We start from the raw sequence: 72089 nt of genomic DNA, 5'->3' as shown, positions 1-72089 counted from the left end.
AGAAGTTCTTTAGAATTTTTAAGAATCCACATTTGGTCAATACCACTACGCGAGTGTTTCCTTCAAAACTAAGAAAATTTAAAGAGGCACAATAATATCCTTCCACTGAAACACTAGCCTTACATATAAACGTTACTTTCAAAAGGTTGAGCAAATTGAACGAATTAATTTGTACAATCACATTCATTTAATGAAATGAAAAGTTCAACTGCTTAAAATAGAATCCACTGAACAGCTGTGTGTCTATCATCGTACAAACTTGACTGATATCATCAATGGTAATGTACTAATAACAAGTACAAGTTATAAACAGTTTACTTTATTGAAATTCGCATATATCGGAAATTGGAAAGTCGCAATGATCACCCCATTGAAAATTGAAAAAACTCAATAGCAGCATAAACAGCTCTTCCATTGATTTTTTGGCTTGTGTCGGGTGCATGTCACTAAATGGCATAACTTGGTTTGGTTTACTTATCCATTCCAAGTCCAGTATCCGTACACTGAAAATAAGAATATTAACAATATCTTATACACAATGTACTGGTACATAAGAAAATGTCTGTACCAAGTCAGGAATATAAACAGTTGTTTTCATTCGTTTGGTATGTTAGAGCTTTTGATTTTAAGATTTGATGAGGGCCTTTCCTTTTTGAATTTTCCTCGGAGTTCAGTACTTTTGAGATTTTACTTTTTTCGTAATCATTTTACTATTGTCATATAGTTTACACGTCATTCGGTCATTCGTTATATTTTCTTAAGAAAAGGCGGAGTTTTTATAATTTCTTAGCAGTGGTCACATCTTCTAGGGATTTTGTAATAGTGATATGGTAGATACTAAATGTGACGAAATTTTATTTTAATTAAGTATAATTGACAACTACAAAAATTGAAATAAGGTTAATGAAGACATTAACTAAACTTACAGGACAATTTGAAATGACTTTCTTGTTATCAATAATGTGTTTGGTATGTCCGAAAGCACCACTGTATAAAGAAACAGGCAAATAGTTTGGTATAGCCTAAGATTAAAGTTTTTTGTAGTATGTGTAATAAATATGCCTTTTTTATTATTATCATTGGTTTCTTGTCATAACGTTCCAGCCGATGGCTATTTCGGTGGCAACACAACAGTTTTCAGATATGTCCAGACGACATATTGAAGTCTCTTTAGAAAAACTGGCAACACAACATTTATCGTGTAATAAACACATCGTGGTGAATGCTGCTCGTGATTTCGTATAAATGTCTGTTGTATTACATGACGACATTATGGTTTCTCCGCTTTTGAGGGTTATGATATTTTTCTTTTTTATAATTTCGGAATGTACGGTAGAGGTAAGAAGTGTTGCAGTCAAAATGATAACAGAAATTATTAACAGAAAACCATGCATGTTCATTGTTAAATGTAACAGAAGTGTTAAGATTAATAAATTACAACTTTTAAATAGTCAACAAAAGTATCAAGAACCAATTAAATTAAATATTAATATTTACTTTAATATTTATCGGTATTTTTAATCATTCATAATTACATAATTACATGTCGTTGGAAAGTTGCAATATCATGAATATATAACATTGACTTGTTTGGTAATTTTAAAATTATATTGACACAGCGGTTCTTTAAAAGATCTTCCATTAAAACAAACATATCCGAAAGGATTAATGAAAAAAGCACGTAATCTTAAAATACACAGAACTTATAACAATCTTGAATTAAAAAACTAATCATAGTGTGTGACGTTTTACAATTTGCTTCACCTTTGAGAGGGCATTTAAACATAGTTGATAATATCTTATTGGATAAGGAATTAGTTAGCATGGAATTGTTTGTATATATACTCGTAGAAAAAAACAATATTAACATCAATACCGACTTCCTAGATAAATTCAAACATGTAACCTTAGACCTTAGACTATATCAACTAATGGAACGAATGTTAAACAACTGTCGTATTCCTGACACTTGGTACATTTTTATTTAAGATGATATTGGTGGGTTAAATCAATCGGAATCTAGTGTTATTGCTTTCAAAATCTTCCACTTGTACTAGAAGAGGGGCGATAGATACCAGAGGGACAGTAAAACTCATAGAATGAAAATAAACTGATATCGCCATGGCTAAAAAATAAATACAAACAGACAAATAATAGTACACAAAACACAACATAAAAAAACTAAAGACTAAGTAACACGAACCACACCAAAAAACGGGTGTGATCTCAGGTGTTCCAGAAGGGTAACTAGTTCCTGTTCCTCATGTTGTTAATCATGTTCATTGGTATTTTTTGTGTTATGTTGACAAATATGGACAAGCAACCCTGAAATACATAATTGGTCAGTCTGACGAAACATATAACCAGCAGTCAAAACTATGTGTAAATTTACATATTAAATACGACAACGATGACTGACAATTCGAACATATACACAAATTGGAAATACGCGAACAAAAAAATGTCTTTGCAAATGAAAGTATATACAGTATAATAAAAAAAAGAATGTGTTAACAACATTTCCACAGTCTTTCTGCAGACGTGCAATATAAAAAACCACTCAAACTTATTTCATTTATCAATCTTTAGTAAAACCATTCATGTGTTATTTCAGTACGTAAGCGTATCATTGTTAAAAATAACTGTCAGAATAAGAATTGTTAAATATTAATGTCTTTATATCATATATTAATTCCCTGATTTGACTTCAAACGTTATTTATTTGTGTTACATCCTGACTATATTTAAAATTATGTTTTTCCGAGTTCAGTTCAAGCTGTCCAGCTTGTTTTCAAAATATTATAACCAAATGACAGTTTCAGTTAAAGTGCATGTTTGAATTTGATTTGATTTTATATTTTTTACATGCACAAATGAAATTTGAGTTGTGTACGTCACCGTTTATTATTCAATTATTTACCCAATAGTTCAACCCATATAACTTCGCTATAAGATCTGTAATTATACGACAATGATGAAAATTTACAGACTGCGCATATCAATGTATCGGTTTTTATTTTTCATGATTCCAGTGCTATTTTTGTATAATTGAAGGTAGGTATCAAATTTAACCTATATATAAATACAATAAATAGTGTTTAACAATGGATGTTCATTGGTTAACTTAAAATGTCTTGATTTTATCTTTTGTAATGTGCTTCAAATCTCTGTGTATTGGCGTTTGTTTTTGTTGCACTTCAGTGTTTCTGTTCTTCCGTTGTTTTCCTCTTATGGTTGAACTGTTTTCCTAAATATTAGTTGGGAAAAGGTATACCACAGTAGTTTTTATTTAACAAACTTTAACTTTACCAAACACATTATTTCTCTGATATAAAAATTTATACAATATATTTTTTGTTAACAATAGTTTGAAATCTGACTGTAAATAAAAATACAAATATTATATTACATTTATACACATATTCCCACAATTGTTGATTATATACATATATACATCTATCGTTTTATATGATATAGATATTTATTATATACTTAAAGCGAAGCATGGTATTATTGTACCACATGATAAAACTAATTTGTACATATATCTATTTATTAAATTTGAAGAATTGCCTTAGCCGTGCGATATGATTTCTGTTATCAACTGCTCCCGGTTTATTTTAATAGTTTCTTGTTATTATCGCATGGTATTTCGACGTCGTTCGGCAAATTCCTGAAAAAAATACATCTCAATGCTACGTTTTTATTGAAACTCATAACTAAGTTTGATAAAAAAAATATTAACAAATAATACAATACATGCAAGTTTAAAAAATCGTTCTTGTCTGTATATCTTCTGCTGGAGTATTTGATAAAAAGAGCACAAGATGTTGGGTTTTTTTCTCATCAGACCCCTTATCAGCTCATTGTCAAAATCATTCCTTGAGCCTGTCTGCTCTCGAGCTTATGAAAAGTCTAATATGAAAAATGCCATGTTATAATCTTCATGTACACATATTTCTATCATTGTTGGTCTGATTGACAAATAGAATTTAACGCGAATAAAAATTAAAATATAGATTCTACCACTGCAGCAAGTATGTTACGATATTTCTCCAGTGGAAACAGTGAAAATTTAATATTAAAAGCGGGTTGTTTGCCTAGTCTTTTAAATAAGTAAAATCTAACTGATGAGTGTAGACATATCGTAATACACGAGTTATAGTGGTGGAATCTGTTTCTCTAATTATTTTTTTTTTCTTTCTTTTCAAATATTTCCAGAAAGTTGTATTCTTTATAGGTGACGTCATCAGTCATGGTCACCTTTTATCATGTCGCCAAAATAGAAAATTCAGAAGAAACCATGAAAATTTGATTTCATAACTAAATGTCGACCAATCGTTTACTGAGAACAGATTTTTGACTAATGAGGAAAAATATTTTTCTCACACCGATTAATGAATGTCAAAATAACACAAAAAATATAGAACGGCATATTCACTATCTTTAAAGAATGACAATACCTTATTTGCTTATGAATACACTCAATAAAGCTTCTAGGATTAAAATATCATATATGTTCGGATTTTTTTTTAAATCTGTTTGGAAACCTACATACGAATATATTCTATTTTGGTTTTTAATTTGTTTTCTCCCATTGTTAACATAATTACTGTTTTCCGTTATTGTAAACTTGTTATTAAATATTACCTTTATTGTATATAAACGCATAATTAATATTTTCTACTAGACACCTTTTCTATACTGCCTCAATAAAGTATCAATATCTGTAATGGAACTCCATGTCACTAGGAAATCCATACGCCTTTCTGTTTTTTAAACTCTTACACTTTTAAACAGATGATACATTATCTGATAAGATTCTGTACGCTTGTGATTGTTCGTGTGAACAATGAATTTGTTTACTCTATTTGCATTGTTACAGTCTTGTCCAAATACTATTATGTTACGTTCAATAATCTAAAAGTATCTGCCTTTTTCAAACTTGTCCAAATACTGTTCCGTTTCGTTCAATAATCAAAATGTATCTGCACTTTACAAACTTGTCCAAATACTGTTCCGTTACAAGGTTTAATATTGATACGCCAGTTATCAATTAAATATAACTTTGCACTTCGTTGGACTATCTTTTTTTATAAGTGATGAATCATTTCAAAATCATTTCTGAAGTCAACTTAATACAGCAAAATATTAGCTATCAGAATGTTTTGTTTAATTATTGATAGTACGTATGAAATACATATTTCAATAATGTTTTACTTAGTGGGATGTTAATGTAAACAGTGTTGGAGTATTTGATTTTTATTTCCTTTTTTTAAATTTGATAAAGGAAATAATGTTTTCGTCGTTTTAGTATATTAAGTATATTTTGTGTACGTGGTCTTATTAGAAGAACTTTTTTTCTAATTAACAATTTTGAAAAACATTTGCTCACGTTTTCTAACTTACACTTAATAAACTACATGAACAAAATCAAATTTTTGAAATTTGTTCAATAATATTACTGTTTCTGGTATTCTCCATTTTTTAAAAGGTTAATTACTTAGTATCTAGTACGTTGGTATATGAGATGTGTAATACAATTTGATAAAGAAAATAATGTTTTCGTCGTTTTAGTATATTTGGTATATTTGTGTACGTAGTCTTATAAGAAGAAAATTTTTTTCGTGTCAAATGTTAGGACTCTATGGGGTTTTTCCATACAATGCAAGGTAAAATATTTTCCCCATAACACCCATTTATTTTTTCATATACGTCTTAATAGCTCATGAAAGGTCATTACCAAAATTTTAAAAGATTCTTAATTTTCTTTCTTTTCTTTTGAGATGCAAATAATACTAATGCAAGTATACGGTAAAAGTCCGAGTCAGCTTTTTACCACCATATTTTGAATCTCAAATATCTCGAAAAGGAGGTCCATGACATAACACTATTTTTAGCTAATTTTTATCCTTAACAAACGCTCTACCAGCTTAAAGTATCAATTTCAAATTCTCAATTTATTAATTTTTACCTAACCTCACCAAAGTCATGAAAGTACATCCTTAATAAACTACATGAACAAAATCAAATTCTTGAAATTTGTTCAACAATATTACTGTTTCTGGTATTCTCATTTTTTTTTAAAGTTAACTATTGTGTAATACAACATCTATACTATTAAACGAGAAGACCTCATTTCGTGTGTCGCTTCTCTTCCTTCCACAGTAAATCAACCATCATGCCTCTGTGTCCTTTAGGTAGCATGCATAGTCGCATTTGTCATCCATTCTTATGATTATTCGGATTGAGTTATTTTGGGAGAAAAACGACAAAAAAGGAGTCCGGATATGATTCCGTCATCGGACTGGCTTTTAGTCATAGTCAAGACTTCCGGTTTGAAACGCAGGTGGCAGTTAGGTCCGCTGCTGTATGCCCTGAGGTAATCGGTGCCCTCAGGTAATCGTGGCAATAGTGCCCATTATGCGTAGTAATAACATGATCTAAAAATAGAATAAACTAAAAATACATCATTGTACTTTCTATTTCGACTGACAGTATATGTGCGAAAAATAGGAGAAAACAGGAACACATACAACTTTTGACAATAAGTTACGACAAATAATTCACGAAAAAACCCAAGATATTTGGTTAATTTGTGATCTTTGCAACGTGAACAGATATTTATTTAGTGAAACGTAAATGACTTAAAATAATTAAAAAGAAAACCCTTTTTGAATGGCGATTTAAACTTTTATAATAATAGTTGTCAAAAACTGGTTTCAGAAAGATTTATGTAAATAAATGTATACAATTATTTAAACTAACTATTAAAGAATAAAAGTTATCCACACATGCCTAAGGCAGCAAACATTTGATTTTCCGGGGGGAGGGGCTATGGATTTTTTTCCTTCGGCAAAAGACAATATTTTTTGGAGACCAGTCGAAAACATTTTTTTCTTTCATTTCAATTTTAGCATTACATATAGTGGCAGCTGAGGGTGAAACAAACATTTTTTGTTTCCTCAGGGTCAAAAACAAATTATTTGTTTCTCAAACAATTAGAAACAAACTTTTTAAAAAAATCCACAGCCCCCCCCCCCCCCCCCTGAAAGTGAAATGATTGCTGCCTAAGTTTCGTGAATGTCTTGTTGAAACTTTGACTATCATTGTGTTTGGTAATATATGACACTTACATATGGACAGATAACGCATATATTGATTTTGGTTACTTCTTTTAAAGTAACATAAGTAGAAAATGATAACATTTAACAGATAGGTTTTTGAAAATCAGTCCATCTTGTCCGACTGCATCATGTGCATGAGGGACAGTGGCGGATCCATCCATTTAACAAAAAGGGGGGGTTTCCAATCCAGGACACAAGGAGAGGGTTCCAAAAAAAGGGTTCCTATCCCCAGAACACCCCTGGACCCGCCACTGTCCATTGTTCAACTACTAAATTGTCTGTTTTACTTACTAGTACACTTGGTACAATAAAAAAACAGATAATAAATTGTTCAAATAAGGCCTTTGAAAATAGTGGAATTAATTACTTTTGGAGTGTCAAAAACTCGTTGGAAGTACTTGATAAATTGCATGCATATATTGGTGATTTTGAATCTGTTCAAAGTTTTGATTTTTCTACCCTATATACCACTTTGCCTCATATTCTTATTAAGAAAAATTCACATCCCTAATTAACTGGGCATTTAAAAAGTCGGAATGCGAGTACATATGTTCAAACTCTTTTTGATAATTTTTTAGTAGCAATAAACAAAAGAACTATGTCAATTGAACATGCTTTGATACTACTTATGCGCTTGAATTTTTACTTGATAACATTTTTGTTCGCTTTGGAGATGCCGTATATCGTCAAGTTATTGGAATTCCAATGGGGACTAACTGTGCACCACTTATTGCGGACCTGTTTTTGTATTGTTATGAGTTACAATTTATGACTAAAATTAGCAAAGACCCATCATAATACATCTGATACAAATATTTAACAATACTTTTAGATATTTGGATGATATATTGGCTCTAAATAATGACGACTTCCGTATGTATACTAAAGAAATTTATCCTGTAGAACTTACTTTAAATAAAGCTACACATGTAATGCTAACAATGACCACTGCCCATTCCTCGATCTTGATATCTATATCATAAACGGGAAGCTGAATACAAAAATTTATGATAAAAGAGATGATTTTTTATTTCCTATTGTTAATTATCCGTTTTTAGATGGTGACGTACCCTTGTCACCATCTTATGGTGTTTATGTATCTCAACTTGTACGATTCGCTCGTGTATGTAACAACGTATTAGATTTTAGCGAGAGAAATTTATGTATTACTGAAAAATTATTACACCAGGGTTTTCGATATTACAAACTGGTCAAAACATTTACTAAATTTTATCACCGGTATAAGGAAATAATTCGTAAATATAACTCAACATACAGACATCTTATACGTTCAGGTATTTCACATCCAATTTTTATGGAAATATTTTTTGTAAAGCACAAAAATGTCAGTATTCTTCTCAGAAACTAACAAAACCTTTAAATAGACTTATTAAAAAGGGATATAGTTACGATACTGTTGTCAGGTCATCAAAGATTGCATATTTTGGCTTTAATATTGATTCTCTGATAGGGTCTTTGCACCGGAACTAAACACATTTATTTCTAAAAAACAGTTGTTGGCATGACACGGGTTATTTTCTTCTCATATATTTTATGATAGTATGATACTAAACCCCTAACGGGAGGGATTGTGCCTGATATTCATATGATGAACACATAATCTTTCAATCAGTTTAATTGAGGTCTGGAGCTGGCATGTCAGTTAACTGCTAGTAGTCTGTTGTTATTTATGTATTATTGTCATTTTATTTATTTTCTTTTGTTACATCTTTTGACATCGGACTCGGACTTCTCTTGAACTGAATTTTAATGAGCGTATTGTTATGCTTTTACTTTTCTACATTGGCTAGAGGTATAGTGGGAGGGTTGAGATCTCATTAACATATGTAACCCCGCCGCAATTTTGCGCCTGTCCCAAGTCAGGAGCCTCTGGCCTTTGTTAGTCTTGTATGATTTTTAATTTTAGTTTCTTGTGTATAATTCGGAGTTTGTTTGACGTCCATTATCACTGTACTATTATGCATATTTTTAGGGGCCAGCTAAAGGACACCTACGGGTGCGGGAATTCTCGCTACATTGGAGACCCATTTGTCGCCTTCGGCTGTTGTCTGCTCTATGGTCGGATGGTTGTCGCTTTGACATATTCACCATTTCCTTTCTCAATTTTAATAACTATGTTTGTGATCTAATTTTGTATTCTATAAACGGCATCTACAAATCTACAACTTTCAGTCTATGACTTCACGTGCTGATCTTATCTATATTCATGCATACTATTCATTAGCTGTGTATGCGTATCAAAATCGCATCATACGCGATGATGACCAGCCAGTACACACTGTAAGGATTTTATTCACCAGTATTAAAAAAGAGAAACATTACAGTACGAACAGTAATCTATATTTTTTTCATTTGACATTACTTTGAAAGTAACGTAGTAACAAGCACAGGTTATATAGTATATAACTGCTTTTTTAAAATGTTAATTGTCTTAATTAATCTTATTTGTACAGATGTTGGATATTTTCAAGAAAAAACCTCACATCTCCAGTGTACTTTTGTACATGGTCAGATAACCTTAGTTCATCTCTAAATAACTGTGTCTTGCCTGTATCTCAGATCATATCTATGATTGCTCACATGGTGAGGTTACCTCAGGTCACCTCTGTATGATTGAACATTGTGAGGTTACCTAATATAACCTCTGTATTGCTGTACTTGGTGAGGTTACTCTGTATTACTGCACATACTCGTATTACCACAGTTTGTATAAACTTTACAAAACACTATTTTTTTAGTTTTCCTCAGGGCACTTCTGCATTTCTATACATGGCCAAGTGCACATGTTAACTAATGTCATCTCTTAACTACTGAATATGAATATGTAACCTCAGAATACCTCTGTATGTTAGAATATGGTGAGGTTACCAAAGGTCACAACTTCATGGTCATTGTACCAGCTGCATGTTACCACAGATAAACTTTGCAAAACGCTTATTTTCTGGAAACCTCAGGTTACCACAAATGAATGTTCATAACTCCCTTCGTCAGCTTAGTCCAGATTATATCTATGTTCTTTTTTCACGGAGAGGCTACCTCAGGTCATCTTTAAATCACTGTGCATGACCAGGTTACCTCAGGTGATCTGTAAATTACTGTACATGACAAGGTTACCTCAGGTCATATGTAAATTACTATACATGACCAGGTTACCTCAGGGAACCATTGTACTACTGTGCATGGTGAGGTTACATCAGGGAACCATTGTACTACTGTGCATGGTCAGGTTACCTCAGGGAACCAATGTACTACTGTGCATGGTCAGGTTACCTCAGGGAACCAATGTACTACTGTGCATGGTCAGGTTACCTCAGGGAACCATTGCACTACTGTGCATGGTCAGGTTTCTTCAGGGAACCATTGTACTACTGTGCATGGTCAGAGTACTTCAGGGAATCATTGTACTACTGTGCATGGTAGGTTTCCTCAGGCAACCATTATACTACTGTGCATGGTCAGGTTACTTCAGGGAACCATTGTACTACTGTGCATGGTCAGGTTACCTCAGGGAACCACTGTACTACTGTGCATGGTCAGGTTACCTCAGGGAATCATTGTACTTTGTGCATGGTCAGGTTTCCTCAGTAAACCATTGTACTACTCTGCATTGTCAGGTTACCTCAGGGAACCATTGTACTACTGTGCATAGTCAGGTTACCTCAGGGAACCATTGTACTACTGTGCATGGAAGGTTTACTCAAGATATCATTGTTCTACTGTGCTTTGTCAGGTTACCTCAGAGAACCATTGTACTAATGTGCATGGTCATGTTATCTCAGGGAACCACTGTACAAATGGGCATGGTCAGGTAACCTCAGGGAACCATTGTACTACTCTGCAGGGAACCATTGTACTATTGTGCATGGTCAAGTCTCCTCAGGAAATCATTGTTCTACTGTGCATGGTCATGGTACCTCAGGGAACCATTGTACTGCTGTGTATTGTGAGGTTACCTCAGGTAACCATTGAACTACTGTGCATTGTCAGGTTACCTCAGGGAACCATTGCACTACTTTGCATGTTCAGGTTACTTCAGGGAACCATTGTACTACTGCGCATGGTAGGTAACCTCAGGTAATCATTGTACTACTGTGCATGGTCATGTTACCCCGAGGGAACCACTGTACAACTGGGCATTGTCAGGTAACCTCAGGAAACCATTGTACTACTGTGCAGGGAACCATTGTACCATTGTGGATGGTCAAGTCTCCTCAGGGAATCGTTGTTCTACTGTGCATGGTCATGGTACCTCAGGCAACCATTGTACTGCTGTGTATTGTGAGTTTACCTCAGAGAACCATTGTACTACTGTGCATTGTCAGGTTTCCTCAGGGAACCATTGTACTACTGTGCATGTCCAGGTTACCTAAGGAAACCATTGCAATACTGTGCATGGTAGGTTTAATAAGGGAATCATTGTAATATTGTGCATGATCAGGTTACCTCAGGGAACCATTGTACTGTTGAGTATTGAGAGTTTACCTCAGGGAACCATTGTACTACTGTGCAGGGAACCTTTGTACTATTGTGCATGGTCAAGTCTCCTCAGGGAATCATTGTTCAACTGTACATGGTCATGGTACATCAGGGAACCATTGTACTATTGAGTATTGTGAGTTCACCTCAGGGAACCATTGTACTACTGTGCATAGTCAGGTTACCTCAGGGAACCATTGTACTACTGTACATGGTCAGGTTACCTCGGGAAACCATAGTACAACTGTGCATGGTAAGTTACCTCAGGGAATCATTGTACTACTCTGCATTGTCAGTTTTCCTCAGGAAACCATTGTACTACTGTGCATGGTTATTTTACCTCAGGGAACCATTGTACTACTGTGCATTGTCATGTTACCTCAGGGAATCATTGTACTACTGTGCATTGTCAGGTTTCCTCAGGGAACATTGTACTACTGTGCATGTTCAGGTTACCTCAGGAAACCATTGCAATACTGTGCATGGTAGGTTTAATAAGGGAATCATTGTAATATTGTGCACGATCAGGTTACCTCAGGAAACCATTGTAATATTGTGCATTGTTAGGTTACTCAGGGTACCACTGTACAACTGTACATGGTCAGGTTACCTCAGGGAACCATTGTACTACTGTACTTGGTCAGGTTACCTCAGGGAACCATTGTACTTTGTGCATGGTCAGGATACCTCAGGGAACCGTTGTACTACTGTGCACAGTCAGGTTACCTCAGGGAACCATTGTACTTTGTGCATGGCCATGTTACCTTAGGGAACCATGGTACCACTGTGCATGGTCAGGTTACCTCAGGTAACCATTGTACTACTGTGCATGGTAGGTTTACTTAGGATATCATTGTTCTACTGTGCATTGTCAGGTTACCTCAGGGAACCATTGTACTACTGTGCATGGTCATGTTATCTCAGGGAACCACTGTACAAATGGGCATGGTCAGGTAACCTCAGGAAACCATTGTACTACTCTGCAGGGAACCATTGTACTATTGTGCATGGTCAAGTCTCCTCAGGAAATCATTGTTCTTCTGTGCATGGTCATGGTACCTCAGGGAACCATTGTACTGCTGTGTATTGTGAGGTTACCTCAGGGAACCATTGAACTACTGTGCATGGTCGGGTTACCTCAGGGAACCATTGCACTAACGTGCATGGTCAGGTTACTTCAGGGAACCATTGTACTATTGTGCATGGTAGGTAACTTAAGGGAACCATTGTACTACTGTGCATGGTCATGTTACCCCAGGGAACCACTGTACAACTGGGCATTGTCAGGTTATTCATAAAGATAGACTAGAATGAGATTTACAGATAATTTGATAGACTGAATTTTTTTCTGAACTCATTTTTTTCTGTTTGTTTATAGGTTTATGGTGAATGGAAACATAAATATAGACTTTTTAAAAAATCTTGCATCTTTTGGGGATATCATTCCAGGAAAGTGGAAGGATATCATGTTTACTTGAAGTGGTGAGGTATAGTAAAAATAGCAAACAGAAAGTAGAAAAAAAAAATGAGTTGACTTCAGGATTGCGTAACTTTTTATTCTTCGTGGCAAGACCCCCTTTTTTTCAATTAAATCACAATTTCACTTTGGTACATACATGATATGAACATGAAGATCAGCTGTTTTGCATGTAAGCCTATGGAGCAGTCAATAACAAGACTGCAACCTTATGTTAATTTGATTTGAATTGATTATATTTGTTGTTATTTTTGGGTTATCTGAGATAACCCTGTTATGAAAGAATACTTCTTAGATACTTTGCTGGTATATGCATTGATGTTGTAATTATACACAATTTCTTAATTTAAAATGTAGGACTTCATACATTTGTATTGTTTATGCGATGTATAGATATATGTTACCTGAGTTAACTTGAGTTAAATGGGTTGTATTTGTTGTTATTATTGGGTTACCTGAGGTAACCCTGTAATGAATGAGTTCTTCGTAGATACTTTGCTAGTGGTTACATTAATTGTAATAAACAAACTTCTTTATTTCAAATGTAGGACTTCATGAAAGTTGTATTGTTTATGTGATGTACATGTAAAGGTGACCTCAGTTAACTTCAGTTAAGTGGGTTATATTTGTTATTATGTCTGGGGCTACCTCAGGTACCCATGTTATGAAGAATGCTTTTTAGCTGGTTTCCTAGTGTAAACATTTATGTTGTAATCGAACAATTTCATTGTTTTAAATGTAGGACTTCATAGATGTGTATTGTTTATCTGATATATCGGAAAGGCGACTTAAGTTAACTTGATACGAATAGATAATACTTGTTGCTATTTTATGGGTTACCTGAGGTAACCCTGTCATGACGAATACTTAGTAGATACTTTGCTAGTATATGCATTTATGGTGAAAAAAAACAACTTCTTTATTTTTAATGTAGGAACTAATTGAAATTATATTGTTTATGTGATGTATATGTAAAGGTGATCTGAAATAACTTGAGTTAAATAGGTTGTTTTTGTTGTTATTGTATTGGTTACCTCAGGTAACCCTGCTATGAAAGAATTCTTAGTAGATACTTTGCTAGTGTATACATTGATATTTTAATTACACAATTTTTTAATTTGAAATGTAGGACTTCATGGATTTGTATTGTTAATGTGATGTATATATATTTAAAGGTGACCTGAGTTAACTTGAGTTAGATGGGTTATCCTTGTTGTTACTGGTATGGTTACCTGAGGTAACCCTGTAATGAATGAATCCTTCGTAGACACTTTGCCAGTGTTTACATTAATTGTAATAAACAAACTTCTTTATTTTAAATGTAGAACTTCATGAAAGTTGTATTGTTTATGTGATGCACATGTAAAGGTGACCTCAGTTAACTTCAGTTAAGTGGGTTATATTTGTAATTATGTCTGGGGTTACCTCAGGTACCCATGTTATGAAGAATGCTTTTTAGATAGTTTGCTAGTGTAAACATTTATGTTGTAATCAGACAATTTCTTTATTTCAAATGTAGAACTTCATAGATGTGTATTGTTTATGTGATATATCGGAAAGGCGACTTAAGTTAACTTAATATGAATGGATAATACTTGTTGCTATTTTATGGGTTACCTGAGGTAACCCTGTCATAACAGAATATTTAGTAGATACTTTGTTAGTATTTGCATTTATGGTGTTATAAACCAACTTCTTCATTTTTAATGTAGAAATTCATTGAAGTTATATTGTTTATGTGATGTATATGTAAAGGTGATCTGAACTAACTTGAATTAAATAGGTTGTATTTGCTGTTAATGTTTTGGTTACCTCAGGTAACCCTGCTATGAAAGAATTCTTAGTAGATACTTTGCTAGTGTATACATTCATATTGTAATTCCACAATTTTTTAATTTGAAATGTAGGACTTCATAGATTTGTAGTGTTTATGTGATATATATTTTATTAAAGGTGACCTGAGGGAACTTGAGTAAAAAGTGTTATATTTCTTGTTATTGTTATGGTTACCTAATGTAACCCTTTCATGTAAGAATACTTCGTAGAAAGTTTTCCAGAATATACATTTAAGTTGTAATAAATCATTTAATTTTTAATTTTGGACTTTATAGATGTGTATTGTATATATGATATTAAGGAAAGGCGACTTAAGTTAACTTCATTTCAATTGATTATATCTATTGTTATTTTTGGAGTAACCTGAGGTAACCCTGTTATGAAAGAATACTTCGTAGATACTTTACTGGTATTGATGCTGTAATTACACAATTTCTTAATTTAAAATGTAGGACTTCATAGATTTGTATTGTTTATGCGATGTATATGTAAATCTTATCTGAGTTAACTTGAGTTAAAGGGGTTGTATTTGTTGTTATTATCGGGGTTACCTGAGGTAACCCTGTCATGAATAATTACTTCGTAGATACTTTGCTAGTGTTAACATTAATTGTAATAAACCAACTTATTCATTTTCAGTGTAGGACTTCATTGAAGTTGTATTGTTTATGTGATGTACATGTAAAGGTGATCTCAGTTAACTTCAGTTAAGTGGGTTATATTTGTAGTTATATTTGGGGTTACCTCAAGTACTTTTGTTATGAGAGAATGCTTATTAGATAGTTTTTTAGTGTAAACATTTATGTTGTTATCAAACAATTTCTTTATTTTACATGTAGGACTTCATAGAAGTGTATTATTCATGTGATATTTAGAAAATGCGATTTGTCTTAACTCGAATGGATTATACTTGTTACGATTTTATTGGTTACCTGAGGTAACCCTGTCATGGCAGAATACATTTGTAGATACTTTGCTAGTATATGCATTTATGCTGTTATAAACCAACTTCTTCATTTACAATATAGGAATTCATTGACGTTATATTGTTTCTGTGATGTATATGTAAAGGTGATCACAATTAACTTGAGTTAAATTGGTTGTAATTGCTGTTATTGTTTGGGTTACCTCAGGTAACCCTGTTATGAAAAAAATATTAGTAGATACTTTGCTAGTGTATACATTTGTATTTTGATTACCCAATTTCTTAATTTAAAAATGTAGGACTTCATATATTTGTATTGTTTATTTGATTTATATATATTTAAAGGTGACATGAGTTAACTTGAAATAAAAAGGTTATCTTTGTTGTTATTGTTATGGTTACCTGAGGTTATCCTGTCATGTAAGAATACTTTGTAGATAGTTTTCCAGAATATACATTTAAGTTGTAATAAACCATTTACTTTTTTTATAAATTTGAACTTTATAGATGTGTATTGTTTATATGATATTTAGGCGACTTAAGTTAACTTTATTTGAATTGATTATATTTACTGTTACTTTTGGGGTTACCTTAACCCTGTTATGAAAGAATACTTCGTAGATACTTTGCTGGTATATGCATTGATGTTACACAATTTCTTAATTTAAAATGTAGGACTTCATAGATTTGTATTGTTTATGCGATGTATAGATATATGTTACCTGAGTAAACTTGAATTAAATGGGTTGTATTTGTTGTTATTATTACGTTACCTAAGGTAACCCTGTCTCAGGTAACCCTGTAATGAATGAATTCTTCGTAGATACTTGGCTAGTGGTTACATTAATTGTAATAAACAAACTTCTTTATTTTAAATGTAGGACTTCATGAAAGTTGTATTGTTTATGTGATGTACATGTAAAGGTGACCTCAGTTAACTTCAGTTAAGTGGGTTATATTTTTAATTATGTCTGGGGTTACCTCAGGTACCCATGTTATGAAGAATGCTTTTTAGATAGTTTGTTAGTGTAAACATTTATGTTGTAATCGAACAATTTCTTTGATTTAAATTTAGGACTTCATAGATGTGTATTGTTTATGTAATATATCAGAAAGGCGACTTAAGTTAACTTGATATGAATGGATAATACTTGTTGCTATTTTATGGGTTACATGAGGTAACCTTGTCATGACAGAATACTTAGTAGATACTTTGCTAGTATATGCATTTATGGTGTAATAAACCAACTTCTTCATTTTTAATGTAGGAATTCATTGAAGTTATATTGTTTATGTGATGTATATGTAAAGGTGATCTGAATTAACTTGAGTTAATTAAGTTTTATTTGTTGTTTTTGTATTGTTTACCTCAGGTAACCCTGCTATGAAAGAATTCTTAGTATATATTTTGTAAGTGTATACATTTATATTTTAATTACAGAATTTCTTAATTTAAAAATGTAGGACTTCATAGATTTGTATTGTTTATGTGATGCATATATATTTAAAGGTGATACCTGAGTTAACTTGAGTTAAATGGGTTGTATTTGTTGTTATTATTGTGTTACCTGAGGTAACCCTGTAATGAATGAATTCTTCATAAATACTTTGCTAGGGTTTACATAAATTGTAATAAACAAACGTCTTTATTTCAAATGTAGGACTTCATGAAAGTTGTATTGTTTATGTGATGTACATGTAAAGGTGACCTCAGTTAACTTCAGTTAAGTGGGTTATATTTGTAATTATGTCTGGGGTTACCTCAGGTACCCATGACATGAAGAATGCTTTTTAGATAGTTTGCTAGTGTAAACATTTATGTTGTAATCGAACAATTTCTTTGATTTAAATTTAGGACTTCATAGATGTGTATTGTTTATGTGATATATCAGAAAGGCGACTAAAGTTAACTTGATATGAATGGATAATACTTGTTGCTATTTTATGGGTTTCCTGAGGTAACCTTGTCATGACAGAATACTTAGTAGATACTTTGCTAGTATATGCATTTATGATGTAATAAACCAACTTCTTCATTTTTGATGTAGTAATTCATTGAAGTTATATTGTTTATGTGATGTATATGTAAAGGTGATCTGAATTAACTTGAGTTAATTAAGTTTTATTTGTTGTTTTTGTATTGGTTACCTCAGGTAACCCTGCTATGAAAGAATTCTTAGTATATACTTTGTAAGTGTATACATTTATATTTTAATTACACAATTTCTTAATTTAAAAATGTAGGACTTCATAGATTTGTATTGTTTATGTGATGCATATATATTTAAAGGTGATACCTGAGTTAACTTGAGTTAAATGGGTTGTATTTGTTGTTATTATTGGGTTACCTGAGGTAGCTCTGTAATGAATGAATTCTTCATAAATACTTTGCTAGGGTTTACATAAATTGTAATAAACAAACGTCTTTATTTCAAATGTAGGACTTCATGAAAGTTGTATTGTTTATGTGATGCACATGTAAAGGTGACCTCAGTCAACTTCAGTTAAGTGGGTTATATTTGTAATTATGTCGGGGGCTACCTCAGGTACCCATGTTATGAAGAATGCTTTTTAGATAGTTTGCTAGTGTAAACATTTATGTTGTAATCGGACAATTTCTTTATTTCAAATGTAGGACTTCATAGATGTGTATTGTTTGTGCGATATATTTAAAAGGCGACTTAAGTGAACTTGATATGAATGGATAATACTTGTTGCTATTTCATGGGTTACCTGAGGTAACCCTCTCATGACAGAATATTTAGTAGATACTTTGCTAGTATAAGCATTTATGGTGTAATAAAACAAACTTCGTCATTTATAATGTAGGAATTCATTGAAGTTATATTGTTTATGTGATGTATATGTAAAGGTGATCTGAATTAACTTGAGTTAAATAGGTTTTATTTGTTGTTTTTGTATTGGTTACCTCAGGTAACCCTGCTATGAAAGAATACTTTAGATCATTAATTGAACTTTTATAAAAAAAAAAAGTTTATAATTTTACCAGCCATCCCCAACCTACACGTACATACGAAATGAATGATCGGTGAATACAAATAATAAAATCATTTGGGAAGTTTGTTGACATCTTTGGTATTTTGTCACATTTAAATTTGGTATTAAGATCTATCTAAATAAGAACTATATTTTCGTGCGTATTTAATCAATGACGCATTACCACGATTACCTCAGGGCACCGATTACCTCAGGGCATACAGCAGCGGACCTAACTTCCACCTGCGTTTGAAACATGCACAAATACAACTAATCGTATGATAGATAACAAAAATGAAAAATAAATAAGCCAATCAGAGCGTTCTCCATATCATGATGTTTAGATCGCAAGAACCACAACTATTATACCTCCTTATAGAGGACAATTCTTTTTCGCATCTATCTACATGTAAACTACGATTATACTACTTTAATATATAAAGACTCTCTGTATTCTTTCTGCTGTCTTCTTTGAATGTTTACTATTTAAGGGGTCATACCAGATGCATATATATATATTAAAATAAGTAAAACATGTCACACAAGTACAACCAATCGTATGATGGATAACAAAAATAAAAAATAAATAAGCCATTCAAAGCGTTCTCCATATCATGGTGTTTAGATCGCAAGAATCACAACTGTTATACCTCCTTAAAGAGGACAATTATTTTTCGCTTTTATCTGCATATGAACTACGATTATACTACTTTAATATATAGAGACTCTCTGTATTCTCTCTACTGTTTTCTTTGAATGTTTACTATTTAAGGGGTCATACCACCTGCATATATATTAAAATAAGTAAAACATGCTCAACTTCATCTAAAACTACCTCGACCAAAAACTTTAACCTGAAGTGGGACAGACGGACGGACGGACGGACGGACGGACAGACGACCGAAAGAACAAACGCACGGATGCACAGACTAGAAATCATGATGACCATAAATGGGGCATAAAAGTTTATTGTTGAAAGGGAAAATAGTGATTTGGCAAAAATGAAAGTAAGGTAGAGATTAGAGGCAGGCAGGACATTTTTCGAGGCGTCGGAATCGGGTGTTTTTAAGCTCGGCATTTGGGGATTGATTCTTACGGGATCCGGGAATATATTTTTCGATTTCGGGATTTCGGGATCAGGACCCCTCCTAACACCCCTCAAATTAGCCTTAGTCGGTCTTGGTCATTTATACATGATTCCTATCCTACGGTACCATTGGCATGTTAATAAGGCTCTCAAAAGATAAAGCACTGATAGGATTGTCCTAGAAGCATATTTTATTACACTAATAATGGTCTATTATATATAAGCAGTTACATTTATTTTATGTTTGAAACGGTGCAAATTTTTAATTTGATTTAACTTTTACCAAAAGAAGCATTGTAGCAAAGGAGAAGAATAATTGTGGTCTGAGGCCAGACACACGAAAATAATTGAATTTAACAGAAAGGAAACAAATATCGGATTTTGAAAAAAGGGAGAGGGAAAAAGGGAGAGAGCTTTTGATACCTTTTATGAAATTCTACATACATATTAATATCTTTCACAAAAAATCATCCTACAACAGTTCACAAGCTGTATATGCCCGCGATTTCGCGGCTGTGTTCTAGTATAGTTTAAATCATTGAAAAGGGGATAATCAAGTTTAGTATGAAAATATTTATTGTATCAAAGTTTTGCTCAGTACTGTAAGATAAACACAAAAATGGTTTTGAAAGGCCGACAATCGGATTATTTTTAAGTATTTGGTTATGAACGAGTTCTCTAAAAAAATTATTTATAAATTATTACTTTATGAATAAAATGTTGCCTTTCATATACCTTACATTATAAATTAACCGGGAAAGCAGAGCAATGCATAAGTATATATTTAATTTATTAATGATTGGTAGAGGAATGTATACAAGAATATCATAGTTTGTCTAAGTTGTGAGACTATAAAAAATTGCCGGCTGGTGTCTTGCAGATTTCCCAGGCATGTAATAATCATGATAATCATAAGGAAAATTTTCAAATGTATTGTAAGAAACACGACTCTTTATGTTGCAGAAGATGCATCTCTGAAACTAACAATAGTTGCAAAGAAATTTTTCCAATCGATGATATCATACAAAATGTCAATACATCCGAGGAATTAGGACAGACTTAAAACAAGTAGCTGAATACCATGTACAAATAACAGAGAACATCGGGAAAAATTGAGATCAATATCAGGTCAATTAGAGAAAAATCAGAAAGAAATAATTCAAGTAAGATTACAAATAAATTCATATCTTGATATATTACAACACAACTTAATGCAAAAGTTAAATGACTTTGAAGAGAAGGAAAGTCTTAAGATATGTGATTTATTGAAATCATACACAAAAAAAGAAAAAGGTAATCCAAAATACATAATACGGCTAATATCAAACAGTACACTTCTGACCCTCAAACATTCCTATTCATGAAACCAAGAATGACATTTTGACCAAGAGTTCTACAGAAATACAAAACCTAGTTTCAAGTGGTAGTCTTATAGAAGAATGTCTGTCTCTGAAAAATGGATACAGTATTAGAAAAGTTCTCAACAGATTTTCAAAGATTTGGAGAAGTATTGTTAAATTATAAATCATCTGTCATCGATATCATTCAAAAGAGGACAGATATTAAAGCACAACTACAAACTCTTAAATTATACACCAGACCGATCGATGGCCTTAAAATTACTTTTAAAAAAAACAGTCTATCGGTACAAATGGGGCATTAAAGGTTGTGTGATACTTTCGGGTAGCAAAATAGCAACGATCAACAGATATAGTCAGTATATTTAAGAAGTTGGTTTGCCCGAGTTCAATGTCACTTTAAAACTAGACAAACTGTTCGATGCTACATATAATCCAGATAACAATACAATTGCTGTTTCAAGCCAGTGTCGTATTCGTTGGCATATACATATCATCTGCATGGCAAAACGGAAAGTCACTAAAACAATATCGTTTGATTGTAGAATATGTGGGATAGTGTACAGAGATTGTTCTTTATCTTCAGTGCAGGGAACCGGTGTATACAAATGTAAAATATTTGCGATGTATCCATGACAACTGTAACCACGAGTAGTATTAGTCCTAATTCTTACATAACATCGTTTGCTGACTACATTTACTTCACCAATTTTGAAACCAGATATTTGACCTGTTGTAATCTTCAAAGCAAAACAAAATGAACATTTAAGGAAAAAGGTTTGTCACTCGAACCAGTCGAAGGACAAGTCTATGTTGTCGAAAACAAGGTTGGTAATGTTGTTGCCATTTCAACAGCTGGAGAAAGATGTCAATAATTACTGTCACATGGATGGCATAACACATTCATGGGCTTTTAGTTACGACAGATAATTGCGAACTGGATGGACAATGCACATCTTTATACTGTTACAAAATAGACTTTTTTAAACAAAACATATTTATATCAATGTTTTAGAGACCTTTTCTTTATTTACCTTTGAGGATATCATAATATTACATGTTCGGTAATGTTAACATTCTGATCGTTTCTTTAATTCATTATGAATACACGTAATAAAAAAAATGATTTATTATGCAATACATATCGATATTCTATTTATAATATTTCTTTCTAGTGTATAGTGTACTTCGTATGCATTTAACATTAAAAATAAATACAGTATAAAATACTGTTGCTTTTTATAAGAAATACCCAGAGAAATTTGAAATGATTTGCTAACAATTTGTCAAAGTTAACCTCTCCAATGACTAAACCAAATAACATTTTACTATTAAACCTAACGAGCCAAAATTTAGAATTGTTCGGGGTCTAAAAGTTTTATCTACTGGATTGGGCATATTACCGGATTTGTACTTGCATGACCATGCAACACGACAGGTGCAACATTCGGAGCAGAATCTGCTTACCCCTCCAGAGCATCTGAGATTACCCCAAGTTTTTGATGGGTTCGTGTTGCCTAGTCCTTATTCTTTCTATGATTAATTGTGTGTACTATTGTTTGTCTGTCTTTACTTTTCTAGCAATGGAGTTATCAGTTTGTTTTCGATTTATGAGTTTGACTATACCTCTTGTATCTTTCGCCCCCCCCCCCCCCCCCTTTTTCTGATACACAATTTGAACAAACTGAATAATAACATTGTATTTACATTATTAAATATCATTGTCTTTTCAAGGCTTACACTTTTAGCTAATCTTAGTCATTCCCCACCTCTGAACCGTCAAAGCTAATATTTTCATCAACAAGACTGTCAGTTTACCTACAATTTTGAGAAATCACTACGTTCGAGAAAAAGTTGACAAGATAATATGTTTACATAAGAACAAATTTGTTGCACCCTGTTTCGACCCACGGAAAATTATTAATTACATCAGTAAGTTGTAATCATCACCCCTTTGTTGATCATTAAACGGTTCCCAAATGATGTTGTTTGAGTAACAATTTTTCTATGGATATTAATCAATTACTTGATTAGATTATTACCATTTTACATAATTAGTACATGTAGTAAATGAGCTATTAATTAATGATAATATTCCTTAAATTATTATCTAATCCTAGATAATGTTGTTGAGGGTGTTACGATCATAAGACAACGACCAACAAAACTTAAAATGGGTTAAATTTGTGTTTCCATTTTGTTAATGTTTTTCCGAGCGAGTACTGGAGTATCACTCGGTAAATCCAACGAGTGATCGAATAGTTAATCGTCAGAGAGTTGACATTCCTAATAAAGATATATAAAATTTTGAAAAGCCAGTTATACAATCCTTTACGTTCAGCATTTCGATGTTTTAGAATCTAATGTATTATGTGTAATATTTTTCAAAGTACACACCAAAACGTCTGGATTGGTTAAAAAAGTTCTTGAGAATGGAACTTTAACCAATGACGTGACGTTACTATTATTTCGATGTAAGATCAATTAAATTGTCAATAGTCCTTTATATTCTACAGCGGTCAATTATGTTTTTATATTATGTATATTTTACTTGTTGTAGTAGCATGGCGACCTCCACCCCAATGTGTGGTATATGTGACCTTCGACATATCTCTAAATCATCAGTAGTTTGGTGTCCGGAATGCGACGAGGGCTTATGTGGGAATTGTAAAGAACATGATACATTGTCTAAATCGTCGAGAAATCACAGCGTTATAGCAGTGTCGGACTACCAAAAGTTGCCATCTGATGTCTTAAAAATCACACTAATATGCAGTGAACATAATGAGCAATACCAGATATACTGTAAAAAACCTGAGTCTCCTTGTTGCATAAGATGCATATCTGAAAATCACAATAGCTGCAAAGAAATATGCCCACTCGAAGATGTCATACATAATTTTAAAACCTCAAGCGCATTCCAGGAAATTGAACAGACCTTAAAAGAAGTTGCTGAAAATCATGAACGAATCATACAGAACAGAAAAACAAATCTGAAATCTCTCAAGGATCTAAAAGGTAAAATTCGGAATGAAATACAACAGTTTAGATTGAAAATAAACTCCCACCTCGATCAAATACATGACAGCCTAATAAAGAAGCTAGATGAAACTGAGGAAAGAGAATGTGAGAAGATATGCAACTTGCTTAAACAACTCGAAAAGAAAGAGCAGGAAATCAAAGAATTCCAGTCTGATATTGCCAATATCAAACAATATGCATCCGAATTTCAGTCATTCCTTGCTATGCAACATATTGATAAAATTGCTACCGAAAGTGTTAAATTATTACAAGAACTTCTATCCAGCGACACTTTCAAAGAAACGCGTCTGTACCTTGATCTAGATAAAGGTTTAGAGAGGTTCTCGTCTAATTTTAAAACATTTGGAGACATTTGTACAGATTATAAGCCTACAGTCATTGACATTGTTCGAAGAAAGAATGTACAAGCACAACTCGTGTTTCCTAAAATGTATACCGGATCAATTGATGATATTAACTTGAACTTAATCCAAACTATAAAAATAGGTAGTGACAATAAAGGCTGTACCTTTCTTGGGGATGGACAATAACTAGTTTGAAATGTGGACTCAATATTATCAACAAAGACGGTTCAACCGAGTTTCAAATCAAATTGAACTGCATTCCTTTCGATGTTACATATAATACAGAGGATAATACAATAGCTGTATCATGTTGCTCTGGTGAAATATACATCATCTGCATGGCAAAGCAGACAGTAACTCAAACCATTTCATTGGGTTATCCAATAGGTGGTATGGTTTACAGAGATGGCTATTTCATGTTCTGTGCAGGGAAAAGAGGAATAAAAATGATTGATATTGGCAATGAATCGGTGACAAATTTGGTTTCTAGTAGGATAAGTTCCAATGCTTATATAACCTCTTTTGGTGACTACATTTACTACACCGACATGAACAAAAGCCCTGTGACATGTTGTGATCTCCAGGGCAAACCAGCATGTACCTTAAAAGAAGAAAGTGTATTACCTGTTCCATTAGGTATCACTGTAGACAATGAAGGAAACGTGTATGTTGTTGACAATAATTTAGGTAACGTTGTAGTTATATCTCCAGATGGGCAGAAATATCGACAACTATTGTCTACAGATGATGGTATTACCTTACCATGGTGTATAAACTACGATAGATCAAGTGATCGGCTGTTATTTGTTGATAGGAAAAACAATGCTTATCTTTATAAAATTACAAAATAGACAAATTGTATCTTTTCAAATGCCAACACATTTCACTTATATGTCTTTTTGTAAATCTTGTCTTTAAATTCATATTTGATATCATCACATTTTAATTGGGATTTTAAAATATTAACGGGATCATTAATTTTATTACAGTTTTCTGCAAAAAACTACTACAGAATTTTGAAATAATTTTCTGCATTTAGGACATGAACTTACATTAACATATCTATATAAAACATGTTGAACAAAGGTTTTGATAAAAAAAATATGATTTCATCCAAACATTTATAATGATTGAACTATAACCAATAAACTATTAGACTTTTTTAATCGTTTTAACGTTTGTTAACTGAATGGACTTGATGAAAATAGACGTGTCAAAAAATATTTTAACTGATTTAGTGCCTGTTGGTGTTTATTATTGTTATTTATCTTTTTGTTTATTATGGGTTCTTTTCTATTTGTCAACGGTCATAAACTTTCCGGACACCATCAAGAGTCGGTTGACCTTTATAGGATATTCGTTCATAGATGATATGGGATATGTTCATAATGTCGTAACTACATTCCTGTCCTCCTTTTCATCACATCACATCTCTTTTTTCGGAGCACATGAGATTACCCTCGGTTTTGTCGGGGTTCATGTTGCTCAGTCTTTAGTCATGGCGTTGACAGTTTATTTTCGACTTGTGAGTTTGAATGTCCATGTGTTATCTTTCGCCGGAAAGAGTTTGAGTTAGATCAACGTTTATGTTAGACTATTATTTTCAATCATATTGTAACGCTAATCTGTTTAAAACATTAATTTCATGATATTGTTTTGTCATAGTTAATCAAGTAGGGTATATTATATACGAGTCCTTACATGTTATAGACAATCAGTATGTGTTGGTTTAACTATACAGTTTTGAGCATATTCTATAAAGATCTACTAAGAGGTTGGTTTATATGTGGTGTCCATTGATTTCAAACGACCAAGTATTTATACTGTTGGTTACATTAATTAAGCTCAGTGTGTATACTATTGGTGACTATTTGTATGTAAGGATCAAATGATACAAAAGAGAGAGAATCAAAATACCAAAAGAACACTCAAACTCATAAGTCAAAACAAATAGACAGTGCCATGTCAACGAAATTTAAAAAAAAAAAAGGAAAACTACCACCCCCCTTTTTTTGCAATAAGTCGAAAACCTGACATTTTTTTATACATTGTATACAAGTAGCGTAAATGAGGTAAATATGAACATACCCAACATTGGATATTAAATGTTTTAGAATTACCTCCCATACCCTGCTTTTAAATTGTCTCAAAATTGTCGATTGACCAGAAAAACCTAGTTTTTCCCCTTTTTTGCTCCTAATTCGGAAATATTTTGAGCTGTAACCCCCAAAGTCAATACTAACCATTCCTCCATGGTATGGAAACTTGTGGTTCAATTTCAGAGAGATTCATACACTTAAACATAAGTTATTGTTTGATAACTACTAAAAGGATTATTTTGGGCCCCCTTTTTGGCCCCTAATTCCTATTGGGACAATAACCCCCAAAATCAACCCCAACCTTCCTTTAGTGGTATTGAACCTTCTTGTAAAAATTTATAGAGATCCATGCACTTAAACACAAGTAATTGTCTGTAAACTAGAAACATGCTTCTTTTGGGTCCTCTTGTTGGCCCCTTATTCCTACATATTCGGGAAAATTAACCCCAAACTGAATCCCAGCCTACCAGGGCTGTGTTATATGGAAACCTGTGGTACAATGTCAGAGAGATCCATACAGTTACACACAAATTATTGTCTTGAAACTAGAAAAAGGTTTGTTTTGGTCCCTTTTTGGCCCTTCATTCCTAGACTATTTGCCCAATAACCCCTTAAAATAAATCCCAACCTTCTACTTATGGTATTAAATATTGTGGTACAATTTCAGAACAATTGAAATACTAATACACAACTGTTTGTCCTTAAACTAGATAAAGGCTTTTTTGGCCCCTTTGGGCCCTAATTCCTAAACCTTTGGGACCATAACCCCCAGAATCAATCCCAAGCTCCCTTTTGTGGTTATAAACATTGTGTTAAAATTTTATTGATTTCTTTTTACTTATTCAAAAGTTATTATCCGGAAACAATCCTTTTTCGGACAACGCTGACGACGATGCAGACGACGACGTGATACCAATATACGACCAAAATTTTTTTAATTTTTGCGGTCGTATAAAAAGTGTCACCAATAAATTGCTGAATTGGACAAAGAACTAGACCAATTATTTAGTGTGATTGTACAATTCAAGATGGAGGTATACCCCTAAACAACCTTAAGCAGAAACAATATTCACAAATATAACCAGAGTTACATTTCAACATGTTCAATATACCTTTATTTCTATATTCATGACCAGCAAAGACATATTGAAATTTTAGAGACATGTGATTATCTTACAAATTTAAGACTAATTTTCATTTCTTTCTGCATCAAACAAACCATCATGTTGAAAATTATCTTCAGAATTAGTTTCAATATTTTGAGTTTCTATATTCAAGAAGTCCTTGTTCTCTACATCACTATTATCATCTTGTGCTTGTATTTTTTTCTCCATGTATTCTGACTCAACACGTATCACATTAGCTTCCATTTCCCTTAGTTCAGCTTCTGCATCTTTTAAATCCCTTTGAAACTTAGATAAATGTACTTCTGAACTCTGTACCATGCTAGTGGCTACAGTGCTGTGAAATTCTGAACCTTCAAAGAAAATAAGGCAGAAAATATTTGTTTTTTATTCTCTTTCATATTATGTCAATTGATATTTTTCAAACTAATTATTTGGTGGTATTATATTTAAACAAATCAAAGATACCAGGATTGAAATTTTATGTTAACGTCAGAGACATGTTTCGTCTACAAAAGACTCATCAGTTACTCTTGACTCAAATAATTTTAAAAAGTCCAAATTAAGTATGAAGTTGAAGAGTATTGTGGATAAAAAAATCATAAAAGTTTTGCCAAAAACAGCTAAGGTAATCTATTCCTCAGGTAGAAAAGCCTTATTATTTCAAAAATTCAAAGTTTTGTTAACAGTTAATAAATTTATAATTCTGAACATATCAATGATCACTCAATTCAACACAGAAGTGCGGATTAATAGGCTGGCAATACCCTCAGGAATTAAAACTCCACCAGCAGTGGCATCGGGTTAGTGGATGTAAAAAAAAATCATCATAGATACCAGGATTGAAATTTTATATTTAAGCCAGATGCACGTTTCATCTACAAAAAACTATGATCATATATTATTATTGGCAAATTAACTTTTCTGATCAGCTAATTACCTAGGTTAATTTATTTGATATACATGTATTGATGTATTCTGTACAAGATTCAAGATTTCAAGATTTTTTTTTTTTTTCAAACATTTTTTCTTACATGATTTGCAAATATACTTGACTGTTTTTGGTCATATATAAATTTTTTCTTGGTTTTAAATACAAGGTAATAGGCCATACAGCTTGATATATTTCTTACACCTGTAAACACAGTGTTTTATTGTGATACAAATTCATGAGCAATACACATGAACAACATGCTTGATTTTCATGAAACCTTATATTAAAATAAATATATTACAATGGTACATGGTTGTGTTGAAAAAAATAAGAATTTAAATAAACTTCTAATTTGGCATTAAAATTAGAAAGATAATACCATAGGTAACATGTGTACCAAGTTTTAAGTTGATTGGACTTCAACTTTATAAACTAAAACTTTAACCTGAAGAGTGACACACCGATAAGGAACGACAGAAGAACAGACAAACAGATCGAAAAACATAATGCCTCTTAGTGAGGAATAAAAATGTGTTTTAATTTAATAATTTCTACCTCTTGCAAGATAATGCATAGTACATTTGTAATAAAAAAAAATACTAATAATCATGTATGTCAACTAATATGACTAATTAGATTATCCATTAATGAGGTGCATACCCAAACAAAAACAATCTGAGAAAAATATAATGTCAATCTTGACATTTGGCCTCACTTAATTCAGTCAGGGGTACTACTTATCCAAGTTATTTTTATTTACTTGAAGAAGTAAAAAAAAATATACACATATAAGTTAATTTGTAGGATACTTATACAAGTGAATTTTTTTTACTTGTATAAGTAAAAAAAAATGGCTTAGTTATGTCCCTTAGACATTCAGAATTTTTTACTTGTATAAGTAAAAAAGTCATCCTTTCTTCTTTTCTTGAATTCTTAAGATTTCTTTGCTCTAATAGCATTTTAAATTGTGTACCCTTTGCAGATGTCTTTATTAATTATTTAAGTGTAATTTCATGGACAATGAAAATCTCATTTGTCTGTTATCTTCATAACACTGCTCATTTATAAGCCCCAAAGGAGCAATTTTTGAAGGCCTTGCGCACATATACAAGATCTTTACTCAATCAGTTTCTTTGTTGAATTAATGAGATGAAACATTGAACTTTAATAAAAAAAAAATTGTGCAAAACTTGGAAAAATCATTAAAGGCATGAATTTACATCTCAAAACTTGAGGATTTTTGGTGGATTGTAAGAAACATTTACTTATTCAAGTCAATACAAACAATTATAAATCTAATTTTCAGAACTAAAACATAAGTTGAAAAATGTCTGATGAAAGAGCACAACTTAGGATTTGATGGAAAAGCTTGAACTAAATCATTTATAATAATAGTTGGTGTTACTAGTCCATGTTTAATATCTATCCTTGAATGAGATTTGGTAATGCATCTATTATGTCTATACATGTACAAAATGTATACTGTAAATTGATTCTGAAATTATTGTGTGCAATAATTTTTGAACATTTTACAGAGTGGACTGAACATGCTGAAATGAGAATAAATCAATGCGATTTTGGGAAAATGTTTGTAACAGATAGATATAAGACATGTAAGAATGTGAGTTCTTATAATTGTGATAGTGATCGAGTCGCATTATTTACATGAATAAAGACCTCACAATAATTTCTGAATTTACAGTTTGCATGCTGTTCTGTGTGCCAAAAGGCTCCATGCTAAAGAACGTAATTTGACCTATAATGGCTTTAATTTTACAAATTGTGACTTGGATGGAGAGTTGTCTCATTGGCACTCATATCACACCTTCTTATATCTATATATGAGTTGTTTAAAATTTTGAGCCACTGTATATTGGAGTATTTTTGCTGCAGGTTTAGATGGAGCAGCTTAATCTTCAGTGCTATAAATCATATTTTGTGTTTCATAGCAGTATATTCTATAAATAAGTGGAAAGTGAAACTTGCATATAGTGGACAAGCCGAATTTTTTGTAAAATGGTGTGGTTGATTATGCCTCCTATTTTGATTTACCTAATTAAGTGTGATTTTACCTGCAGTATAAGCTGCTGTTGAAGCCTCATTCACCAAGTTATAAGCTGACATATAAAGAAGCTGCAATTCCTGTAAATATATCAATAAACAGTTGATAATTATTCTTAATATGTAAGGGACTTGCCTCTAAAAATGCTACAGCATTGATTGCAAGTACAAAATAGATAGAGAGAAAATAAAAATAACCAGGTGCTCCGCAGGGCGCAGCTTTATACGACCGCAGAGGTCGAACCCTGAACAGTTGGGGCAAGTATGGATAAAACATTCAAGCGTGATACAGCTCTGAATTTGGATTGTGATCAAATTTTTGACATTATATGTTTTTTTTTACACAAAACAAATGTCAAGATTTTACAAATCAATTAAAGATTTCTTCAAACTTTTTAAATCTAAAATTAAATAGTTGACACAGCATAGGTTTCTGACACAGAATGAATGTGGTCTAATGAACTTAAAAGTTTTTTTTTTGCCTTTGAGCAATTCACTATGCTGTTGAATATTAATCCTCTCAAAAAAATGTTTGAAGAAATTTTCTTTTTATTTATGATATCTGAAATGAGAAAAATTTAACCCCCCCCCCTTTTTTTCACATCCCCGTTTCCCTTTTTCCAAAACTGATATCAATTCAAATTTCTAATGGAGTTTGCAACAATAACTACTCTTTTAAATACATCATAAGATATTAAAATGTAAAATAAAGTGCTTGTTATCACTGAATGGTAAAGATTGGTTGGTAGTAAAAGTGAATATACATTGTTTATTCAGTGCTCTAGCTAGAATTCAAAAGGGGCAGGGTGCCAGTGGAGGGCAGGGCACTTTTTTATGATAGGAGAAGGCACTGCTCATTTTTTTTGTCTACGTCCCTGCATGTATCACGAGTTCACATATTTTTTTACTGTATATATTGTTAATAAAGATGCATTTATAAAGTTGTTGTTTTGATTATTTATTCTATAAAATTTGCTTAAGAAAAGTCATTCATACTATATCATGTTCATAATACATGGCAATACACATTCATACTATTAACCAAAAGAGGCAAAATAAACTTACTATTCTCCCCACCCCCTCTGTTTCCAAAAGAAAGAACATAAACTAAACATCTAATAGTTTACCATACATGTACATGACAGAGTAGTTGTATTTCAAAATGTCATCTAGAGCTTGGACCTCAAAACCGGTTTTCATTCTTCGTGTTTAAGAATATATTATTTAGTGTAGCTTCATCAAGTTGATTTGTGATGAGAGTATTACTGCCCACTTCCAATTTAGTAAGATTTTTTTTATCTTTAGTAAGATGACAGGTTGGACATCATTTAAGCAAACATATACTTTACATATTTCTTTATTGAGAATGTATAAAACATGGATTGCCAAAAGTATGATTATCAAAAATATATTGCAATATTTTTTTTTGTATGTTCAAAGACACTTAATATCCTTCAGGTAACATTCTTATATAATTTTGTATTCAATTGGTTATTTTTTCCTATTTTTAGTGCTAGATAATATTTTAGGAGCACAATTTTGTAATAAGCATTTTCAGGGGAAATAACTCCAAAATTAATTTCCATGTTTACGTCTGCTTGTCGCTTACAAGTTGAGTTGTACGATGTTTCTGTGTCAGAATGCATAGTTTTATTTTGATTACTTCAATTCAATTCAAAATTCATGAAAGTCTTCATTCGCACACTCTTTCATTGTGACTTGAAGATCGAAAGAAAATGCCGACACATTCATCATATTTATGACAAAAAGGTACATTGTCTTAATTAAATTACCTAGTAATTAACACCTTTGAAGTCTTATCCACAATAATTGATTGTAATGACATGATAAACCTCATTACCTGGGGGCAATCACCAGGTGTCATATTTGTAATTTAACTTCTGATAAGAAATCGATGAAACAAAGGCAATTTAACCAAAACGGCACAAGGGTTTTTCAGAAAACGGCGTCAGGGCAGAAGGGCGCGACGGAGGGCACACAGGGCGCGGCTGAGGGCACCCAGGGCGCGGCGCCCTTCTATTTTGGGCTAGCGAGACCACTGTTATTGTATAAAACAATAAAAAAAACTTCATCAGCAACATTTTATATTGGCAAATTTCCAATGAAGTTATTTACATAAAGTTATTGGCAAATAAAAATAGAAAATGACATCATAGTCATGTCTGGCAAATGTCCAACATACATTATCTAAAAACATTTTAGATAAGAAAAGGAAAAAAAGCTTCATCAGCAACATTTTATATTGGCAAATTTCCAATGAAGTTATTTACATAAAGTTATTGGCAAATAAAAATAGAAAATGACATCATAGTCATGTCTGGTAAATTTCCAACATATATTATCAACTACTATTCTATACAAAGAAAGATAACTCCAATTGAAAATTAATTGCTATTGCACAATATTGTGCAATTAGATATTTCTTGCTATTGTGCAATACTGTGCAATTGAAAATTTCTTGCTATTGCACAATACTTGATATGGAATCCTGATTTGGACCAACTTGAAAACTGGGCCCATAATCAAAAATCAAAGTACATATTTAGATAAAGCATATCAAATAAGCCCAAGAATTTAATTTTTGTTAAAATCAAACTTAGTTTAATTTTGGACCCTTTGGACGTTAATGTAAACCAATTTGAAAACGGGACCAAAAATTAAGAATCTACATACACAGTTAGATTTGGCATATCAAAGAACCCCAATTATTCAATTTTTGATGAAATCAAACAAAGTTTAATTTTGGACCCCGATTTGGACCAACTTGAAAACTGGGCCAATAATAAAAAATCTAAGTACATTTTTAGATTCAGCATATCAAAGAACCCCAAGGATTCAATTTTTGTTAAAATCAAACTAAGTTTAATTTTGGACCCTTTGGACCTTAATGTAGACCAATTTGAAAACGGGACCAAAAATTAAGAATCTACATACACAGTTAGATTCGGCATATCAAAGAACCCCAATTATTCAATTTTTGATAAAATCAAACAAAGTTTAAATCTGGACCCTTTGGGCCCTTTATTCCTAAACTGTTGGGACCAAAACTCCCAAAATCAATACCAACCTTCCTTTTATGGTCATAAACCTTGTGTTTAAATTTCATAGATTTCTATTTACTTATACTAAAGTTATGGTGCGAAAACCAAAAAAAATGCTTATTTGGGTCCCTTTTTGGCCCCTAATTCCTAAACTGTTGGGACCTAAACTCCCAAAATCAATACCAACCTTCCTTTTGTGGTCATAAACATTGTGTTTAAATTTCATTGATTTCTATTTACTTAAACTAAAGTTATTGTGCGAAAACCAAGAATAATGCTTATTTGGGCCCTTTTTTGGCCCCTAATTCCTAAACTGTTGGAACCAAAACTCCCAAAATCAATCCCAACCTTTCTTTTGTGGTCATAAACCTTATGTCAAAATTTCATAGATTTCTATTTACTTAAACTAAAGTTATAGTGCGAAAACCAAGAAAATGCTTATTTGGGCCCTTTTTGGCCCCTAATTCCTAAAATGTTGGGACTAAAACTCCCAAAATCAATCCCAACCTTCCTTTTGTGGTCAGAAACCTTGTGTTAAAATTTCATAGATTTCTATTCACTTTTACTAAAGTTAGAGTGCGAAAACTAAAAGTATTCGGACGACGACGCCGACGACGACGACGACGCCGACGACGACGACGACGCCAACGTGATAGCAATATACGACGAAAAAATTTTCAAATTTTGCGGTCGTATAAAAATATTTTTAATCAGTAAAATAACATGTAAATCTTAAGAGATTTCATTAGTTTCAAAGAGGCTTTGTCCTTCAGAGTCTCATATAAAGGTCCTGTCCTGGGCCAGGGACTTGTGCAGTCTGGAGACCCTTGACCTATTTTTTCCATCCCAACTAGTAGACATTCCTAGATACCTCAGCTATCATTGTAACATCGCATACCAAAATTGCACCAAGACAAGTACCCATTTTGCACCCATTTTGTAAAAACCAACAAATTTTTTTCGAGACTAAATCAATTGTATTTATAACATTTATCCTTATTAATGTCTTTAAACATTGCTAAATAGTCTTAAAGATGCAAAAAATGGTTTCATTATATATATCAAGAGATGGATTTTCAAGTAAAAAAAGAAAAATTTCCGAGAAAAAAAAATAAAAATGTGTCCATGGGATACAGATGATGCATGTTACAATATTAATGGACATAACTATATCTGAGTTTTCTTGTAATAACCATTGTGCATAAGTTTCATAATATTTGGTTGAGGGGAACTTTAGTTGAGAGAATAGAAACAAAAATTTGGGATTTTTTTCCATTTGTAAAAGGGTCAAAATTGTAAAATGGTAAAAGTGATGCCACAAAAATTTATACTTGATCTCATCTGTGTTTGGGGTTATAAGCATTGTGTAAAAGATTCATAACATTTAGAACATATACAGAAGGACGCACAGCCCAAAAAATTTAATGTTCCAGGGTGGAGCATAAAAGATTAAAAGATTACTTATATACATAAACCAGGGACTTATGTTCAAAACATTTTTTTTTTTAATTTTAAATCTTTGTACCTGATTTCTTGACTTTAATTTATTGACTGATGCTCTGGCCTCTATAATTAAATCAGCTATTTTCTGTTCACTTTCTCCATTACCAAGAACCTTGAGTCTGTAATCCATTAATTTCATCAAAATATACAGAGCCTGCAGATAAATGTTTCAGTTTTTTTATGTTGATTTTCTATTATAACTACATTTTACAAATATTAGTAATATTGTATAAAGAACATGCAAGGTAAGTTTTTTTGCCCCGTGTTGAAGGCTTTGCTGTTCCTTTGCTTTTTGTGTATTTTTTTTTGTGCATGTACTGATTTTGTGTCATAGATAGAAACCTCATATCCTTTGTTTTTCTATTATGTACAAATATAAGGAATCTTCTATAAAAAAAATGACATGTACAAATATAAGTAATATTGCCTACAAAAATGTACATTTAAAACTGCTCTTCAAGACATACTTCAAATGTAATGGGGAGAGTGATGGGGGTACATACAAAACCTACATGTATTTGTATAATGCGATTATGTTTTTTCACCACATTTTAATATGAAATCTATCCTTAGCCAAAGAACTAAAATAAGTGGTGTGTTCATGTACAATTATTCTTCAAAACATCTTAACAGGTACATTAATTTTGTGTAAATCTCATTTAATCTTTCTTTTTTTTTATTGGGAGAAGGGAGAGGGTGTTTCTGTCTCATCAATGTTTACACCATAGCCATGATAGCTGCCTTTTACTCATTTGTAATTATTACCTTTGTATATTGTTCACAACTTTCCACCAGACTGACTGTGACTTGTGATAAGAATGCAGTCGTCGACTCCACAACAGCAAACGATGCATTCCTTACTAATGTTTCTGACAGAAGTGTGCTAGGATCTGGAGCCTAAAATGTAAAATTGAAATAAGAATTTTAATCAATTAATTGTTAGATGAGTGAATGTTCCTACATTGCCAAATTCTGACTTATACTATTTGACCAAAAAATTACCATAGATTTTTTACTATAATACTGTGGTGTTGACAACCTGGACTAACAATGTAAGTCTACATTTTTTTCTGTAACATATATATTAGATAACTTGTTTAACCAGTGGAACATGTTTCACAAACAAGAAAACGTACATGTATTTCACCAGGTAAGCAGAGGCGGATTTAGGGGAGGCCCAGGGGGCCCGAGCCCCCCCTTTTCTGGGAAAAAATTCGTTGATTATATAAGGAATCACTGAAACATGACCGCAGCAGGCACCCTCTTGGGCAGTCAGTGGGCCCCCACTTATGAAAATTTCAGGATCCGCCACCAGTCAGGGGACTTACTTTCATTAGTAAAATTGAAAAAAATGACCTTTTTGCTTCTTTCAAGAAGCAAGGTTTATGCCTTTAATGCTATCATTTAGCTGCAAATTCTATTTTAGTTGAAAAAATGCTATAATAATGGCTTTACATAATGAACTGATACTTTTTTAACATATTTTTCCCAGCAGTTGGAGTATTTTTCCTGTCAACATGGTCAAGTTCAAGGTTTCATCTTTCAGATTATGTAATAAAATTCGACTGTTCGCAATAATTTCACTGTTTGGGGTGTTGAAATTAGTCATGTTAGTGGGGATTATTAAAATAATGAAACTTTTTAAGAAGTGATTTTTGGGAAGGAAATTGAGGTATGATACTTTAACTTAAACAAGTGATTTTCTGTCATTATCCTAGATTCAGTACAAGGTCATCACCTGAAATGATCTGGTCATCCTATCAACACAGATGTTGGTTCTGATAATTTTAGAAACACAATTAGTCCCTGGATCGTTAGTATTCTATACTTAAAGCTATATACAATAAAATTAAATCACTTCTTCTAGTGATTAATTTGCACTACTTAAATTGGTGATTATTAAAAAAAGATAGCTCTAACTTCCAACCTTTGTGGAAATAATGTTACTTGAATCAGTGATTTAGAAAATCACTTATTTAAAAAAAGTCCCCTGACTGGCCAGTGGTAAGGAACAAAAACAGAAATTATTTCACCAGGTAAGGAACATTACAAATCTCACAAACTCGGAACTTATTTCAGCAATTAAGGAACAAATTTCACAAACTAAGGAAAACTTATTTCACCAGGTAAAGTGTGGAACTTATTTTAGAGAGATGGAACAAATTATACAGCAATTAAACATGTTAAATGTGAAAAAAGTTCTCCCAGAACATATTTCCTATGATATTAATTCCACTGAAACTTATTTCACAGGAACATGAGGAACAAATTTATAAAATTCATGAAATTATGACTCCCACATACAATGACATAGAGCTTGATTCTTTTTGAAGCACAAACATAGTCTCATCCTGATTATGCATTTCATTTGTTGTTGGATGCTTAATTAAGCCAACCAGCATCATCTTCATCCTTCTTAAGGGATGACACCAAGGGATAACAGTGGTGGATCTAGAAATATTTGACAGGTGAGGGCCCCCTGACTGCCTAAAAGGGGGCCTGCTCTGGTCATGCTTCAGTGATTCCCTATAAAATCAACAATTGTTTTCCTAGAATAGGGGGGCACGAGCCCCCTTGTCCCCTTTCTAAATCCACCTCTGCAAAAATAAAAATAAAATAAGCAGAGATTCTTATGGAAAGCATGATATAAGCGTTGATCATGTTGGTGTTTATCAGGTTGGGAAAGATAAAAAAAAAAAAAAAAGTAAATCATAGTACCCATTTATGTAGCTCATAGCTCTCTGTGTTATTAATTTATTTTTTTTGGCGCTGAGCTAAGTACTGTTCCGCAGCTACCATTTATGAAGATATCCCCCCCTTTTTTTAAACATTGAAGAAGAGACCAACATCCACTACTCTGAACATCTAAAAGAGAATAGAGAAAGTTTTAATTACAGTGATATTATCTGTTGTTTGGCATGATGCTTTTTTAACTCCTAACAAGCACAAGGATATCCCAGTTCCTGCCCTGGCTGCGGTCTTCACATCAAATTTACGCTGAAAATTGCTGATTTTGCATCTTTTTGAGATGCTCAGATCTGATAATTGTTTAGTTTGTCTGAGAAAGTGTGTTACTGCACTGTATGTCCAGTTTATTTTTTTAAAACTTGACACTAATCTGCTTGTCATTTTCAAAACAAAAGGGAATATCAGGTAAGGGGAAAGGACAAGGAAAGCATGTGTATTTGTTTACATCCGGTCCAAAGGGACATCACTCGATATTTCCCGCCATCTATCTGTACATATCTTCTGCCAATTAAGGCACACCTCCTTGAACCCGGAGTACGGTATATAAGAAATGTTAGATATATACACTGAATATCCTCCATCGAATTCTAGTCAAATCGGTATCTGATCAAATCGGCATCTGATCAAATCGGCACCCGGTATAGTCAAATCGGCACCTAGTCAAATTGGCACCTGCATGGTTAAATCGGTACCCGATGTAGTAATTTCGGCACCCATGATAAATATATGTATTTTTTATCAAGTATTTTCAGAAAAATATTGACTTATTTACATTATTTGGAGTTTCTGTAGGTTTTTTCCTGTTAATTTTTTAAAACGTGTATTCAAGGTTTTGGATACTTTTTATGCATTTTTTAACCAGTAGAGCATTTTGCACGATTGTTGGTTAAATGCTGTATAAACTTTCACTGAAGAAAACCTTCTTTCTTGCTAATTATTTTCCATGCAAGTTTGATTAGTGTTAGTACTGGAAAAGACTCATGATCACTCATAGTTTTCCCTTTAATTGCTTCCGTAATTTCCTCAGAAATTGTCTAAAATACAGGTTGCGGGTTGCAGGTTTAAGTATTAGATATACCACTAGGTATAATATTAACAATAATTAAACAACAGCTTGGGTAATGGCTTCATTGTTTTTTATTAAGATTTCGAAGAAAAGAAAATATCAATGACTACCTGTACATGTATATAGAGTTGAAACTTAAAACAACAAATATGTTAATATTGTAATAAGTTATCTAAAATTAATTCACTGAGAAAAAAAAATCAAAACATCATTCATAGAATGTTGAATAAACTTCAAACAAATAGACTTTTTCTATGGGTGCCGATTTGAACAGGTGCCAATTTGACTTGTACCCTCCTCCACCAATATTTACAGTAGATCCGTAAGAATTATTTACACTGATAAAAGTTCTTTATCCACACATAAAATACTTGTGTATGATTTAAAATCTAAAATTTATATTGTAAAATTGAATTTTAAATATTTATATATATTGCATAGAGGTGATCTGACAACACTATTGAAATTACTTATGTTTAATGCCGCATTTTCTGTTCTTCTTCTTTGGCATAATGTTCAGTAATTCATATCGCTTATGGTGCAATCTGTATATATAAGATGTCTACACAGCATGCACAGTGGTTCTAAATGAATATTAATGTCATTAGTAAGTTCTATATATATGTGCCGAGGTGATGCAGTAGGCAAAAGGATTCACTACGACAGTGAGAAGATATATTTCTACAGACAAATTATATTTAGCAAAAAGCAAGCTACATGTGTTGGTGATCTTTTCAAGAATATCTCTACGTATATATTCAAGCCGGGTACAGCGCTAGCCTAGCAGAAAATAAGCAAGTGTCTCTTCACTGCAGTTGCATAGCATACAGACAACATCTATTTTGTTTCGATTAAAGGCGGCTCTATTTGTTTGGAGAATGTATATGTGCCAGTTGCAATTTTTAATCGAACTGGTATCTTTGCAATATCTCTGATGTTTACATCTACAGTTCTTGCTATAGGATGACATTGTCCTATCTTATAACTCATTTCCAGATATGATAGTGTTTGATATAATTTAGATTCATCGTTAATACGTTTTTCCCAATAGCTATTAATCTTTGTTGATATTAATTTTTTCCACTATTAATCTTTGTTGATATTTATTTTTTTCCTCAAGAATTTGGATAATGGAGTAATAAGAAAACTGTAAGGATCATCAATGTCATATTTCAGGCATAGCTTTTTTTATCTCAATGAACCAACTATTACTTTTCATATTTTTAATTCTGAGCTGTCTCTCTGCAATTCTCCATTTCATTGAATTCTTCAGAGGCGGATTTAGGGGGGGGGGGCAGGGGGGGCCCAACCGGACCCCCTTTTTGGAAAAACATTTGGTTGCTTATATAGGGAATCACTGAAGCGTGACTGGAGCGGGCCCCCACTTATGAAAATTTCTGGATCCGTCACTGATCTTCACTGATCTACATATATTGCCAAATAAAGTGAATGCCCCTTTTATGGAATTTCAGCCTCTGCTGGTAGTTGACCTGAGATGATATATACAGCAGGATCTGCTACATTTGTAGTCAAAGATAGTATTTGCTTCAGCATCTTTTTGTATTGCTTATTGATTAGACCTAGATTTTCCCCATTAGGAAGTAATGTCTCCAATCCGTATAGCATAACTGGAACGATATATGTTTTAACTAAACTGATTGCCGTAACCGGATTTAATCAATTTTCGCCATGTAGGCCAGATGCCATTAAGCTATATAGAGATCTCCTTGCTTTTTAAAGATTTTCCTCAATTATGGCAGATGCAGATCTAGAATCTTTAAATGCTCACTGAATGCCAATATGTGGGGTTTTGTCAACTACTGCATGGCATCAGCTCACCATTCAAATCGAGATCCATTCATGTCGTCAAATAAACTGTTTGATGTTTTAAAAGGGAGGATGACACTCTTTGTTGGTTGTAAATGTTACCCTCACGCTTGCTGTAATCTGATGCTATATATTGACCATTGCGTGAAGGTTGTACGGATTATCGCTTACTAAGGCTATATCGTCGGCACAGGTGGGGGCACAGCATGATATAGACCCAATTTTTCCGCCAAGGTTAGAATCTTCAAGAAGCTAGGTTAAGTAGTTGGTTTATATATATCTTATATAAGTCGGCGCTTAAGGTTTCCGCTTGTCGTACACCTTGTTCAATATTGAAAGATTCTAATAGCTGTCCATTCCATTTAATTTTGGTAGTTGCATTTGTAAATAGACTGTCTATATATATATATATATATATATATATATATAAGTAGTACCGATTGTTCTGATAGTCCGAGATGGTATAATTTCCTTATCATATTGGAGTGACGAACCACATCAAAGGCCGACTTTGCATCAAGCATTCCTTGGTTAGTTGTTTTCTTTAGATCCTAGCTTGTTCTCTCTTTCGAATTCATCTATCATAAGTGTAGCATTAAGTGGAGCAGAGTTTTCAGTAATTCCTCGTTGAAGTGGGTTTTGTTTATTTAAAATTTGAGGATTAATACGGAATTTTAGTATGGTTTCAATAATTTTTTGATATGGTTGGAGTGATGGTTATTCCTCTATAGTTTTTAGCGTCTAACTAAATGATATATTTCCTTTATTCTTGAATATAGGGGATAGCGTTCCAACTTTAAGAATGTCTGGTATAATACAGGTTTTAAATGCTGCATTTATAATTTGAAGTAAGGAACTATTTAATTGTATTCCACCATATAAAATACTTTCCACAGTAACACCAAAAATATCTGCCGATTTATTTCTATTCAGCTTATGTATAGCTTTGATCCAGACCGTATGAGTATTTGGACCGTACGCGTACGGTCCGGACCGTATGCGTATACTCGTACGGTCCGACCATACGCGTACGGTCGGACCGTACGAGTATACTCATACGGTCTAGTACGAGCTGGACCATACCGGTATTTGGACCGTATGGGTATATTTTAGACAAACATTTATCAACAAACTTTTATTGAGTTTTACAAATTAACATTTAATAATTTATTACAATAAGATAAATAAAGTGAACTAGTGAACATTTAATTGAATTGAATAGTTCTGAAATTAATTGTCTATCAACATCCTGTTTTGGCACTCTCGGCCCGGGTGACACTTGCTGCCACAAGGAACGTCTGATTTCTTACATTTGCATGTCTTTGTCAGGCATGTTCCTTTACATTTCCATCTTTTACTTGCAAGAGAAAAACTTGCTTGTTTTGCGGCCGCATGCAAGGAAATTCCGTTTGTACTCCAATGTTCAGTTTCTATTTTCCTTGTCAAAAGTTCAATATCACCCATATCATAACACGAGTTCAATATACCAAATTCGCATGATAGCTTGTACAAACTCGCTTCTTTTCCGATGATATTATCAACCCTTCATAATAATCTGGGAAGATCTCCCGATGCTCTATCAACAACTGGTATTCGCACAGTGACAAAGCTACCTTTTTCAATTTTTGCATTAGTTTTTGACACTTTTTTATTATATTTTCTCATTGTATTTTCGACAGATTTCTTATAAGTTTTGTCAAGTATCTTTCGTATTCTGTCGTGAGAAGTCATTTGTTCATCGTCCATTGCTATGGTACAGTTGTTGTCCTCAGGAGGGTCGGTTATAATGCCATTCAGAATAATAAAATCATCAACTGCCATGATTTAGTCCTGTGTCGGTCTGTAGTCTGTACCATCGTATTTCTCTGTAGATATTTCTGACGTTTCAGTTCGTCGTCGTTTTCGGGCAGGTTGAACAGTTTCTATCTGTAAATCGGTTTCAGCATCCGGCTGTGAGTCGGTCTCAGCATCTGTCTGTGAGTCGGTCTCAGCTTCAGTCTGTGAGTCAGTCTCGTTTTCTGTCTGTGAGTCAGTCTCGTTTTCTTTCTGTGAGTCAGCTAGTCTCGTTTTCCGTCTGTCCGTCAGTCATTACGTCTCCTTCTCCTTCAATCATGTACTCAATATTCTCTTCGTCAATGAACTCATCAGTCTCTTGCGAACCTACACAAATACCATCATTAGCTTTTTGACCAAATACAGCTTCAAAAGGCGTCATTTTAATACTAGAATGACACTGTGTGTTAAGTGAATACTGTATCTCATACAAAAACTCAAGCCATCCTGAGCCAGGTTTGTCTGCTCGTTTTGATGCCAACAGTTTGTGAAGTGAGTCATGAACCTGTTCCACTAAACCCTGTGTTCTTGGATGCCTAGGTCTTCCTGTTATTATCTTAACATCTCCGTCGCCGGGCCAAAGTTTTAAAGTTTCTCTAATTACTGCGTTGCAAAATTCTCTCCCGTTGTCATGCTGTAGGATAGACGGAAGACCAACAACAGAAAACACATGCACTGATAAATTGTGTACTACTTCATCTGCAGACTTATTCATCTGAGGCCAGAAGAAATTAAATTTTGTATAATGGTCAATGTAGTGACCGATCCAACAGTATTGCCCGTCTGGGTCAGCACGTTTGTCAACTAAGTCTAACTGCCCTCTGTGCATAAAATATTTGGATGTGATGGGCGTCAATGGAGCAACGTTTCTTTGTGGCTTTTTACATGCACACTGAACACATCCTTTGATGAATTCCATGCAAGCTTTTCTTGGAATCCCATAATACGTTTGTTCAACGTCCTTGTACAATTTATGGTATCCTGTATGAGCCCTAGCTCCCTCGTGTACAGACTTAAGTACTTCAAATATCTTATCAACTGTAACAACTTTTTTCCAATTGGTGAGAATTCCCATTCTTCTAGATTCCTACAGAAAAGAAATCAATTTAAAAAGGGAAACAAATGAAAAACTTAAATTAGATAAAAAAAAAGTATTATAATACTCATATCAAAAGAGATAAAGTTTTAAAAAGCAAAAAAAAATAGAATAGTAGTTTGTTCCCCCCTTTTGATTAACACAAGTTCAAACGATAGATATCGGTGTCAAATTGGATGGTGATGATGAAGATAATGATGTAGAGGCGGATAATAGTGATAATGATGATGTTTATGATGGTTATTGGTGATAATGGATGGTTGATATGTCGGATTCATATTCAGCACGCCAAGTAACCATTTCACCACTGACCGACAGTTGATATTAGGATAATAGGAGAAAACACAAGAAGTTGGTAAGATTATATGTAATTCAAACTAAATAAAGATTATTCTTAAACCTCACCTCATTTGCGGGAATGCAGAGTTCGTTTTCCATTCGAAATTCAGGACAATTGATCAATGCGAATTGCTTCTCCTTAACATATTGTCGGAATCTCGCTGAATCCCCTTTCCCATTTATCAAAACACTTCTAATTCTCTCAGTTTTCTCACAAGTAAACAGCTGGTTTGACGGTTTTTCCAGTAAAGTTCCTAAATATTCTAAAAACTTTTCTTCCCACATTTTGTTTACTTCTAAATAATCTAATAACTTCAATTCAGTGAGCAATATTCAATTTCGTGTACATGTATTTCTGACATAAAATATATTACATGGGATTAACGGATTAAATTAACGCGACTTTTTTGAATAATTAAAATATTATGTTTTTATTCCAATTACTATTTAAGATTTTATATTAATTCGAGATTTCAGTTATGTTGACCTGTAATATACATTCGTATCTTAGGAACTTGATCTACTTCTTAAAATCAGTCAGACCGTACGCGTACGGTCCAAATACGCATACGGTCTGGAACAGCTTCATCTAGCTCTTTAATTGCAACCGGAATATGCTCTCTCTCATCGGTACAAATCTTAATTATGTGCTCATATTCACTGTCGACAGTATCTAGATATTGTATATCAGATTTCGACGTATTTGATTTTTTTGCTAGATTTGAAAAGTTAATTCGCCAGCCTTCTAAGATGTTTGTTTCGCTGTAAATAGATTGATCTACATGTAGTTCATCAATAAGTTTGCCTAGTTTGCCTCTTTGTCTACTAATTAGCTTATGGAATAATTTGATATCCATGACTCTAGTTTGAATTGTTTCTTCTCTGTCATTAATCCGTCTTTGAACAATTTCATTCCTGCACTGCTTTCTTATAATTCATATGTTGTTTGTTTTTTTATTGATAACTAGCTCATTGCAAGGGTCAGCTGGCCTCCCTTGAAATTTCCATAATGCATGCGCTTGTTTCTTTGCTTTAATAGCGTGGTCTATATTCTCATTCATCACTTTCAGCTTCAGTCGTTTCCTGAATGCCTTGTGCGCATGAGCTACTGATTTGGTAGCAGAGTCAATGATGTTATTTATGTTAGAAAATGCATCGATACTAATACCATGCATCAGTGGTGTTACGATATAATTTTAATGCATCTATTCCTTTTTCTATGGACTCTTGATATTTATCTTTACCCAGTTTATCCCAATTAACTTTACGGAAGATTTTGTCTCTTTTTGATGATTTTAATTTATTTGACCCAATTGAAAACTCAAAGTTGATTTCAGCCTGAATTGGATAGTGGTCTGATACATGATTTATAATATCTAACTTTTTGTCATATAATATATCCTCTCGTAGAAGATCAGGGTACAGTATATGATCTATTGCCGTACTGTCTACTCCATTGGAGTGTATAAAAGTTTTACCAACCTCGAGCTCCTTTGCAGAAAATTTGTATTCTTCCATAAAATCTAAAATATATTGAGTCCTCGTAAGACCAGATTTAATGAAAATGTTTTCATCCCTAAGAAATCACAGAATGCTCTCGAGTTCTTTCATTGGCCAAACAAGTTTTTTGTGTTCAACTCTTAACAAAAACAAAATGTTCACGAACAACATACTTCTTCTTCTTCTTCTTCTTCTGCTCCTGCCTGATAATGGCCACAGTCAACGAGCTGATTATTATGCCATGACAATAAAATTGAGAAAGGTAATGGGGAATGTGTCAAAGCGACAACAACCCGACCATAGAGCAGACAACAGCCGAAGGCCACCGATGGGTGTTCAATGTAGCGAGAAACTCCCGCACCCGGAGGCGTCCTTTTTTCTGTCTGTGGCTACTTAGCAGAAAATGCCACTCTTGGCTTTTATGTTTATTAGTATTGTTTATAAATGATTTAATATAAATAGTTTTTGGTATTTTTTATATTAGTTTTCCTATTGAAGGTCTGTGGTTTTCTCCGATAACTCCGGCTCCCTCCACCAATAAAAACTGGCCGCCAGGAAAAAGTCTAAATGTGGTGTATAAAAGCATAGGCACTTGTCTCAGAAAAAAACCCATTCCTATATACCTTTATAGTGTTAGCGGTCTTAGGTTCATGTATTGCTTTTCTTTTTTTTAAAGAAAGCAACTTGTTTTAAATTTAGCAATTTCTTTAAAACTACACTAAAAAAAATGTCGTTTCTGATGTTGTTGTGCCTACCAAAAATATATCCCAGATATCTCGCAGATCTTTATCTGTAGGATTTTTCATGTCTAAAGTGGCTCATAAATTTTTTTGATACATGTAATTGATGAACTTCTTTTATTTATAGAAAAAAGTGTAATCGCGATTTTTACTTGTTTTCAAATCAAGCTTTCATAGTGTTTATTCCAGTGGACCATTTTACTATTGTATCAGTGGCGGATTCAGAACTTTTTATAAAGGGGCGCTTATACTGACCTAAGGGGTAGGGGGATCCAGTCATGCGTTAGTGATTCCCTAATATATAATCAACCAATTTTTTTCAACGAAAGGGGGCCCAGGCCCCCTGGATCCACCTATGTTTATCATGCTGGTTTCAAATATGTGCTTAAACAAGTTCAACCACTGAGAGATTGTGTACATGTCTCTTTTTTTTTTATATCCGGTAAAAATCTATGTATATTTATTTTAAAAATAAATGCCGAGTCAAAATAGAGTTTTCTTAGCATCTTATCTGATCTGATCTTATCTTTTCTATACTGAATACAAAAAAAAAAGTGTTTACCTGCACATACAATCAGAGATCAGTTATCTGCATTAGCATATGTTTATCATCTGGGACTATTATGCTCTATTATGTCAATACTATTATGTTCCAGATATCCTGTCTCGATCGGGTTCATAAATAATAAAAGAATAAGCTTTATTTGGAGTCGGCATAGTATACAAGCAAGGATATCTAACATTCATAACAATACAACATATAAACATGCAATAAATCAAACAGCACAAAATGTAGCACGTAAAGCATGCATGGTGGTAATTAGCAGAAAATAAGCAAGATAAGACCGCGGGTGGGGGTATACTGGCTACCCATTTCGGTTATGACTGTGCTGACAGCACTTGCCAAATCATACCCTGTTCTAAGGGAGCTACTATTTGATTTTTATGGGGGGGCTAGGATAAAAAATTGTGTCCTGCCTTTTTTTTTTTAGTTGTAATCTCTGTCCTGCCTTTTTATTTTTCAGTCTATTCGGTCCTGTCTTTTTTTCTTAGCTTATCCTGACTTTTTTACAACAATTGTCATCCTGCCTTTTTTGTTTGCCAAGTTACTCATCCTGCCCTTTTTTTTTTTAACTCAAAATCCTGTCCTGCCTTTTTTTCAAATATCATCCTAGAATTTTAAGCTTTTAAGACAAGTCATTGAGTTTTAAAGTCAGTCTAAGTATAATGAGAAATCGTCGTCTACATATACTGTAGAAGCGGATATTTTCGTGGAGGATTTAATTTCGTTTATTTCGTGGAAAGAATATATCTATAATACTAAAATTACGAGGTCCAATTTGTCAGCCGTCATCGGGTAAAAACGACAAATCAAAGAATTCAACTCTATATATAACTAATATAGGACAATGGTGTAGATTAAAAATTACACCACTCCAGACCCTTTTGTTTTCCACATAATTAATATTGCCAATAATTAACAAGTTCCGGGTCGAATCCGATACCAATACCAATAGTATATTCACCTGTTAGCTATTACCTTATCTGTACGTTCCGCATTTGACAGGCGCACCACCAAACGGTGTATTTAGGATTTTGCTATATACACGGGTCATAATCAAAGGGACACTACTAAATTCAATCATTGTCAAATTGTTCCCTATTATAGTTTTATTCAGCAATCAGCAAGACTTTCTAAGATAACTAATATAGGACAATGCTGTTGATTAAACAATACTCCATTCCTGAGGCCCCTCATGGGGGGTCCTAGTAATCACATAATCACCATTTTTTTGCCAATATAATCACATAATCATTAAATATTTGCTTATCTTTAGTAATCAAATAATCATAAACTAAAAATACAGTCCTAGGTAATCAAATAATCATGAAATATTTGGCTTAATAATCAAATAATCATTAAAAAAACGGCCAAGTAATCACATAATCAAAAACCCCATGAGGGCCCTCATTCCTGGATAGCCAGGACCTTTGTTTTCCAAATAATTAATATTACCAATAATTGATAAGTTCCAGATCGACGGGTTCAAACAGAAAGATTTGAAAGCAGAGAAAACTTTGTATTTATAACCGACATGCCTTTATCAGATGACAATACTAATTACTTAAATAAGGCTTAGGCATAGTTATATACTTTAATTCAGTCACGGACCCGCGATATCACGGGTGTGTACTTGTCATATATATATATATATATATTCTTCATTCTCCATTTATATATATATATGGAGTCCATGAAAATTTAACAATTATATATATATATTCCATTTATTGGAATCCACGAAATTAAATCCCAATGAAATCTTATTAACACACAAAAACGCGAAATTTTAACCCCACGGAAATTAGTGTTTCTACAGTATATATGAGACAATATCTGAAAAAGTCTAATTTCCATGTCTCCCACTTCACCAGCAATTATTTTTTTATTCGACCATCTTTTTTGAAAATTTTAAGTTTCAGTATAAACTAAATTATATAATGCACCATGGCCTGCCAATTAAACACTCATTCTTATATTTCTTCCAATAAAATATTGTAATTTAAATGTTCAACCCCCCCTAAAATCATGTTGTCCCCTGTGTTTTTTTGAAAACTAAATCATTCAAATAATATCCAAATTAATTAAACAGGCGTCCGATTCTCACATATATGATATATTATATAATAAACTTGCCCCTAATTTGTCTTTTTATGTTATAACTATAGCATGTAATAAAATTTTGCAAATTTTAACAGAAAAAAAAATTTGTCCCCAAGGGTGATTTCCCTCCTGTTACCACTGTGTTTTTTTTACCTGTGGAAACGTTTACAAGACCAAGAGTTATTTTCCCATTATGAATTGTGAAGAGCATCATTTCCTGAATGCATTAGTACAAAGAAATAGTTGGAAAGGCGGCCAGGTTTGAAAATTCAAGCCCATATCCAAGGTAAGAATTTATAGAAAAATACTTATTGGTGTTCTATCCTGTTACAGCCTTTTCTTACACTTTCTGAGAATATTTTTAAGTGTGCACCACAGCATTAAGTGTGTTTTTATATCATCTTTTTAAAAGTTATATGTCACAGGAAATACACTTACATTTAATGTGATAAAAAGGACAAAAACTATCGCGTAATTCCTTTCTGTTACGTTCTGTCATGTTACCTGATAAAAAGTAACAGCATAACCATCATCAGTAACAGGAAGGATGTTCAAGACAATTTTACTGAAGAATCGAAAAGTTAATCTACTATATGCCAACCATTTCATTTAATATAAGTTATCACCACCATATTAAATAAATTTCAAAATAATATACAGTATATTGAATTAAAAATTAGGTTTTTTGCTTTTGATAACAGCAGAGAACATTGTGCAATTCTAGTATAGTAGATAGTAACAGAAAGGAATTTATTTTAGAATTTTTCATTACCTAGGCAGATTTTTCATCTTGCAAATACAGTTTCAAAGGATAAATGACATCGTTTGCTGTTATCTTCCAATTGTAACCAATTTAAAATGATGTATTTTTCTTAAACATTAAAGTAAAGCAGAAAAATCCTTTCTGTTACCAACTCTGTCCTGTTACCGTTGTGCTGTTACTCAAGATTCTTTCATGTTACCGACATATCTGACTATATTTACGTATATTTCTAAACCTTTTGTATTGCAAATGCATAATCAATAATTGGCATTTGATAAACTGTTGCAGGATATACTAGTAAACCACAAATAGTGTCTTAAACTTATTCCTTATTCCCATTAGAAACTTTTTTAAATTGATTCACTTTGGTAACAGGAAAGAACTGGATTTGTTTGTATCATTTTTAAAATAGCCATTGTTTCCTTATTAAACAATTGTTTGAATTACAGACAACAGTTCCTAGATCCCCAATGTGTGTTCTTCGATTTGTGCTATTAAAATACTGGGTCTAAAAAAAAAAAGTTGTTTTTTCTTATTTCCAAAAATTAGACTTTTTCAGATATTGTCTCATATATAAATTTATATTATAATATAGTTAACTTTAAACTTCAATTCATAATTTCCCGCTAAAACTACTTATAAAAACCACGATATGTACAACGGAAATGATGACGTAGAACGCATATAAATGGAGAATGAAGAATAATTATCTCGTAGAAGAAAATAGAATGTAATGTTCTGTGTTTACTATGATATATTTAATTGATATTTAGAAAATCTTATGTCATAGTTAAAAATGTCATAATGTACTGTGTTGATGGTCATAATGAAAATCCAGTCGCAATAAAACGCACAAATCGCCCATTTCTGTTTACGGTTTTACAACAAAATTTTTCACAAACCAGACATCTTTTTTTAACGATTCTACTTTCACGAAAACAATGCCTTTTCAAATAAGAAAATAAACATCTGCAATATTCTCAATGCACCACCATACTCCAAATGAGATGGCATACATTTGGTCTATTTACAACATAAATTATATCATGCAGTCACAGCCACAGGCATCATAGTTTATACACCTTAAATTCTAACATGACGTTAATCTAACCCTGTGAGTACACACTGCTGATAATATTAATATAATAGAAATATATTGTTTGGGCTGTTTGGATCATACTCGCACGTCATAAGCTTTTTTATGAATGAGATACCCGACATACCTGCCAACTTTCACGATTTAGGCGTTTACTACACGATTTTGACCCTCTGTCCCGATTACACGATCGTGATCTTGAAAATAGCCAAAAAACACGATTTTAGTAAAATTTACACGAAAAATATTTTTGTTCCCGATTTTGAACTTTTAAAAGTTTTCCCAAGGGAGACAAATCGTGTCTGACAAATTTCATCCAATCAAAATTTAGTGATCACGCATTCACCAGTTGATTAATGTCGGCATAGTAAACAATCAAAGAATTGAAATTTTGAGTTGTTTTTTTTTTTTTAGCTTGGGTGTCAAATTTATAAAAATTGGAATCATGATGGGCGAGTTATCACTTGCAAAATAGTTCTGTCACGGCCTAAGAAAAAAAAGCGTGTTGCTTCGTGCAAATACTTAGAGAAATGGGAGAATGATGTCAAGTACAGGGGCTGGTTGTCTAAATCAACGTTAGGATTGTCACATGCCTTTTGTAAAGTTTGCAATAGAGACTTTAAAGTTGACCACGGTGGCCTTAATGATGTCTCCAAACATTCTAGTACTGCTTGTGATATTGATCTATATAATATATGAGGGTTTGGATGGGGTTAAATGATTAAAGAATATAATGCCCTTAAAAAATGAAGATAAGGGAATAACGGGCAAAAAAAAATTGGAGAAATGCGTGGTCAAATTTTTTGAAGATTAGAAAAAAAAGAGGTTAATTTTTTGAAGATTAGAGAAAAAAGGGGTGAAAATTAAATGTTTACAGAACAACAGTCCCCCCCCCCCCCCCCCCCCATTTCCAGACCCTCATATATTGTTGTTTTTTTTGTTATTAAATTATTAAAATATTACTTTTTTTTTATTTCTTGACAATGTATCAGACAAACATAAAGTCATCTTACTGGTGTTTATCTCAACAAAAAGAATACAACAATCAAACAATTTAAAAAAAGATAGGTTATAATAGCATCTTCAACTATCACCCCCCAAAAAAGAAGTATGTCAGACACTTTTAGGAGCCAAATCAACACACGAAAAAATGCCGCGAAAAATTCTACCCTCAAAAATGGTGCCGCGCACAAAAACCCCCATGGCCATTTTCAAAAGTTGGCAGGTATGACCCGACGTCATGAAAAGATGACGTAATTATACACACTTTTACGTCAAATTAATAGTGCGTTTATTTACAGGACCAGCAAATATTTCCCTTCACCTAATGCGCATCGATAACAAAAAATGTTGTATTTGCCCTATTTATAGAATAGAAATAATTCATGGGGGCTTGAATTTATACTGATTTTACCACATGTTTTCCCTTTATGCTGATGTTTTACCCCTTGCTGTCCCACTTGGTAAAATATTTAGCATAAAGGGCAAACCCATTGTAAAATCAGTCTAAATTCAAGCCCCATGAACTATTTCCTAATCATATTTTGCTAATCGCTATTTTGTGCATTTCTAGGTACCTCTAAAGTTTCCATAAAATTTTGATGTCATACTTGTCATAATAGAAAATATCTGACGACACAATAGAAAAGTGATAAGGCCAGACTTTTTTTAATATCTGTTTAACGAGATCCGCTGACTCCACCTTTCCCGATTTTAGAATAAAAACAAAAGTAGTGCTTCTTACTTTTATTATTATTTTTCCCGCCGACTGTTACGAAATGCTCAGAAAAAAATAAAATGTGTTGTTCACGATACTCGCTTTCAGTCAATTTCGTTATCGGTAATATTTAATTTTTACCAAGTCAATGAAAGAGCAATTTGCATTTAAAAGTAAAGAAATTCAAGGCATACACGATATATTTTCTTCTAAAAGATTTTTAAGCTGGGGGCATGCTTTTCATACTTGTTACACGAGAGCGTACATCAAATCATTCTAACTTTCGGCAAAATCAGTTATTACTTCATCAGAACTTGATGAAATTAGCCTCAAGTAAACTTGTCATCCATGTATTGCATTAGAAACGTCATATTCCTTTCCAAATAGCGTATCAAACATCGTTTATTTTTGTAAATTTTTCTTCGTCCGACATTTAAATTTGTAGAACTACGGATCGAAATCAGGATTTCATCAGAAACGGACCCGCTATGACCGAAATCCGGATTCTTGCGATAATGACTACAGACGCATGAATGGCACTGCTGACAGACAAAAATTGATCCCAAAAGGGAAAATTACGCATTCCACACGCATTAACATACTTTTGGTTAGATCTTCTTGATTAATGTATATATTTCCATGTATAAGCATTGTTTCAATTTATAGGTTAAAGTTACTTAACTCTGGGACTATTACACCAGAGACATATATACACATGTGTATATGTATGTCTCTGCATACACTAAGAGGTTCCTGACTGGGTGACTGGTATATACATATATAGTGTATATGCAGCGAGGTTGATATATTTGAGTGGTGCCATGGATCTATATTAGTGGAAATACAGAATCAAAACATAGTTTTTATGTTTATATTAATAGAAGGGTTAACCAGAGACATATATAAATTATATGTATTTATATTTCTCTGGATTAATATACTGGTCTGTTCTCATTTCATTGTTCTTGTATTTTGATAAATTCTATAAAAAAAAAAAAAAAAAATCACTTATAATGGTTTTATTTTTAGTGTCGACTGGACCAATTTTGCACTTTTATTTTTTTTTTTATTTCGCCCCCTCGACCCTAATTTTTTACAAATTTTCTCGTTAAACAGATAAAATAAAAAGTCTGGCCTAATTGTATGATGACAAAAGTTCAAGCGTAACAGATTTTCAAATTGCAGTTTACGGATTAATACAAAGTGTAATGGAATAATTACAACCTTGGTTTTGTTGTTTTTTTTCGTTAGGTTTAAAAACCCACCAATTGTCAGATCAATTATTATTAGTGCACTTCCTTTAAAGATATTTCTGTTAAATATATAATTACAAAAGGCTAAACCGCCTACATTTGTATTTTGTTTACTACGCATGGCCAGCATACATTTGTAGTACATGTAGTATAGTCTGCAATTATGGGTTCAACAGTGGTGTTGACATGGTGGAGTAATAGAACATGCCTTTCAAATTTGTAAATTTGCCATACATTTCCTATGGCACAATGTGCATCTTATTGTCCCCTGTACCAAAGAAATCCACGAAAATTGGTATCCAATGAAAATAAATGAATCCACAGTATTCAAATTAAAGTAATTTGTTTTAACACTTAACTATATCATGTATATAAATGTTATGAATGCTAAAGAAGTACATGTGTAGTCTTTATTTATATTAGTTACTGGATTCCCAAATTTCAAAGTGCATGATGTGCAAAAATATAGATAACATTCCCTTTTCATGCTTTTGTTAAAGATCTATGAAACAGTCTAGCATTTGCAGTCTGCACAGTAAGCCACTAGTCTGATGCCCCAGACTAGTAAAATTTCATTCAGACTAGTAAGTTTTTGCAAAACTTTGTTTGGCCCAATAACATGGAAAAATGTCAGAATATTGGTCTTCGAACTAGTAGTTGAAAAAGTTTTTGGTGCAGACTGATTTGGACCAGAACAGAAAAACTTTTAAATTGTGGACATGTAAAATCAGTACTGCATGTATAAAGACGCATTGATTAACATAAAACAATAATTCTTTTAATTTACAGATGTCAAAAAATCTGAGTCAATTTATATTTATGTCCGTCCAAATTAATTATCATTATTTTTTTTACATTTTCAGATGTATTTGATATTTTGATGTATCCATCAGCTCACAAGTGATAACCATGAGTTTGAGTAGGCAAACATCATCGTCAGGCAAGCAAAGGCAGCATGCAGCCGCTGCCCCAGCTAATACTGCAGCAGCTCTTGGTATGTTGGAGAAATAATCAAAAAAATAAAATAATAAGATGAAGATTTTTCCCTGTTTTAAAAATTAAATTCACAAGTTATGGTGATGTATAATTTTATATTATCACTAAACATGTGAATATATAGGTCATGTACATGTAGGTGTTAATAATGTAGAAGAAAAAAACAAGCTTTGCATTTTACATTTTGATATTTTGATTATTAAACCCAAATTTGTGTTGTTTGTTCATACTTAAATTTAAATAAGTCAGTTTCTAGTAGTTAATTGACATTTTTTGCATACATCTACACTGTAGTTCTCATGCATGCATGTCATGTAAAAATATACTATGATAATTTCAACATTTGAACGTGTTGCATGAGGCCAAATAAAAAAAAACGTGTTTCCGGTTTCCTTACCCTCCCTATTTTTTTTAGCTAAAAAAAAAGACTATTCTAAAGTCATTTTTCATTTAGCACTGTTAAAGTCAGAATGTCCCTCCCATACACTCAATGTAAAAAAATAAAAAAAATAAATTCCTCCCTACCTACCCTATTTTTTTTCAAAGATGCAGTAGGAAACACAAATATATTTCTTTTGGCCTTATGCTATCAACATTACACAAAGGCAAAACACCTATATCTCTGTGTCTGCAGTTTGTTAATCAAATAAAAAGTTGCATTTGCCTTAAATTATTTATAACCCTGTACATTGTATATTTTAGCTGCAGCAGGAAGTAGTAACAATCAGGACCTTGCTTCCCTGTTTGAGTGTCCAGTGTGTTTTGACTATGCACTCCCACCTATCATGCAGTGCCAGAGTGGACATATTGTCTGCCAGTCCTGTAGACAGAAGTTAAACCTCTGTCCAACATGCAGAGGTCCCCTCGGTAAGTTAAAATCTTCTTGACATTACATGTTCTAATTTAGACACAGTGTTCGTAAGATTTCATACAAATTGAATTTGTTGCCCATGCACAACAATGAAAATTGGTACCAATGAATAAAAATAAGATGACAGTATTACCAAATTTTATTTTGAAATTCAAATTCAGTCATTGTCAACAATGCTTTCACAATTATTGTTTTTAAAAGAATGGAAGAAGCAAGCATTAACATAACAGAAAAAATTAAACCAAAAACCTTTAGGTAACACATGTATTTCCATTTTAATGATATGTAAACAGTGCATAAAATTGTAAATTTGACACAACAAAGATACTAGATTGTTCAATAGAGTACAACTATCACCAAAGGATGACTCCACTGAGGAAAAAACTACAAACATTAATGAACAGACACGGTCAAGCTAGCTTTATTTGGTACAAAATATGGTAAAGTTTGAAGACTTTTACCCTAGCCAAAACCTTCCCCCTTACCTATCTATACCATATATCAGAAAATAAAATCACACAGTAAAAACCCTCTACAGTGCAGCTACTAACAGGATGAAAAGCTATTATACCAAAATAAAAGCCTTGATTTTGATTTGACTTAAAAGTTAAATTAGACCCTCATATGGAAAAAATGTCCAAAATGTTTTGATAATACAATGTATCTTTTTGAATTGACTGTTGTGACTTGGAACATAATTATATGTATATTTTTTTTATAGGAAATATAAGAAATTTAGCTATGGAGAAAGTAGCCAGTACTGTGATGTTTCCATGTAAATATTCTAACAGTGGTTGTCCTGTCACCTTGTTACACACAGATAAAACAGATCATGAGGATATATGTGAACACAGGTAACAGATTTATCTACACTCATGGGACAAAAGTGAGTTCTCACTCAAAAAATGTTCTATCATTTCAACTAAAATCAGTATTTTTTTCAAAAACTTATTACCAAGTAACTGTATGAGAGATTTTTATAAAATAGATACCTAAAGATGTAGAAATGTCTGAAGATTTATTGTTTATTTGGCCATAATTTTCACCAGTTTGGTTTTCATTATCTGATGGGTTAAACACAAATGCAAATTTTTTAAATTTTAATTTGGTTAGAATATACATGTATAGATATCTTTTCAATAAATAATTTTCTTTGTGTTCATCTCGTTAAAAAATTAAAATGAGCATGAATTATATAAGGGCCGAATAAACAATAAAACTTTTTAGATTTCTACATTTTATGTATTTATTTAATATAAATCAGATGTGGGGTTGCTTGGTAATACTTTTTTGAAAAATATTGATTTTAGTTGAAATGATAGGACATTTTTGTCGAGCCTTCGACTTTAGTCGAAAAAGCGAGACTAAGCGATCCTACATTCCGTCGTCGTCGGCGTCGTCGGCGGCGTCAACAAATATTCACTCTGTGGTTAAAGTTTTTGAAATTTTAATAACTTTCTTAAACTATACTGGATTTCTACCAAACTTTGACAGAAGCTTGTTTATGATCATAAGGTAGTATCCAAAAGTAAATTTTGTAAAAATAAAATTCCATTTTTTCCGTATTTTACTATAAATGGACTTAGTTTTTTCTGCGAGGAAACAAAACATTCACTCTGTAGTTAAAGTTTTTAGAATTTTAATAACTTTCTCAAACTATCCTGGGTTTGTACTAAACTTGCACAGAAGCTTGTTTATGATCATAAGATAATATCCAGAAGTAAATTTTGAAAAAATAAAGTTCCATTTTTTCCATATTTTACTTATAAATGGACTTAGTTTTTTCTGCGGAGAAACATTACATTCACTCTGTGGTTAAAGTTTTTAGAACTTTCTTAAACTATCCTGGGTTTGTACCAAATTTGGACAGAAGCTTGTTTATGATCATAAGATAGTATCCAGAAGTAAATTTTGTAAATAAATAAATCCATTTTTTCCATATTTTACTTTTAAATGGACTTAGTTTTTCTCCAGGGAACCATTACATTCACTCTGTGGTTAAAGTTTTAAAAATTTTAATAACTTTCTTAAACTATCCTGGGTTTGTACCAAACTTGGACAGAAGCTTATTTATGATCATAATATTGTATCCAGAAGTAAAGTTTGTAAAAAGATTACTCAGTTTTTTCTGTAATTTACTTTTAAATGGACTTAGATTTTCTTGCAATCATAAAATAGTACATGTAACAAGAGGAATATTTTTATTGATTTTTTCCCTCATTGTTGTTGAGTCTGCAATTTACAGCAAAAATAGGCGAGACACTGGGTTCCGCGGAACCCTTACAAATTTTTAGACTGGGAACTCACTTTTGTCCAATGACTGTACTATAAAAAGACAGATAAAACATATGCATCTCCCATTTCCCATTAAGCTGGTTTGATGATGTTGTGAAATGCTTCTTGGAAGTGTATATAATAATCAGGGGTTGTACTTAGATAAGTGTTTTATATCGTTGTTTTGTGTCAAAACTTGATTAAAACATTCTTTTTCTGGTTGGCTGACTCTGAAAACAATATAACCTATCATCTCATGAACTAAACCAGGAAAACTACTGTTCAAGGACTAACAATAGTTTCTCCCTAGAGTATTGGAACATGCAGTATTATTAAAATAACAGACATTTCAGAATTTCATGCTGAGTTCACACGTAATTCGAATTCGATTCGCATTAACTAATTCGAATTAGTTTAATTCGCATTCGAAACGTTTAATGTCCTAACATCAATTCTAATTCGAATTGGAATACGCATCAAATTCACTTTACTGTCTTACGACGTTAACTTTTAATTCGGATTAACAAAAACGTATTTCTAATGCGAATAAGTTAATTCGAATTAGCCAATTTCAATCAATTCAAATTAAAAAAGAAGAGTGTGTGAATGAGATTAGCGAGTTCGATTCGCATTCGATTCGAATTCAATTCGAATTAAAGGTATGTGTGAACGAGGCATCATTTTCCATCAAATTACACTTTTATAAATAGTGGAAATCTATTTATGTTAGGACAGACAATTAACATGCCATTATAGCATTGAAGTCAAGATAAGCTGAAGAAAAATATATGTTTTTTTGCTTTAAATATACAAGTTTTTTAAAAATTTACTGCCCAAGGGAGATAACTCTATCTTTTTAATTATTTACCTGTATACAGGTATGTTAGAGATCCATCAGATTTTGGTTACCCTTAAAAAATTCTGTGTTGAATATTACTTTCCAATGCCTTGAAGGGTTGAGTAGGTAGACTGCTTCTTACTAAGGTATGAACATCAAACAATGTTTATTTTGTCTTTGGCCTTGAACTCATTCTGAACAAGCAGAAGAATTTAATAGAATAATTACTCTTTTTACTATATACAGGAATTTAGGAATAATAAAAAAAATTGATCTATGATCAGATCTTGTCCTCTGCATTAAAAATAACATTACTTAACTATCAGAGTAAAGATCACTGTGTACTGTTGTAAATTTCCCCAACTTTCTTTCCCTTATAAGTATTGTACAAGTTGTCAATTTCTGAAAATTTAAATTTTAAATTCTACTTTTCAAACATGGCATGCATGGGGGAAAGAGTTAATTTTAATTATGCTCTACTCTGACCTGATGAGATTAATTTCAGTGAGTATTGTACATGTACATGTGGCGTATAAAAGGTCATAAGGCCAGGGTTTTTTAATTTGTTGGTTTACGGATTTTCTCCATGAAAAAGTTGGGTCGGTCGGTCAGAAAAAAATATCTCTCAAAACAGAAAAATATGCAAAAAAATATATATTGCACCTTTCTAACAATATATTTGGTTTGCTATTTGATCATCATTTCTTATATACTAGTTCAATGAAATATTATTGCTTATAGCTGCCATAAACATTGCATGACATCGTCTAATAATTTTCTGTGAAAAAAAGGGGGTTTGTGTCCACGGACAAAGACGAAATTAAATCGTCATTTCACAAACGTAGCCCTAAATAAATTTCAGGAAACTTGGTCATAATGATCTTCAAACACGAAAACTGATAAAGAAAAAAAAAGAAAAAAACGTTGTACAAGAAAGTCTCAACACACATGTCAAAAACGTAATAGACTCGTCCACTGGAAAAAGGAAATGGGATTCATCAGTTGTCATGCATTCCCGTTTTTTTTATATCCAAATGGAGTAAAAAACAAAATATTGTCAATGACACAAGTCTAAAGAAAATTCCAAAGGATTTGTTTTAATTAATTTCTTCAACTTGTCAGATGTCTTCCACTGTTGGACAAGTTCATTTTCCATGTTTCTATCTTATGGAATGATGACAAATACGGGAAACAAAATTAATGTGTAATGGGTTTTAAACACTGGTTTTGTTCTGAAAAATTATGTGCGCAAACGACATTTCAAGGTCAGTTATGATTGATTTGTCTATTTTTAGATTAGTTTTCACACCAGATTAAAGTATTTTCAATTCCGTTAGTGGTTAATGCATTTCATTTCATAAAAAAAAGAAATTTTATTTATTTTTTTGCGAAAATGTTTTTGTTAGGGTCGGCGGGAATAAAAAAAGCATGAAAAGTCAATTTTATTTTTATTCTGCAAATCGGCAAAATCGGGTCAGCGGATCCGTAAACCAACAAATTAAAAAATCCGTGCCTAAATGCCCTTCATTTAATTTTGTCAATATAGAAAACTGTGAATTCAGAAATTATTCTGAGGTTTTTATAAACGGAATAATGTAAATTGATGATTATCACAATAATAAGATATTTTGATTCATATATATTAGGATTTTCCTAAAAACTCACTAAACAATGTTAAACTTTTGTTTGTTCTTTAAAAATCACAATAATAAATGTGGTTATTATAAATATTAACTTTGATATCTCTTTTCAGACCATACTGTTGTCCCTGTCCCGGTGCCTCCTGTAAATGGCAAGGATCTTTAGAAGCAGTAATGAATCATTTGATGCAGCAACACAAAAGTATAACAACTCTGCAAGGTAACAAAAAATGATAATCATATGAATAAAAAAGAAATATGTGTGGCATTTATTGATGAGACAGATTTTATAAGCTTTAAACCACGATATACAAGAGAAAACTGTCAAAATATCCTGACGCCAAAATTTCCCAATTTACAGTAATGATTATTATACCAAGGCCCCCTACCAACTTTTTCAGGAATAAAAAGCATAAAAGAATTTGTAATTTGGTGTGATTGTAAAAAAAGCTTCTTTTAGCATACATATTTATATCCCGAAATCTCTGTGATCAGAAAAAAGCTCTTCTTTTAGCATATATCCAAAAATCTGGGTCTAATTTATGCTTTTTATAAGTCAATTATAATTAACACATGGCTCATACTATAACAAATGTGCTGGCATAGTTTATCAAGGATTCTAATATGACGTCCTTATTACGCTTTGTAAACAAAGCCGTGTTCTAATGAGCACAAAATATGTTTGACACATGCGCACAAACTTACTGTTTGTATTTACTTTATTTCCATTGTTATCCTTTAAAATATATACATTTAAGCAGCTAACATAATCTCTTATTATATATTTTTATGAAACAACATATATTTACCCTGCTCGTTGTTTTTTAAACTTATCAAATATGAACTGCAATGCACAGACTCCTTGAGGAGGAAACGGGAACAGCCAAACATTTTTACGGTAATTTCGCACGCTTCGACCTATAAAAATACTGTATTTGTCCTATTAGAATCGAAATAATTCCTATATTTGACCACATTTTACATCTCGCTAACTAGTGTAAAATATTGACAAATGTAATGCCTACCCATGTTAAAATGAGCATAGAGCATGACATGAAGGAATTATTTCTTAAAAAAGGTTTAGAATATGAAAAACTTCTAGAAAAATGGATTTTAATGAAATCTATTCCTATTTCAGTCTAATTTATTTTTGAAATATGTAGAAAATATATATTATTTTTCTTTTTATACTGTAAAAATAATAAATTAAGCAATACAGACACATTAGATCACATTAGATCTATAGACTCAAACAATTGATATTATTGGTGTAAATGACCTCTTCTTCTTTGAATTTCTGTTACAGGAGAAGATATAGTATTTTTAGCAACAGACATAAACTTACCAGGAGCTGTCGATTGGGTGATGATGCAATCATGTTTTGGTCACAACTTTATGTTAGTTTTAGAAAAACAAGAAAAAATGGAAGGCCAGCAAATGTTTTATGCAATAGTCCAATTAATAGGGACTCGCAAACAGGCAGAAAACTTTGCATACAGGTAAGATTTTAAAAAGGGGATGCAAAGGATTGAACAATTGATTTTCAACATCAAAGATGCTAGCAAAAATCATAAAAAGGGTCTGGATGGGGTTTACAGGATAGAGAGAATATAAAAATTGCAGAATAGATAATAATGGGGTGCAAAAAAAAAAATGTAGGGGGGGGGGGTTGGAAGGCGCATTATATTAACATCCAGTTGATTGCATATTCAGAATGATAACATGATACTAGTACTACAATATGAACAAAATGAGTGGGTGATGGGTATCAGAGCAACTTTTCACACTATAATGCACTATAATTCTCAAATACAATTGTCTGGGTGGCGGGTGCTGACAAAAACTGCCTTCCAACACCCCCATACATTTTTTTCTGGAATAGCCCTAAGAATAAATGTGGAAAATATAAGAATTTTATAAGATGCTGATTACAGAATGATAGGGTAAATTCAGAAATTATAATTAATGCAAGTAATGTGATTGGATGATAAGAACATGCATTCTGATATCTGAAACATAGATCTGTGTGAGGTTTTTTTTTCAAAATCCCAATAAATGAACTCACATTTTTGTCCATTCTTGAAAAATCGCAATGATCAATGCACACAATAATTTCTGAGTTTACAGTTAACAGAATAAAAGAAATACAATTGCAGAAAAAATGAAAGCAGAAAAGTGTTCATGAGAATTGTACTGAGTAACGAAAATCTATGAATTCATAATGAAACCAAATGAAATCATGACATAGTATAAAGGAAAAGAAATTTATTATTCTGAGTCGAAAACTAGGTCATTGCAAAGTTATAATTTTGTTACTTGAACAGTTGCTATTAGATTTTGTTACTTGAACGGTCACATTTAGATTTTGTTACTTGAATAGTTGTAATTAATTTTTGTTACTTGAACAGTTGTTATTAGTTTTTGTTACTTGAACAGTTGTTATTAGTTTTTGTTACTTGAACAGTTGTTATTTAAGAAATGACTGCAATATTTTTTCTGTCTATGAAGAAATAACAAAAAAAATTTGGTGCACACTGAATAACCCGCGTAGCGTGTTATTTAACAGTGTGCACCACATTTTTTATGTTATTTCAAATAGACAGAAAAAATATTACAGTCATTTTTTATAATTTAATTCTGAATTCCATTTTAAACCGTAGAAAACCATGAAAAAACAATGATGACGTCACGGCCACATGACTAAATTATGTCTATGGGCTCATATCAAAATAACGTCAGCCAATCAGAAGACGCGTTACATCCAAAATTAAATTATTGGATTTTGTTACTTGAACAGTTGTTATTACATTTTGTTACTTGAACAGTTGTTATTACATTTTGTTACTTGAACAGTTGTAATTACATTTTGTTACTTGAACAGTTGGTTGTAATTAGATTTTATCATTAACATTTATTAATTGGTATAATGAGAAAATGCTAGAAATTTGTTTTTAAACATGATCTTCAAATTGAGGTGATATATAAAAGTAATTGATTAATAACATTCTTTTCTTTTCCTACAGATTAGAGTTGAATGGCCACAGAAGAAGGCTTTCATGGGAGGCAACTCCTCGTAGCATCCATGATGGTGTTCAGTCAGCTATAGCTGCAAGTGATTGTTTAGTATTTGATACAAACATTGCAATTTTATTTGCAGATCATGGAAATCTTGGCATAAATGTTACCATATCTATGTGTTAAATGTTGTCTTAAGCACAGGGATCATCTACAGTACATGCAAGGTGTGTCAGTTAAATATCGGGTTAATTGGTGTTGGAATGAATTACTGTGAAACGAAGTGAATGCTGGCAATTTAAGATGATGCCACTTTTATTCTAAACCAGGCTTTTAATATCACCTATACCTAGAATACTGTGAACCAACTACTATTCTGAAGTTAGTTGTCTTCACAAGTAGAAAAAAACTGCACAGAAATATTTTGTTGCAATCAAAAAAACTTCAAGTGAATTTGATAATCTTGAAATTTAATTGCTGCAAAGTGGCCTAGAAGTGACTAAATGCAAAAAAAAAAAGATATGTGTGTAAATAACTTCATTTACAGTGTACAGATAGATGTTTAAGAGTAAATCACTGGCTTTCAATAGCATTCAATGTAAAAAATCACCTAGAACATGTCAGGCTAAACCACCTTGTGTGTACTGTGTATGTATTCACTTTAACTGGAAGGGTTTGTTGTTTAATGATCAGCCTTGATTGTTACAAAGTAAAATTTTGTTAGATCTAGTTCTTTTTCTAGCAAGCGTAAAAAAGTTAAAAATTCAAAATAATTGGTAATTAGTTTCAATTTATTTTTCGTAGATATTATTTTACATTAGATATTAAGTATTGAAACTTTTTATTGCACTGTTGATTTAATGTTTTTAAAAAAAAAGAAAAGAATAATGCTTTTTGAATAGTTTCAGAATTTTTATTTGGAGGGGGGAAAAACGTTTAAAAAGAGTTAGAAAAAAATTCAATATTCATGCTTGCAACAAGATTCATGGAAGTTTTTGAACAAACAATTATTTAAACAGAAAACTTTTATTTTTAAAGGATACTAAATCAAGAAATAGCCTTTCATAGCAGTATTAAACTGTCAATTTAATCCTGGAATCCTGCTTAAAAATTAAAAAAAAAATTAAATGATTTATTCTTGTATTCAATTCAATGGGCATTCACAGAAACTGAAATGATATAAGGCAAACATTACTTCATGTCAGAACATACATGTATTTATAATTATATATCTGATATACGTATACAACATTTTTCCATTTTTCAATGCATTTTTACATTTGAAATCTGATTAGTTGAATTGAATTTTTTTTACGAAAGAACATTTCTATCAAAGTTATGAATGCAAGCTTTTATTATTGCAAGCCTAATACTATCGCATTTTAAGCATTTTGAAATATTAAGATAATTCTGAATTAACAGTTATCAGTGCATCACTTTCTTGATAAAAATATTGTGTAAAATTGAATAGTTTGACCATTAAATATGATAAATATGTAAGATATTTTAAAAATGTGAAAGCCATTTCACAATCAAGCTGAACAAAATTCACGGTTAAATTGAACTATGTGTTATACTGTATATTAGTTTATTACAATGAATGTTCCCTGTGCTATCGTCTATTTGGAAGTGAAGTGCTTTTTGTGTATGAATGTCAGAACATGTTGAATTGCATGAATGGTAATGTGTAATTGTTAATTCATAATATTTATTGAAAGAGTATTTTGTATTTGGACGATATTAAGAATCTTAATATTAAGTATTTATATGTAATTTTGATAGCGCTAAGTGATTATGTGTTGTAACTATGTGTTTTCCATATATTATATATTCAGTTACAAGTGTCTAATAGTTTATACTTTTTTCTTAAAACCAGACATGCTATAGTTTCTTATGTAAAAAATAATATCAAAATAATTTTATAAAACAACCTAGAAATGGTGATTGTTGAAGATGAGAAAAGTTTTGGGTACACAATTTGCAATTACTTAATTTAGCCATTGTATTAGAGAATTTCGAAATTTATAAGAACTCATTATAGATACTGAGCTATAAAGAAATTTAGAAAAAGTGTTTTTTTACCTACATAAGACTTATTTATAAGTGGCTCTTCGTTTGAACAACAGTAGTTAGCTATAGTATCAAAGGGCCAAACCTGTCACAATATTAAAAAGTAATAAGAAGAACTTGCGGAATTTTCAGCTAAGTTTAAGTAACCCAGTCTAACATTTCGAATCCTTGGCTACTTGGCCCAATCTTTTCTAATTACTGGAAAATTGTTAATTTCTGTTTATTCATGATAACAAAAAGGTCAAGGGACATTTGGCCATCTTTCTCTTTTAATCTTATTTATTTTCAAAATTATGCAATCATCACGGACAAGTCCTTAAGAAGAGATAACGGGTCTGGCATACAAAATTTGAATCTGGGTTCTATGAAGAGTTTTGTCCAAAAGGCATTTGAAAATTTATGTTATTTTCCTCAAAACAAATTCCTGATGATCTGGAAAGTCTGTAGCTTAATCACTGTGGTTTAAAATCCAGGTTTTGTCCCATTCAATGCAGTGGTAAAACAATTTTGGCTGATCATAAGATATGGTAGAGTTTATTTGTATTGTTTATTCATTGGGATGAAATTACTTTATTTCATCCCTACTACCATTGTAAGCGACTCAAAATAGTTTTATTGTCAAAATATGAGAAAGAAGAGCACTATAAACTTGTATATATAAATTAAAAGGATTTGATATTTGAATCCATGGATTTGTTATCCTGAACTTTAGTGAATGCACTGATATATATGGCTAAACATACTTAGTGCTTGATTACAATCTGTATCTGATATTGATTATTACTTAACGAATTTAATCTGATTGGGTATGGCACCGAAATTAGGACATGGTTACTGAAATACAATTGTGTTTCCAATTGTACCAGGACTTTTTTCAAGAATAAAAGGTAACAGATTTACATTTTTTTTCTCAGCATTTATAATTATCTATTTAAATGAAAAACATATCTTTCTTGGCATGCTCAGTATTGTAACAAGAAAAACATTGAATAGTTGATTTAAAAAATTATCTTTTGATAAATGGAGGCTATTGAGGCCATACCCAGTCTGGTCAGATTTATAGAGTAATAGATATTTGAAATATGTATGAGTTGTGCAAATGAATGAATGTTGACATTATTTCCATCAAATACATTATATAAAACATGAAAAAATGAATTTATTAGTATTTTATATAGTTTCAAAAATAATTATTGTGTTATTGTGTTAGATTTTTATGTGTGTTATATTATGTTTTGTTTGCTCATTAATTTAATTTCTTGCTAAGCAAGATCATCATGAATTGTTTATTTTGTGGGTAAAATTCATTAGTTTTTAGTCTTTCTGTTCTACAATGAGTTTTATAGAAAAAAGTGAGTTTACTTAAGCTGTATTGCAGAGACAAAAGCAATTGTATTCAAGGTAATACTTTAATTCTTTAGACAAATGAAAAATGTAGGTAATTCAAAAATAAATTAGAGCTTTGAACAAAGTAATGCTTATAATTTTTTAAATTCAGAAAAATCATTTGCCAGCTACCGCACACAAAAATTAATTACTTTAAAATAACCATCCCATTCATAATTACAAGTAAAATCCACCAAACATGTATTTTAGTTCTTTTTATACTACGAGTGTGAAGGCATTTTAGGAATGTGCAAGATACCTTTTGTTGAAGGTGTATAACTTTTATGATTATACATAAATAAGCTTATATGGTTAATGAATCATCAAGTATATGAAATTATATTTCCTGTAGTTTGAACAAATAACTAGATTAAATTTCTTTTTCACTTTTGTAATTTTAGAATAACAAAGTTATCATAAAAATTTTCTGCTTTAAAATTTACCGGTAGCTTTTACAAGAACTTTCTAAATTTGGTGCAAATTAAACAACAAATAAACGAAACAGTCTTAGTTTTTCAAGAGAATCTGTTTTACTATAGGTATTTTGTTTATTGTTGTAGAACTTAATTTGAGTTTTCATATACTGGCGGGTAATCATTATATGTCATACACATTTTCATAATGCTTTTACCGAAGTAACAAATGTGCATTGCTTCTCTACAGATTAGATGATTTTTGACTCTTGTAGAGTCCCAATTCAGAGAAAAATAACAGTTTTGTCAGATCCTTTTTAAATGAAACATGAACTTAGGATCTAGAATTTTGTCAATTTAGATGTCAAAAGGCTTTACCTTTTAACAAGTTATGTAAATATCAGCTTTCAATTTGTCATTGCTTGCATTGTAAATATGAAGCATGTAGTCAATTGGTTGATAAAAATGCAAAAACCTCTTAAATGGATTTTTCAATTTAATTGTTTTTATTTAAAAATTTATTTAGGGCTATTCCAGAAAAAAATGTATGGGGGGGGGGGGGGGGGGGGGTTGGGGGTTGGAAGGCACATTGTATTAATAATACATGGGTGATGGGTATCAGAGCAACTTTTCACACTATAATGCACTATAATTCTCAATTACAATTGTCTGGGTGGCTGGGGCTGACAAAAACTGCCTTCCAACCCCCCCATACATTTTTTTCTGGAATAGCCCTTAGAAAAAACATGCACCTAAGAAAGAATATGCATATAGAATCTTTAATAGATAATAGTAGTATGTTCATTATCTTTCACAGATTTTGTTACAACTTGCTATGAAATTAATCAGTGGTAAGTATTGGTTTGTCAAACAAATCATACCGCGAATCTCTTACAGAAATATAAGACAGATTTCATTAATAATGAATCGTGTAAAGTTATATTATTAATATACAACTGTGCTTGCTTTGTCAATATAAATCAAATATGTGTTTTCCCATTTTATAAAATTCATTATTCATTATCATTGACCATTTGGGACCTTTATACAGAAATAAAGATAAAACAGTTACTGTTAAAATGTCTGAACCTAATCCTTATTGTGTGAAAACTGGAATTATATCCAGAATTTATTATAAAAAAAAAGATATTGTATTGTTCAAGAAAACGAAATTGTTCAGACATATTTATATCTATAAATGAATCAATATTTCACCAGAGCAATTTTGGATTATAAAAATATCACTTGCTCTAGATGAAATTGACAAGTCACAAACATGAGAGTTGGGTTCAGTTATTTTGCTATAGGAAAAATAAACTTTTGTATTTTGTTATTGAGAGTAAAAATGTTCAAATAAAACCATTCAGTTTAATGTTGTTATGTTACATTGAATACTTAGATCCTCTGATTGAGTTTGTACATATCAATAACTCGATGGTTTTCTAATAAAAAAAAAACTATGAAGACATAACTTGCTTTTTTGTTTCTTTAATATCCTTGTTTTAATATTAATATATTGGAAAACCAGCCACATGAAATATTCATACCAAGGGAAGTGTTTCAATGGTTCATTGATAATTGTTAAGCTAACACCCAGCAGCTATTTTTTCATGTCTTCTCAAATCATAAAGTGTACAAGGAAGATCGTGTTGCAAGCTACAGTATTTGAACAGTTTTGATTACGGAGCCCATTCAATTTCAAACAAAAATAAGAAAAATACACAGATCATTGTAACTACATATACATGGGTTATATTATCTATATGTGCAGTTTTTCATAATATTCCTTAGATATTTTCACCTTCACTGTTGCCTTTATGAAAAGATTAGAACCATCATCAAAGATACCAGACTAATAGCTTATTATTGAAGTTGTGATTTTTTTATTGGTAAAGATTGCATGAAATGTAATCAAAACCCTATATTACTGACTTCATATCTAAATATTCCAAGGCTTATCACTACTTTTTTGATACACAAAATATAGTACATTTATAATAACATTGTATACACCTTTCCAGAAATTTATCAATGTAAATGAAGGACGAAAGATACCAGAGAGACAGTTAAACTCATAGATTAAAAATAGATTAAAAATAAAATTGACATCGCCATGGTTTAAAATGAAAAGACAAACAGACAAATAATAGTACAAAATTTATGCTCAGATATTTAAATCACAAAACAATGTTAAACCTGTGAAAAAAATTACATAACTTTTACAAGGTACAGGAATCTAATATCTGTTCTAAAAATATAAATGATGTCATTGTTAAAGTCATCTTTGAAAATTTGGAACTATCTCCCATTGTTCAGATGATCAGTCACGTCTCAATCGTTATAACTGAAGGGATGTGCTGGATCACCTCTATACCTGCTATCTTCGATATTGAATAGCTGATAAGTAAGCCAACGACTCACTACTCATAATAATGACAGAAACCAACCCAGTGCTGTCCAGTACGTTCATAAATTTGTTGTTTTGCGTGAATACCCGTGTTAGCATACTAGTATACTCCGTAATACCCATTATGAGGGAGAATGTATGCCGACTTACGTCTGAGGATCTGTATCCTAGATGTTAGAAAATGTACCGCCATTTCACTGTCTTACGACTTTGGTACTGATAATGCTTCCGGTCATCGTCATAAATTTGTCCGAGACCCATCGACCAGTGTTATATCATCATGGTTAGCGGGCCGACAAGCTGACAAACCTGGACCTGATATCAGCCGTTGTGTAGGCAGTAAACAACACCAAAATAATCAACATACCAAAAAGATCTTTCCAACGTCATGCAAATAAATATTTAAACGCTCACCAAACGCTTTCGGGCGCCGAGTCGACCGTTTGAGGCTGTATAGCCAGTCAAAGTAGTTAAACACTTCCATCATCATTGTCCAGAATTGTATTTGAATCAATTGATTGACAATGCAATATTTAATTTTATCTCCAAGTGATAAATTAACACAATTTCTCTAATTTTTGTGCTATTTTCACATTTCCTGACCGGTGTGAGAAAAATATTTCTCCTCACTAGTGAAAAATCTGTTCTCGGCAAATGATTAGTCGAAATTTGATTATGACGTCTAAATGTTTTGTTTTCTTCTGAATTTTCACTAGTGAGGAGAAATATTTTTCTCTAATTTTTGTGCTATTTTCACATTTCCTGACCGGTGTGAGAAAAATATTTCTCCTCACTAGTGAAAAATCTGTTCTCGGCAAATGATTAGTCGAAATTTGATTATGACGTCAAAATGTTTTGTTTTCTTCTCAATTTTCCTATTGTGACGTCATGAAAAAAGGCGATCTTGCCTGATGACGTCGCATATAAAGAGCACAATTTTCTGAAAATCTTTGAAAAAGAACGATAAAAAGCATTAGAGAAACAGATTCCGACACTATAACTCGGCAAGCCTCGCGCTTTAAATAATAAAATTTAACTGTCTCGAGTGGAGAAATATCGTAATACACTTGTTGCAGTGTAAGAATCTATATTTCTACATTAGGTTTGTAAGTGGCAATTTGAATCAAACAGGCCAAAATCAATGTCAAAGTTGATCATCATTAAACACTCAAATGGAATCATTGCTGATTCAAGAAATATTTTAGTGTTTCACATATGACATCAGTATCTACTAAACATTTACATATAAAATTGTCACATCAATGATATTTTTCTCGGCCCAGGAGAACTTGGATGAAGGTATTTTCATGGTAGACTTCACAAACAAACTTGATATGAACCCAGTGATTGACAAATTGTCTCAAAAGACACATCATTAACATATTCCCCATACTCTATACCTCGACATACTTCTCGTTACTGGCACTGACAAAAAAATCAACCGAGAGGCCGAAAATTTTGTAAAACTTAATTATTACCCAAAATTGTGACAAATTGTTCTCATTAGAACTGGCGTATTTGTGTCATAAACTGAGAAAATCAGTTTCATTAAGTTCTTTTACTATATAACATTATAACTTACGCCCTGCTGAAAGCATAGCATATAATGAATTGAGTTTGTTGTTCAGCCTATCAGCCAGTCGGAAACCAAACAGCATAACAAGTAAACTTAATTATTTTCTTTTTAGATTTGGCATGTATATTGATATGGTCGTCTCCATTAAAAAAGGCATTTGTCTAGAAGAAGAACGATTTACTTCATGCATTCTTGATTTTATAGCTAACTAAACCTCTCACTTTAATGACAGTGATATAGAATATTTATATTGACCCCAACGTATCAGCAAAAGAAAACTACATTATAGGTTAAAATGTCAAAAATTGGGGTAGACAAGATAAATCAAACGACGAATATTATCATTTGGAACCTTTACAGAAAAAAACGAATCGATTGCTTGATTACATGCTGTTTTAAAGATAATTTGGTTCGACTGTCATGCAAGTGATCATTCCACCATTTTCTACATAAGATGCCTGTACCAAGTCAGGAATATGACCGTTGT

The 72089-nt window shown here is 32.2% G+C and overlaps 4 protein-coding genes across 4 annotated transcripts; 2 read left to right on the top strand and 2 right to left on the bottom strand.

Moving 5' to 3' along the window:
- Positions 1 to 23868: 23868 nt before the first annotated feature.
- Positions 23869 to 24876, top strand: LOC139483269 (E3 ubiquitin-protein ligase TRIM17-like). Its single transcript, XM_071267299.1, has one exon. The coding sequence runs from the start codon at positions 23869 to 23871 to the stop codon at positions 24874 to 24876; it is 1008 nt and encodes a 335-aa protein (XP_071123400.1).
- A 3000-nt stretch (positions 24877 to 27876) lies between these two features.
- Positions 27877 to 38676, bottom strand: LOC139481892 (diablo IAP-binding mitochondrial protein-like). Its single transcript, XM_071265409.1, has 5 exons — positions 38369 to 38676; positions 36239 to 36370; positions 35496 to 35627; positions 30920 to 30989; positions 27877 to 28266 (listed from the first exon to the last, which is right to left on the bottom strand). Exons 1-5 carry the CDS (start codon positions 38600 to 38602, stop codon positions 27977 to 27979), a joined length of 858 nt encoding a protein of 285 aa, XP_071121510.1. The 5' UTR covers positions 38603 to 38676; the 3' UTR covers positions 27877 to 27976.
- Positions 38677 to 43167: 4491 nt separating this feature from the next.
- LOC139483268 (SCAN domain-containing protein 3-like) lies at positions 43168 to 44907 on the bottom strand. Its single transcript, XM_071267298.1, has 2 exons — positions 44449 to 44907; positions 43168 to 44034 (listed from the first exon to the last, which is right to left on the bottom strand). The coding sequence occupies exons 1-2, from the start codon at positions 44665 to 44667 to the stop codon at positions 43168 to 43170; spliced, it is 1086 nt and encodes a 361-aa protein (XP_071123399.1). The 5' UTR covers positions 44668 to 44907.
- A 5792-nt stretch (positions 44908 to 50699) lies between these two features.
- On the top strand, positions 50700 to 68145 carry LOC139481916 (E3 ubiquitin-protein ligase SIAH1-like). The gene is made up of 7 exons (XM_071265464.1): positions 50700 to 50780; positions 54980 to 55110; positions 55815 to 55979; positions 56705 to 56837; positions 60849 to 60955; positions 62042 to 62234; positions 63759 to 68145. Exons 2-7 carry the CDS (start codon positions 55026 to 55028, stop codon positions 63934 to 63936), a joined length of 861 nt encoding a protein of 286 aa, XP_071121565.1. The 5' UTR covers positions 50700 to 50780; positions 54980 to 55025; the 3' UTR covers positions 63937 to 68145.
- Positions 68146 to 72089: the final 3944 nt, after the last annotated feature.

The sequence above is a fragment of the Mytilus edulis genome, chromosome 7 (assembly GCF_963676685.1).
Source record: "Mytilus edulis chromosome 7, xbMytEdul2.2, whole genome shotgun sequence".
Classification (NCBI taxonomy): domain Eukaryota; kingdom Metazoa; phylum Mollusca; class Bivalvia; order Mytilida; family Mytilidae; genus Mytilus; species Mytilus edulis.
Note: the sequence above shows the minus strand (reverse complement) of the source record. Positions and strands in the feature narration are given on the sequence as shown.

What these genes read in the sequence shown, in the direction of transcription:
- LOC139483269 (XM_071267299.1), top strand. Translation starts at nt 23,869, where the DNA reads ATGGCGACCTCCACCCCAATGTGTGGTATATGTGACCTTCGACATATC.
- LOC139481892 (XM_071265409.1), bottom strand. Translation starts at nt 38,602, where the DNA reads ATGACAAGCAGATTAGTGTCAAGTTTTAAAAAAATAAACTGGACATAC. An exon ending in AATTAAAGTCAAGAAATCAG is followed by an intron (nt 30,990 to 35,495) that starts GTACAAAGATTT and finishes ATATATTTACAG; the next exon opens with GAATTGCAGCTTCTTTATAT. An exon ending in AACAGCAGCTTATACTGCAG is followed by an intron (nt 28,267 to 30,919) that starts GTAAAATCACAC and finishes TTTTCTTTGAAG; the next exon opens with GTTCAGAATTTCACAGCACT.
- LOC139483268 (XM_071267298.1), bottom strand. Translation starts at nt 44,667, where the DNA reads ATGTGGGAAGAAAAGTTTTTAGAATATTTAGGAACTTTACTGGAAAAA. An exon ending in TCTGCATTCCCGCAAATGAG is followed by an intron (nt 44,035 to 44,448) that starts GTGAGGTTTAAG and finishes TCTTTTCTGTAG; the next exon opens with GAATCTAGAAGAATGGGAAT.
- LOC139481916 (XM_071265464.1), top strand. Translation starts at nt 55,026, where the DNA reads ATGAGTTTGAGTAGGCAAACATCATCGTCAGGCAAGCAAAGGCAGCAT. An exon ending in AACATGCAGAGGTCCCCTCG is followed by an intron (nt 55,980 to 56,704) that starts GTAAGTTAAAAT and finishes TTTTTTTTATAG; the next exon opens with GAAATATAAGAAATTTAGCT. An exon ending in GAGGATATATGTGAACACAG is followed by an intron (nt 56,838 to 60,848) that starts GTAACAGATTTA and finishes ATCTCTTTTCAG; the next exon opens with ACCATACTGTTGTCCCTGTC.